Here is a 72089-nt window from a genome sequence, read left to right on the forward strand (position 1 = left end):
CCGGTATCGATTATAATCCCCAAAATACGCCACAAAGTTCTCGAGAACCCTGGAAAATTTATATTTTCGGTTTTGAAGCCCTACCTTCGCAGAGCCCGGTTTTCAATTAAGCTCCCGGTTTTCAACATAGAAAGTCATTTTTAAAACCGAAGCGCTGCCCAAATTACTATTTTAACCCCCGGTTAATTCAAGGTGAGTTCAATATATAGGAACAATTGTATGTTATGTTTCATATATGCTATGTGCTTTTTAGTGTTATTATTCCGAGTTATTTTCCCGTGTTATTTTATTCACTATTTTTATAGCAAAAGTAATACCTTTGACTATGTGATCAGTGAAAGGACTTAGATTCACATTGGTACTGGTACGTAGCCTCTGGCCATGTAGAGCATGTCTCCGTAAGCGAATGACTTCTATTCTATGGCATTGGCAAATGGTTAGACAAAGTTATAAGCTTGAAATCTACCAAGATGTTAATCAGAAATCTTATGTCTTCTGTGCCATTTGCGCCGAAGCTTTATTGATGTATATCAAGTATGGAAATTTTTATGCCTCATTGATTGTATACCTTTGAATCAAGTCATTGGTTGATATGGAAAGCTTAACACATGATTCACATATGCCTTTGTTGCTCCTTGATTCTCTTTGCTTCTGCCATATTGAAGTATATATATGACATAACATTATATTGTATCTATTATTGAACTCATTAAGCGTCACCGCTTACCCTATGAATGTTACACAATTGCAGGTGATAAGTAACCAGTATAATCATATATTGTTGAAAGAATTAGAATAGTTTGTAATAATACTTTTGTACTTCAGTTTATGTTTGTATAAATTACAATATTCTGAGTAGTTATGTAATATATAACACTTTGTAATAGTCGGTTTGTATCCAATAGTTTGTAACCTCTTTATCAATGTAAAATATTGCTTTTATGAATATGCAAGTAGCATGTTTTGGAGTATTAGTATTGTGAAGTATGAAAGTTTGGGTCTTTCAGAAATACGAAAGTTGGGGTCTTTCATTCGACCTATGATTATGGTTCTGTTAAGTATGTATATTTGTATACTTCTTACAAAATACTTATATTTTGAAAATATACTTTTAGTTCTAGAGCGCTTCAGCCCCTTAGTGTTTATAGTTGTATACCATGGAAGGTTCAGTACACTTAGTTCACTATAAACAAGAGTTCTGATACCAATTTGTCACACCCCAGACTGGAACAGCGGAAACATTCGGGGGTGGAGGACGTCATGTATAGTATCACAACAATTGCATCATAGTAATCAAAGTAAACACAACCATTACATTGAATTCATATATGAAAAGGTATTTACATCTGTTTGATTCTTGTCTTTATACATCAAAAGTATAATCAAAAGAAAAAGACGTGACACTATACGCTTTGTCTTCTCAAAAATCCAGGAGGTACTTGCGTACTGATTTCCTGAGAATACAAGCAATTTTGAAAGAGCATCAACATAAAGCTGGTGATTTCATAAGCGATGTTTTGTAATGAAAATTTGTTAATGACTTTGTTGGAATGTTTGTATGTTTCCAAGAAAATCCAATATTCTCTTAAGTAATGAAAAGTAGTCTTAACCCTAAGACCAATTGTAAGTTCGTTATTGAATTTTATTCTTATGTCTGAAGGTACTTGTATGTATGCCTGGTACTACCAACTATATTGTATGGTTTTGTATGAAATTTCTTGTATAAAATCCCTGGCTACCACCAGTATTGTAAGTAGTGTATAGTATGAAATCATTGGTTAACACCAGTATGTATAGTAGTTTTATTACTTAAATTAAAACCATTGAAGAATGAAATTCTGTAAACAAATGATTAGTTTACACTTATTGTGAGTCGTATAACCATACTTGATATGACCTAGAGACCCTGACGACGTTCTTTAGGCATCGAATGTTGTGACATTTGTCACCCTAGGCATGTCTACCTAACTGTAGCTAGCAGTTCAGGTGTGGGATTGTCAGTCCCGAATAGATCTATTCACAAATCTCACGCTCCCCCTCCAGGAGACTCTAGTTATACTATGTTAGGATTCAGTTCAGTACACCAAAGGGTACAATTTTGAGGTAGAGTCTCATAGTTTTGTATAAACTAGTTTACGTGCAATTCTGTATTGAAATCCATTGGATGTTTTATAAGGTAATAATTATACTTAAATAATTATTAGATGTTGTACTCTCGTAGTAATGTATATCATAAACTGAATCTCTTATAGTTTATAAGTTTAGCAATGTATAACTCAGTGTAATGAAAAACCCAAAACTATACCTATTATAGTTTGCATGTATGTAGTATATCCGGTTTGTATATCGATATGAAAACTATGCATTCATGATTGCACGTTGAAAATGCCCCTTATGCTCAACATAGTACAAAAGGGGATAAAATATCTAAATATTTAATAAAAACGTGAAAATCGTTTTCCTGTATCAATTCCATATGTTTTACACTTGTTAAAAGTCCTTTTGTATTAGTTTCACAAAAATCATTTGTGTTTGGCTTGTATTCCCTCTGAAAATGTTTAAAAGTCATGAAAATCGTAGGGGTATGAACTCACCTCGAGTGAGTGGTTTGTATGAAACATCGATATGAGATGCTGAGTGTCAAGTGAAGCCTCGAACATAATTGGGTCTTATTTAACACGTAATAACACATATATGATTCAAATTAGGGTATTTCACTACTAGACATGATATGAAACCACCCTAAAGTCTTGGAAACACTTGAACTAAGTGTTAAAACCATATAGGATAGAGTGAAGGAGGTGTACGACCACCCTAAGGGTGTGTACGACCTTTGGTGTGCGGCCCATGAGTGTACGGTTATACATTCATGAAAATGTGTTCATGTTGAGGTATTCCAAGGCCCTAAGAAGCATCAAGGAAGTGTTCTAGGTCCCATGCTTGGTTGTAATGCAAGTTTGAGGCCTAAAATCTTCATCAAAGTGGGTGTACGAACCTAAGGTGTGAGTGCGGTTGTATAAAGAGCAGTGCGGCCATACACTCTTCATGTTCATGACCAAGTTGTCGACTTTTATGTGTATCAAGGCTAAGATCATGTCCAACTAGAAGATAGGGGCCAAACACGCACTTTGGAGAGCCTTTAAGGGTGTGTCGGCCAACCTTATGAAGGTGTGCGTCCGTACTCCTTCAAAGGGTGAAGAACATGATGGAATTTGATGAACCAAGGCCTGAATCAAGAAGTCTTTCAAGTATAGCAAGCTAAAGGATGGAATACTCACGTTTTTGAAGCCTTGAATAGTTCACGATTGAAGAAAATTTAGAGAGAAGGGAGTAGTGTGCATCCAATGGGAGAAAGGAATGAAGGAAGGGGATCTATTCGTATATATAGGGGTGGGTGACCCACCACCTTGAGTGTGCGGCCAAGAGGGGGGGGGGTGTATGGCTGCACACCCATGTGTACGACTGTACACTCCTCCTAAGAGAATATATGGCCCAATTTTGCTACTTTACGACTTGATAGCTCATCCCAAATCTCAACCTTCGTTGTACTCAATCTTAGAACACTTAAACGAACCCTTAAATGGTGCTAAAAGGTAATAGAATCGAGTTTAACATTGATAGAATTGACCAATTGTACAAGATAGAAGTTCCGTGTTGTCACAATAGCCCTTTGCATATCTACTTTAGGAAGGTTGGAATATGATATTCTGGAGAGATAACCGAGTTTAGAGGTCAGAAAAGTTTGAAAAGAACCTTTTGGAAGAGAGAACGCTTGAAGATTAAACATTAGAAGATTACACATTGCATTTGGTTTGCATTAATTCAATCATGTTGAATTCTTATGATTTAGTGTGTTTACCTTCTGCCATGAGTATCTATTTTAGTAGACTTTTGTTTAGTTAGATGAAACCTTAAACTATGTGCAACTTTCTTATGTTATGGATTATATGAAGTTGGATTTAATTTGTGTTTGATAATGGATTCATAGCATGTTAAAGCTTTAATCTTTGTAGCTTACATTCAATTTGGGTGTAGTTAGATTACCAGTTTAGATTACATGAGCTTGATCACCTAGTAGTTTATGATCATTAAACTATTAGAGCTAGGATTCATCAAATATTAGATTAGGTAATAAAGAAAACAACTTTAACTGTGTTAGAGAATATGATTTGATGGTAATTGTGTTTGGTAAGTCATCTTGATCATAGACATTACCTTAGATATATCTTACATAGCTAAATTATCATTAATTATAAATTATGTGTTTGCTTGCGTACGATCATTACATAGCAGTTCATGAATTGAGAAAAATATTAGGAGATCTAATCAAGATTGCAAATAATATCTACTTTAGTAACCAACTTTATTAATCCATAAGAACTAACCATATGAAAAAGGTGGATTCAAAACTAAACGAAAGTGTTTTTAATATCTTGATAACAACCATTCTTAGTTTAAGTGTTTGTTAGTTTAAGTTAATCTGAACTTGCAAAATCAGAGAAAAACCCTTTTTAAATTATTTTTTGATTTTAGATTAATTTTTAGTAATTATTTTAATAAATTAAATTTCGTTCCCTGTGTTCGATACCCAATTTACTTTACTATACTATGAACTGACTAGGTACAGTGCATATAGGTGCATTAGTAGATAAATAGTTAGGTTTATAAATTTAAAGCTAGATAGTTATATAAATTGCACATAAGAAGTTGACTGTATCAAGGATGTGTAGGATGAGCTGAATGAATTTGAACGTCATCATGTATGAACTTTCATTCCCAAGCCTTAAGGAAAAACTATCATTGGCACTCGCTGGGTTTTTAGAAACAAAATGAATCAAGATGGGATTTTTATTAGAAATAAAGCCAGACTTGTGGCTCAAGGTTTCTATCAATTGGGAGGGTTAGATTGTGATGAAACATTTTCTCATGTTGCTAGACTTGAAGCATTTCACTTGTTTCATGCCTTCGCTTCCTTTATGAACATCAAAGTGTATCAAATGGACGTAAAGACTACCTTCTTACATGGAGATCTTCAAGAAGAAGTATTTCTAAAACTACATACAGGGTTTGAAAGTGAAGAATTTCCAAATCATTTTTATTGTCTTGATAAAGTTGTATATGGTTTAAAGTAGGAACCTAGAGCTTGGTATGACATGTTGACAAGATATCTTCTTACAAGTGGATACAATCGAGGAAAGATTGATAACAACTTGCTCATCAAACATTCATGATCTCACATCATTCTAGATCAAGTGTATGTTAATGATATCATCTTTGGATCCACTGATGAGAAACTAAGTTCTGAATTCGCTGAGATCATGGCAAGGAAGTTCAAAATAAGCATGATGGATGAAGTAACTTTCTTCTAGGGATTGGATGTGAAACAACTAACGGATCATATTTATGTTTTTCAAGAAAATTACATTGCAAATATGCTAAAGAAGTATGGGTTCTTTCATTGTAAGTCGACTAAGATTCCAATGTCCCCATCAGCGTCTATTGGAGCTGATCTAAATGGCACTGATGTGAATGCAACTTTGTATCGAGGAATGAAAGACTCTTTGCTCTATCTTACTACTTGTCGCCCTCACATTATGTTTGCTACTATATTGTGTGCTTGTTATCAAGCCAATCCCAAGGAATCTCATATGCTCATTGTGAAAAGAATATTTCATTACTTAAAGAATACACCCAATCTTGGGTTATGGTATCCTCATGATTCTGAGTTCAAGTTGGTGGGATACAATGACTTCGATCATGGTGGATGTGGCATTGATCGTAAAAGCACTTCGGGAGGAGCTCAACTGATTGGAGATAGATTGGTAAGCTAGTCTAGCAGAAAGCAAACATCAGTGGCTTGTACTATCGTTGAAGCTGAATATGTAGCCACTGGAAGGTGTTGTACTTAGATTCTACGGATTCAAAATTAGCTATTAGATTATGGTCTAAACTTCTCAAGGACTTCCATATGTTGTGATAACATCAGTGCCATTCAGATGATTCAGAATCCAGTACAACATTCCAAGGCCAAGCACATTGATATTCATCATCACTTCATCAGGGACATCATTCAAAATGGAAAAGTGGAGTTGTTTTACATTCCATCCGCTGATCTGCAGGCTGACATTTTCACCAAGGCACTGGACAAAAAGAGTTTGAATAAATTTATTGCAGATCTTGACATGCTTTTAATGACTTAATTATTTTCTAACTGTTGTGATTTAATATTGCTTCTGCTTGTCTTTTGAAAAACACAAACAGCAAGTGCTGATTTTATTATGTTTGCAAATTCTTACATATCTTTACTTTTAGTATTTACAAGTATTTTCTTTTAAGCCTATCTAAGATTTATCTATATCTTCTTCCTTCAGAAATTTTAAGAACTGGAGCCATCCAGAAATATCTTAATGCTCTCGGTGTTGAGAAAAAGTGTGGCATCATGTCATCTTATTCTTGCGAATGCCCTACTTCTCCCCCACTCGCTTATATGGATGCAAGGAGCAACCATCAATGCACTTGGAATCCAACTGTAACGCTTCAATGATGAATGACTTCATCACTCATGGTTTAATGTGAGTTATATTGTATATTGATGTTCTTACCTTTGCTTGTGCTATATTTTATAGCCAAAATTCAAGGGGTAGATATATAGGAAAATGGAAGTACATTTATTACCATTCAATTCAAAAGATTTGACGAATCGGGTCTTTATCATCTTTCTGAAAAAGTTGCACATATTTCGTTGTTTAGACCATTTTCTTGTTTGACTATCTTTTTATATTTTATTCTTATTCATTATTGTGTACCATATGTTTTGGGATCTGACGACGGCTTTTCTATGTCTAGTAAGAAACTTTTGACACATTATCATCACTATAAGCATGCTGCTATATGTGACAAAATCTCTCTAAGTTTCCCATCAACAAGAGCATCTGCTGAGAACATTGAGTCGCCCCTCACGCTGATTGTCTAGCATTGTCTAAACTTTCTAAGTGAGATTGCCTGGTCCATGTAAAAAAATTGATAAAAAGTCATGGGTTTTTATTCTTATTTAACTATTCTACCTGACCTTGTCCTTGAGAGCATGCTTGTCGGATGCATCAAGTCTCGTGTTCTGCTGAAACATTAAGCATAATCTAATGGATTATGCTAATTGCACATTCATTAGCATAAGAGTTACTTGTCTTGTCCTTAAATGATAATGGGTTGTTCATGTCCCTGACCTCCAAGTCTGAGGTATGACATGGTACCATTATGAGTTAACGGTGAATCTTTGATACTAAACTGCAACTTAATCTATGATACGAAAGTTTAAACCACTTCTTGTTGATGATTTAAATTGTTTATGATTCATGCTGATTCCACCTTAGCATGACTGAAACAACCCCTTCTTGCCCTTATATTATTCTTTAAAGCTTTATGATTCAGCGTAATGTACCATACACTGATGAGAGCTTGACATATCTATGTCGATGGTTAAGCTTAAACACCACAACTTATCACACGCACCCTACCACTCTTCCCTTTTCTTTTAGTACAAGTGATTGATGAGTCAGCGTATGAATCCACATGCTAATGAGATCTCACAATACTATGTCAGTAGATGGCATTTTAAGCCTAATGTAAAGAGTTCGGCTTTGTGTCAATTTTCTTTGCGACTACCCATCTTCTTGGTGTATACAAACACTCTTATTGGTGAAAGAACAATTTGGAGAACTCTCTGTGTTATTTACTTTTTGTTCTTTCTTCTCTTATTCCCGTTCTTTATACTTGAAGTGTATCCGATCGATATAAACCTTTAATTCCGATTAAGTAGTTTTTTGTCTTGATTGAAGAAGTACATATGGTGGTAGTCAGCTCTTAGGAAATAGATTGAGAAGCTGGTCCAGCAAGAAACAATTATCTCTCATCTGTTTAACCGTTGAAGTTGAGTATGTAGCTACTGGTAGATGTTGTATTCAAATTTTTTGGATTCAAAATCACGTTCAAGATTATGGGTTCAAAATTTCCAAGACTCACATTGACAGTAAAAGTGCTATTCTATTTATATAAAACCTTTTCCAACACTCCAAGACTCAACATATAGAGATCAGAGATCACTTTATCAGGGACGACATTCAAAAAGGGAATATTAAGTTGCTATATATTCCCACTGATGATCAACTCGCTGATATTTTTACATAGTCATTGGATGAACAAAAGACAATCTTTCTAATTGGAGAACTGGCTATGCTTTCCATGTCCTGAGGTTTTCGGTTCTTTTAGGTTTTATACATTGACTTAATTTTTTTAGATTTATTGTATTATTGGTACTTTACTCTCTTATTTATAAAACTACAATAAAATATACAAAATAAGTCTTTTGCTTTCATTGTATCAGAAAAAAAAATATAAGTTTTATTTCATTTTACCAAAGGAATATACTTTACATATATATTTTATCTAACAATTAATCCCTCGTGTCTTTTTCCTCTCAAGAACAAGTCTCAGGATCAATCATCTTTTACATTCAAATCTTCTCTACAACTTTCTCATATGAAGAAAAGGCTAGCTCGCCTAATATTGCCAACATATTGTTGCAATATCATTACATTGAGCTTGGTTGCATGACCATCCATATTAGATACTGCATCTTCATATCAACGGGTGCAACGTTCTATTCGTAGGTGATGTTTAGTGAATTTGTAACTGAGTATCCTATTGTTGACTTACTGAAAGGAAGAACTGCCATCCAGACCGCTCTTATGAGTTCTCTTCCTGAATCATCAATTTCTAAAACATGTTTCCATGAAGTCGGGTGAAAATAATGAGTGTGTCACGACCAATTTCTATAGACTCTCTGTTAGACGGACCTCCACCATAGATTCAAGATCTCATTGTCAAGGAAATGATTCTTGCCTTTCATTTCATGGTTTATAATCTTCTGTTCACTTGAGTATACGCTTGATGATTTACGTAACTCGAAGGTTACAAAAATTACAACCTTTTAGTTCGTTGGTTACAAATATTGTGTTTCCACTAATCTTTCTTAGTGTATGTGTGTGAAGCTTTAAATCCATCAAAGTAATCACTTCTTCAAAGAATAATAATATTTCTCTCTTCATCTCTTGTATGTTGATTCTATATTTTGATAAGTTTGAGTGTGTGAAATACAAACTCCAAATATATAAGTAATACAAGGAAGTTTTATTAAAGATATGAAAGGTACAAATGCACTCAAACTTAATATCAGTTATTAAAATTGAATCGCGTCAAATTATATAAAAAGTAGCTTTTATATATAGAGCCTTTAAAAGTGTTTTTCTTTTGAAAACTGGTACCATGGTTTATTATATGCATGTAATAACCATGATATCATATGTTTTTAAAACTAGAATTATAAAACATATAAAAGATCCTTTGTAGAAACCTCAAATCTATGCAATTCATTTTGAAGAGCATTGTTAAAGCAAGAAAGTGAACCTCTTAAACTTAGACAATCTGAATCCATCACTAGATCCGCAATCAGCTTCTCATTAGCAATGAATAACCGCATCCGCAGTATCTTCATCAAACATCAACTTAGCTTTATCTGTTATTTTTACTTTACATTGTTTTATCCAGTGTGCCTTGCATGGATACTTAGACAGATTTAGTCTTTGCTTTTTTCTTGTAATCTTCGAGACTCTATATATAGAGATCTTAAGTTCTAATTAAACACACCTCTCTCTTTCCTTACATCTATCTTACATCTCTCACTACTTTCTTACTTGCTAAACTGGAATCTGTTATCATAATCTCTCCCTGGAGCAAGTCATCCATGACTTAAGCACGTTAAGTTGATCACACTTGCTAACTTGGTTTGATTGCAATCATTGTTACGTATCGGCTTAAGTGTTTACTTGGTATAATACTTGTTGTCATTTATGTTTCCTTATATTTCCGCATCTAATTATCTAACTCTAATTCTAACTCTAACTCTAACTTATTATTATTGTTGAGCTATATGATCCTTTGAGATTAACTTATTCTGCATATACAACTTGTTCTAATGTTTGTTCAAGTGTGTATTAAAAGTTTTTCTCTCAACAAGCACTCGTACATCTCTTGTATGCCCTAGTGGGATAAAGGATACCTAACTGGTTAGTGTTATCTTTAGATGGTCGGGGTGTATTTGCGATTTCTATAACCAAGTTACAGGACGATTATGAAGGGTTTTGGCCATAAGAACATCCTATGTGCTCATGCAAACCCTAATGCTTGGATCTAGGTTTCTCTATTGTACATGCATTCATCAAAGACTTTAAACCCTAGATCTAGCATGTGATAATCATTATTAACATAAGAATAGGTTTTAGATCTTACCTTGATTGTTATGTAGTAATAACAATCTTAAATCCTCCTTGTCATGGCTTGCTTAGAGTCACAAGTGTCACTCCTCTAATGGCTCACAAACACCAAGAGCAAGAGGATGGAGAAGGAGAATAGGAGAGGCACCCAAAAACATCTAGAAAACCTAAGGAATTAGTTGTTTACGATTTTGGTGCCATGGGGGTCCTTAAATAGTGAGGCTATTAGGGTTATCTAATAAGGAAACCTTAATTTTGACTGCGTAGGCCCTATGCAGCCCATGGACTCCCTCTTTAGAGGCCTTGGACGATTTCTAATGGGTTTCCCCATAGAATTCATCCACTCCATCCTCTATGAAGTCCATTAGTCCAATATTCAACTATCACACAATTGACAGTTCTAGTCCCCTAAATTTAGTTAATCTCTTTTAGCCACAAAATTAATTCTTAATTAATTATTGACTAATATTAATTAAACAATATGATTTCTCCTTTAATATATTATTCTTATAATATATTAATAAATCATAATTAATCCTCTCTCTCCATAATTCATCCTATCAAGTTGCTTTGGTGAAGGCAACCCAAAAGAACCATGCACCATCGGGTCAAGTACATACCAACATAGTTATGGACATAGACACTAATCCAACAGATTACACATGCTTTTCAAATTGGATGATTTGATCGGAAATCTTTAGTAATAGAGGATACCTAAACTAGAGAGTTATGAGGCATAGATGGGATCAAACATGTCTAATTAAATTTATTGTTAGCGATCCTATAAATCTAGGAATTGTATAGTAAGATATAACTGATAATCGATATCTACTGGGTTGAATTCAAATAGATGAGATATAGGATACCTAACCATTTATTTGTTTTACAACTTGGATCCTAGACTTTGATGGACTGAACACCTTTAAGCCTAAGAAATCCAATAAGGCTCACATAGATGGATCTTGTTTCTTTTGTGGAGAAACTAGACACTAGATGAGGAACTGCTCCTCTTATATGGAAAGAAAGTCTGGAAGAGACTAGTACTTCAGGTATCTACTAGATAGAACTCATACTTTTCATATAACACTTAGGTACTTGGTACTTAAATGTTAATCTAATATTTGTAAATTGCTTGCAAATATTTACAAAAGAGTAACCAGCTAAGCACAATCAAGTTGGAACTACACTCTTCGAGTTTCGTTTATTAATTATTCTAATAACATAATGTACTTGCAGTATTAAACAATATTTGTTTTGGAACAATGTATGTTTTGATTTAGCTTGTCTAAATATATGTCTCGGTTTAATTTATGAACGATTGACTATTTACTTAAATCGTTTTTCATAACGATCACCTTCATATTCAGAAATGATCAAAATTCTTTTATGAGACTAGATCTCTTAATTAGAATTATTAAGTAAATATCAATGTTTTATATATAACAAGTTCTATATGCAAAATACTTTTGACTTAAACTTGTTTTAAATCAAACTCATCTTTGACACTATTATCTTTATTATATAAATGACATTCACATATTTGAACTTCAAGAAAGAGATATTTGAAGGAAAATAATGTAGTTTATTTGACATATGTAAATCTTATTTATATATAAAATATTCCTAATGATAGTTTCACTAAGTAGTAGGGAAAATAAATTATTAAGGAACTATACACTATGGTGTATACTTCCTTTCTAATAAATGTCTAAGATTTTGCACAAGATACTAAATCAACTTTATTAATAACTATAATAGTTTTAATTATATTTTACATGGTAAAGCATAATTGTGAAACTTTGTTTAAGTTTTCAAATATAAAGTTGAAATATAAACCTGTAAGAACTATCTAAGGCCTTAATGTTAATAAAGGATGAATTAAATCCTACTTGGTATGATTTGCTTTATAATTGGTGTAAATGTCCTCCTTTTTATTGCCTTGGGATAACACCTAGAACACTATCAATTGTACCTTGAGTACAAACATAAACTAACTAGTAGATATAACATAATCTTCATAATATTTTGTATGGAAAGGCTCCATCCCTATCTTATTAAATGTTTTATGGATTTAAAGCCAATGTTGGACTAAAGCTTCTGAACCTAAAATCTACTAGATATATATTTATATAATACTATAAATGTGGCTTAGATTTTTATATACAAGCTTCTAATGACAAAGCAAGTGGGAGGCACATGGAACTTGAAGCAGCTCACGAAGCATAACCTGATGTAGTTATAGTTGGCACTAGATTTAACAAGGATTGTTAAACCTAAATAATAGATATTCACAAACACAAATTGTTTGCATTAGTGGTTTGGATCATCTATGACTTGAGAAATGTGGAATCTCTCATTGACTAACTTTTATTGATGATTTCTAGAAAATCCATAAAATACCAAGATGTTATGTTGGATCTCGAATTTCATTAATGGATTAAAGTCATGAACATGAGATGTAATCCATGTATGATAATCAAGTATGGTCTTGGTTGAACTTTCTCTCTATAGCAAGGTTAGAAGGAGTAAGTGATTCTTCTAGAAAGAATGTATTACATGGATAACCATATACATTTAAAGTAAGAATTCTTATAAAAGGATTTTCTCGTACTCATGAAATATACTACGATCAAACCTTTTTCACAAGTAGCTATGGTTAGATCAATAAGGATATTATTTACTATAAATTCATATTCTCAATATGGGACATAGCAAATAGATTTCAAGAAAGACCACTTTTCTTAATAGATATCTACTAGAAGATATCTATATAGATTAGCCTGCAGGTTTTCTTAATCCATGTTATCGTAACAAAATGTATAAAGCTTGAGATCCACTTGTGGATATAAATCAAACATCTCAATGGTGTAATCATCATTATAATATGAAAACACAAGGTATGCTTTTATATCAAAATGAATCGAACATGTGTGTTTACTAAGAACCAGTGAGAGCATAGTGACAATCCTAATCTTGTATGAGCGAGACACATTGAATCATGATAAATTACATTTTGACTATGCCATGACTTTTCATTTTGACTTGGAATGAGTTTCTAAAATGAAATACTTAGGAAGGACAAGAAACATTCTTGGAATGTAAACTCTATAGAGATAGATAAAATGAATGTTAAAAGTTTTAAATATTTATGCATATAAGGACAGTATCTTGAAAGGGATCAAGATACAAAATTCCTTTGGAGAAATATTGGTATTATCGCAGGGCACTAAGTTTTGAGGTAGCCTCAAAATCACCTAGCTCATAGGATTGAACTAGCTAAAATGATTTATATTCAATTTGCTTGGCAAATGAATCCATCACTTACACCATATTATGCATAAACCCGCATATATGATCATGATATGAGCATATCATAATATCCCAATTGAATACATGGTTAAGTCACCAGATTACTATTGGAACATTCTAAGAGTACTTTAGAAGAACTAAGAGAATATATATAACATAATTAGTTTGGAATAAAATCTTCATGTAAAGAGCTACATAACCAAAACAAATTGACACAATATATATATATATATATTACAAAATAGTAATACACTAATTTATAAGTTGAAATCTAATATGATTGGATGAATGAGTTCATTGAAAAAATATGTTGATCTCTTCCATTCAAGGATCACATAGAAATCTTTGTAACTTCGAGAGTATACTTAATCAAGCTAAGAGACTATATGTCACAAAAGAGCACCAATCATATACTCCAAGATATTTGACTATACCAAGAGAAAAGTCAAATATGAAGATGATAGTATTCACAAAATTCACACAAATTAAGTTTCGTCGACCCATTAATAAAGTCCTTCTTTTAAGGTAAGTATGAATGGTCACACTTAATCCATAAGACTTTATTGTTATAGAAATGGGATTCATGATTTTGATTTAGTATGTGGATATTGAAACATTATGACAAAAACTATTATATAATGTTTTAATATACTGGGATATGAACATAACAACATTACTTGTTTGTTCTATATAACATGTTTAATCCATGAATAATCTTATTATTCTAAAAGTTCATAGTTGGTTATAATTGTGGGAGAAATTATGAAATAAGACTAATATTAATTGGAATGGTTGACTTTCACTAGATGAAGGTAGGATATGGGCTGTAACCAAGTTTCACATGTACTTGTTAGAGAACTAGTATTGAACTGACCCACACCAAGATCATCTTATGGATCGCTATCATGGATGATACATGATTAAAAGGTACTATGTTTGTATCCTTAACACCTGATATACATATTGGGACTTAAGTGTAGGGAGTATTGTGCTTAGATATGGTCAAACATCGATCCTTAATTGGGTAGTTATAAAAGCCATTTACAGGTATGGTATTAACTATGCAAGAGGCTTGTGTAGTCAAGATGGGATTTGTTCCTATTGTGTGTTAAGAGTTAGACATCTAAGGTGGCTTACCAAAAGCTGAACACTAAATGAGATTGATTACGATCCGTTTCTCATGTTCAATATGATGTCTATGACAAAGGGATACCTGATAAACTTACCTTATACACCAATTGTAGCTTGGAGATTTATGGGAATTAAGCTTTTATAGAATGGAAAAAGGTCGTTTGTTGATGGGGGCAGTAAAAAGTCGCTAGATGTTCACCACTGTGTATACCAGTCTAATATTAATCTTGCACAAGTGGAAGATTGAAAGATATATTATGCTCAAGAATCATATTAACGTGATATTGCTAATTAACATATGATACTAATGGGTCACACTAACAACAACATCATATAATTGATTATTTATTAGAAATTTATTTTAATAAATATTCAATAAGCTCTTATAATTAAATTGTAAATTATTTATTTTCAAGGAAATAATAATTTTCATTAGCATGTAACAGTACATAATCCATATGGTATGAATTAATAAGTCATGCACAACATTTTGGACTAGATAAATTCTTTTGTCATTTACCAAAAAGTTAAAATTTATATTTTATAAACTTAGTTTATAAAATATAAAAGTTTTGTCTTCTTTTTTAGCCATATGGCCGAAAATGCTATAAAGAATGGGAGGCATAGTGCTTTCAATTGTTTAATGAAAAGTATGGAAAGACTTGCAAACATGGGGAACACTATGTCCTATGACATGGTTTGTCTGAAGTTAATAAGTCATTTGGGTAAAGGTGGAACTTTAAGAGAAAGGCTTGCACCTTTCTTCCCACACTTTCTTGCCAAAACTGTAACATGCACAAGGGTGCATGTTCTCTCTAGTTTTGATTCATCTATTGAAGATATAACTTGCTTTTATACTCTCTTGAAGTTCATAATTTGATTATGAACTCCAAGCTTAAGAGTTAAGATTTTTATACTAGCATCTACATCAATGGCTTCTTGTGGGTGTCTCTAAAGTTCATCATTCTTCATCAGGTTCCAAGTCTCCCAAGAGGATCCAAAGAACTACAATGGTTGTTATTTGTTGTTCTTCTTCTTTGGTTGTGTTTAAATCTTTCTACAACTTGCAAGATGATCCTTGGTGGCTTTAACTTGTTTATTTGATTCAAAATATTATAAGTCTTTCGTTGCTAAAATCATGTTTTTGAAACTAGTTTTGAATAAAACCCAACAATGGCTATTAGTTGGCCAGGACGTGGAAGGCAATTTAATTTAAACTTGACTATTAACTTTTGACATGGATTGACTTTTAGTCAAATGGTTAGTTTTAGAAGGTAGACGGTAGGCTAAATTTACCTTGTATGATCCATTAGGAGGTGTGTAGCATCTACTTTTTTATGTTGTGAGATTGTTAGCTTTTGACCACGTTTTCAAGGTGAGTCTTCCCATTATAATATGTAGGATGTTAGCTATCTTTATGACTCTTACATGTACATTGGGCGGGGCCCGTTATGTGAATGGGTGGGACCCAAAACATTATCTAGGAGGGGCCCATATGCGAGGCCTGTTGTGTATGTTGGGCGAGGTTTGTATTGGTTATGTGGTATTTTGGGGAACTCATTAAGCTTTGTGCTTAGGATTTGTGGTTTAAAGATTTCAGCTACTTATGGTTCCGAAAGGAAGGGTGTGGCATGATTGCACAACATCACCTAAATTTTATTCTACACTATTTCTATGATTCACTCTGATGTTTGAGAATATTTTATACTTTGTTTGGTTTTGGAAACAAATGGTTATGTTGTTTTGAAAATGAAACTTTTTGCTAGTATTTTCGGACGTTACATGAATGAAGTGCAAAGCTGACCAAGAGTGAGGGGGATAGTGGAGCATTGTAGTTAGACCTACCTAAGTATTAAAGTTAGTACATGGTGATTTTTGTCCAAGATGATACATGTAATATTTTTAGAAATTTTATTTATGTATTTTTGAATTGGTATGTGTTAAATTCCATGAAATCAGTGGGATTATATTCTGTTTTATGTAGAATATGTTACTTGATATGAACTATTGCCATAAATTGTCGATTTGTCTAGACATTGTAACACATTATTGGGATGGTACCTCCGTTCATGAAGTATTGACATATCTCAATGTGGGAAACGTTTAGGAACAATAGGGTATACGTTGGGAACAAGCTTAAGATAAGGTATAAACCTTGGAGGTGAAATACATGATTGATAAACGAAACATATTCTACCTTTAAGGTACATATAGACCCATAGTGCGGACCATAAAATCAAAATTGACTGGTTTCCTGCATTTTAAGGGAATTGCAAGTTTTGGCTTGGTTTTTTTAATTGTTTGTTGGGAATCTGTATTGATGTTTTGAAATAGCATTTTGTGTACATACCAGACAGTGTTGTGTTACGTATCAATTTTTAATTGACATGTGTTCTAGATGAGAAGTTGAAATGAGTTAGCTAGGTACTTTACAAAGGTTGTTTCTTTTTGAAAAGACTTACATCATATGTTTTAGCATGGCAAAACATTGGAACTAATTATTTTTTTGTGGGTATTTTTTAATACATGTACCATTGTCTATGGTTGTTTATCTTTGTGTAAACCTCAAATAAGTGATCATGTATGTCTGAAATATATGGACTTGCTTCCATTTTACAAGACATTAAAGCAACATATAATGTCAACATTTAATTATATTCATTGTATTAACTAAGGGCGTGTTACACTTAACTTATAAATTTAATAAAAAGATTGTGCCCACAAATTCCATAATGGAAATTCAAGAAAACAATTGAAAGTGATACCACAATGTATGGTTTCATATAAGATAAGAAATTTAATTTATCTAAGTCTCTAATATATGCATACAGTTTATATAGGAACCATATAAATGAACTCATACTTACTTCCGAGGATATTCCATATGCAGCCAACATGATTTTAATGTTCCTATCCATATGAACTATGATTTACACGATAACCTTGAAATCACCCTTAAGATGGGCATCATCTATTATGATTGTTCTACTATATCGATTACGAAACAAAAGCAAATAAAAGTATTGATGCAAGGTTAACAAATTGTGAAAATATACACACATATATGAAAATATAAATAACACCTAACATGAAACTAGTTGTAGGGAAAAAGTACTCAAATTTATCTTTATCGTCCGCCCAAATGTAGGTCATGCTGCAAGGATTCGCCTTCTCCAAATTGTAACAAACAAACCTTCTTGGCCCGCTTCAAAAGTTTTAGAATATAACACTTTTCACTTCAAGATTTTTTATATGAAATATCATTTTTGTACCTCACGTTGAAATCATGTGATTTTGTTCCCTGATAAACTCTATTATGATTATTTGATAAATCGTCTTTCTAGTAAATGACCAGAAACCATTTTGTCACATGACACTTATTTAGGTGCAAATATGTTCTTGAACAAGTTTATTCATCCATAAATTTATGCACTTGGGACAGTTCAACAAACTTAAGTAAGGTAGCCCAAATATACCTACTAACTACACATTTTTCCTCAATATTTTTAGAGATATCCATCATGTACTGAAAACCCTCTTCAATACCTTTCAACCTAAGAGTGAATTGAATATCTTTCTTGATTTTAAATGTTTGCAGGTATTTGATTTTTTTGTTGTTGGCTTTTGGGTGTATGATGGAGTAGGGTTACAAACGAGTTTTGGACAAGGTGTTGGATGAGACATACTCTAAATAACATTTTTCAAGGTCAAATATACCTAAACAATGTTCTACCGGCTCCCTGTGAGGAACTAAACTTATATCATTAGCATGGGGAAGTATTTGCTGGTATAAGTATCCTCAGATGTAAAAACATTATCATCATATATGTATGTATAATTTTCTAAGGACACATACTAAATAGGTTATAATTATGTTTTTACTGGATCAATTATCACCTGGCCCTCTTCACTAGATGGGTTTGCACCAAACCCACTTACAAAATCAGAGTATCTACCTACAACTGCTTAATTTAACACATTATATTTTTGTATATAGGCACCATAACCGTCTACCATACACACATAATTGTTTTGATGTACCATGAACATCAACATTTAGGTTATTGATATCATTATCATCAATTATTTGTATAACATACTGCAAATTAGGATGTTTGAAAAACAAATTTATAGTATAACTATCTTTTGAACCTATCTTTAATAGAACCGAGTACAACAATCAAATATACATACATAGGTAAAGACGCATCATAGCTTTCCCCTTTGACCTATGATATTTAGTTTTATTATTGATCGTCTGTCATGAACCTTCCAATGCGAACGATAACGAAAAATGATGAACTCATTTTGTTTAAAATACTTGTTATTAAAAAAAACGTATACAACCCTATCTTTAATGATATTAATAAGAATATTTTATAGGTGGTTAGATAGATTAATAATCATTGGGAAAGAAATTTCGAAGTGCAATTCTTCATACATCATTTTCATAGTACATACACCTATAAATGGGGAGATGATTCATACAACAATTTCTCAATCTCACCTATGAAATACTAACCTAACTTATGAAATCCCTAATTGCGCATTAAGAATGTAAATTTTCTAAGAGGGCACTACGACATAAGAGACCTTACCTCACTCCAAAATGTTTAGAACATTGAATTTTATTAAGTATTTTCTGGTAAGGTATCCCATTCCACAGGGCTCTACGAAATTCGTGGTTATTTATAGAATTTACTAATTTTTTATTTTTATTTTTGTGTTAGTAAAAGTAAAAAAATTAAACCTGAATATTTTAATATTTTCATTGTATTAAATTATTACATGAAAGTTATAGAATGATAACATGGACAATATTCGAGCTGTCTTATCAAAAATCCTTTATATGGACCAAAATATGAGCTGTCCCATCTCAAAACTTTGATGGCACCATATGTGCTTACAAAAGAAAAAAGTAAATAAAAAGTTATATTAAAAAAATTACAAAACGAAGAGAGTGTTTAACTGAACATGGCGGGCATGTGGGATCTACGGTGAAAGTTTATCATGTGGTCATTCACTCATTCATGTGCACATGATTTTAAACCCCCACAATTAGATCAAAAAAGCTTATAAACTAATCATCCATTAGTGCAATGTTACATTCAGTTTCTTGATTTAATTCTAAGAATTTCGCATATATTCTTATAAAATTTTAAAATATTGTATTTATTCTATAATCTAAATATTATATTTTTTTTCTTTTTAAATTTTAAAATCCCATATTTATTAAAATTTACTTTTTAAACTTTTTTAATCGGCTTTTATATTTTATAGTCATAGTAATTTATCAAAAAAAAAAAATACCCCTTAAGATCCCTCTTTAAATTTCTAAAATCCATTGAAACCACTTTCAAATTAGAATGAGTCTGCCATTAATACCCACCATACTCACATGATAGATCTTTGATCTCCAATTCAATTTATTTAAGATCTCTTTAAATTTCTAAAATCCATTGTCATCTACTCTACAAAACATCATTAGGGTTCTCAATTTTACATCGCCATCAATATTCGAATTTTTAATAGGTTTCTTAACTTTTGAATCAGATACAATATTTAATGAGGGTTTGAATATGAATAGATGATTCAATTCCTTTCTTAGCCTCTACATATAAAGTGAAGGCCTATCCTACAATAATTTCAACATATTCAAAAACCCATTGTTCCTAGAAGATGCCCAACTCTATTGCAAACCCAAATGAACAATGAAATATGGGAAAACGGTAACATCCAATTTTCACAACAAAATTGATCATTTTTAATTAAGGTAACTGATGAGTTTATAAAACTCTTTGATCGATTAGATCTTATAACAGGTAAATTGAGAAAGCGAAAAACAGTAAGATAAAGCACAAGAATGAATCTGAATGTGTCGAATGATTCAATTGATTCAATCCTCAGCAGAGCTTGATGAAGAACTTCCGTTCTAGAGTATTTTAGGGTTACAAAAGATAAGAACAATGAACGCTATTAAATTCTCTATCAAATCTTACGTTCTCGGATGCATGCAAGCATCTATAAATATTAAACCCTACAAAACAACTCACGGATGGACAGGCCCATACCGGAGACTAAACTGGACTAACTATCGAGCCCAAGACGCAACACCTTCTGGACCTAACCATCTCCGCCTTTGCGTCAATTGGAGCGAGACTATCACTTCTTCTTGCTGGGTACAGCTGCAGGAACCTTCTTAGTGGTTTCAAACAAACGAGGGATGAGAGCGAGGATTGTCTGTCTGAAGCGAATGTACCACTGGATCATGTCATCGAAGTACTTCTTGTCGTCTGCTGAGTTTTGCTTGCAACGATGAATGATTCCTAAAACATGTTCCAGGCATGCAGTGGTGTAGAGATGTTTGTCTGCCAAAGCGAACATACATTTTTGGCCTTCGTTTCTGGTAAACATGACAAAATTTCTTTTCGGGTCAATCTTTCCCATCTGCATCATGTTCAGATCACTTGCTGAGCCAACATGAGAAATAGTGGGCTTTTTCTTGAAAATGCTAGCGATCTCCTGATCCATCTTGGCAACTTCCATGATGTAGCATACAAGCGTCCTCTTGAAATGATCAATTATCGGACCATACTCTGCTTCATTTGTGAGGAGGATGTTGTGCAAAATTATCCAATCATGTGGATTCAAATTGGGAAGATCAGCAAGCAAAATGGCATGTTTGGTTTTAGCAGAACCCCTCAGCACCTTGAACCAAACGTTCGTGAAGTTCCCTTCTCGAAACGGCTTGAGGACCCGAACGTTGACAATCTTCTGAGCGCTCCAAGTTTGATATTGTGGTTGGGCAGCCCTCAGATAGAACTCGACCAGATCCCTGTCAACCTTTGGATGAGGATGAGGGATATCAGCAACGTTGTCAAAGGCATGGAAGATGAAGGCCTTTCGGGTCAGTGGCATGTCGAACTGAGAATCTACAGAGTTGATGCGATCCAGTGAAATCACTGGTTCGAGCCACAAAATTCTTGGATTTTCAATCGCTTCCTTCAAAAGCTTCTCAAGAGTCCACGGAGGAAAAAGGGTTTTCCTACTCTCAAGAAGGTCATGAGCCTCTTTCAATTTTTTTTCAGTTGCCTCAGCCTCTTTGGCAACCCGAGCGCTCATATCAGCATCCTTATCGCGACCTTACTTCTTTAAGAGATATGCAATCGTCTCTTTATCATCGTCAATATCTTCAGCAATTTGCATCCCTTTGTCTTTGACACCCGAACCTGAGGCTTGACCTGTTGAAGGAGGTTCGGTTGTTTTTGTTGCTGTAGAAGTGGGAGGCGGCTGAGATACATCCTCTCCCCCTTGTTTTCGGAATGGACACGAACTCAAGGAGCCCTTCAATTTTGCTCAGGAGAGAAAGGGAAGGAGCAAGCTTTTCTGTGAGAGTACGCCTCACTGAGTAATTTAGTATTGGATCATGTGCTTCAAGGATGTTGGAAAGGGCTGCGTGGACATCCGAAACACATGATGAAATCACCTCTCTTTCAGATCGAAGAGATTCAATCTCCTTTTGAGAATTGGAGAGTTGAAGATTCTTGACCTTGAGAGCAGTGGTCTTTCTAGCGAGAGCGTCCATGAGAGAGTTCTCGGCAGCTAGATCTTCATGTAGCTTAGTTAGGTGCTCATCAATGGTCGCCTTAAACAATGGGTTGTCATTGGTCAGAGTTTGACGAAGAGTGGCGAAGGACTGCAGTTCTGAGGCAACTGAGATAGCCAGCTTGTTGACAATGGGGTCAAGCTTCGTTTTAGTGGCATCGGCAGTTTCCTGTAAAGACTGCAAAAAAGAAGAAGCATCAGCAAATAGTTTATCGACTTTTTCGGTCGCTGCAACACAGGCCTTGGTGGAGGCATCAATAGCTGCAGTGGCTGAGCTGATGGAGGCTTCATGAGCCTTAGTAAAAGCATCAACTATCCTCTGAATGGCAGCCTCAGAGATGTTAGACTGGGATGAAGAAGAGGAGGAAGCAATGAGAGAATCAATCTTCTCGTGAAGCTCCTTGAGATGCTTTTTGGTTACAGGAGCATCATCGTCATCATCACTTTGCACCTGATATGGACTGTAATAGACCGAATCAACTGTCATGTTCTCCCAACTAGGAAATGGTTCTTCATTCTCTGCGGAGTGAGCAGGAGAGGAGGGTGGAGGTGAGGGTGGAGGCTCGGTTGTGGAAGTAAGTTCGGTTGCTAATGTATGTTTGGTAGTGGGAGTGGGTTTGGGTGCGTCAGTAGGAGCCCCCGTATCAGATACATTGGTTCTTACTTCAGCGGTTGTTGTGGTCGCTTCAGTAAAGATGGGAGGGGGTACTGGGATAGAAGTGGGTGGTATTTGAGTGGTGGAGGTTATGGGGGGAATGGAAATGGAAATGGATATTGGTGGAGAAGAGATAGGTGAACTAGAAACATGTACCTCTGGGGTAGGCGATCGTGGAGGAGTGTTACCACGCAGGGACTCTTCAGAGTCAGAACTTTCTTCCTTAGATTCGCTTGAGGAGGAAGCGAGTATCAGCCTTCGTCTGGGTTGGGTTTTCCTCTTCTTCAGAGGAAGAGATTGAGCCGCCTTGGTGAGTTTGCATTTCTTCGGAGAAGGGCCTTTTGCTCCCTTGGCAACCTTCTTTTCTTTCCCATCGGAGCGGGCCTATCAGCATCGTGGATGGATTTGATCATATCAGGAGTGAGCTTTCTAGGACCAGAGCGACGAAACTCCTTGTAGGTTCGGATGATACGGCTGTCGCTTGGGACGTCTCCAAACATCGACTCAGGGATTGAGCCAATAAACTGGAACTTAGATGCATCAGAGACAATAATCTTCGTAGTATGGAAAGTACCTATCGAAGAGAGTGGAGAACCAGCAACGATGGGAACGTGATACTTGTCCATCACCCACTTGGTGATCAACGTCCAGAATCGAGCGTAGGAGATCTCGGAGTGTCGAGATATGGATGCAAGGCTCTGAATCAGTTGCTGCCATAACATCGACCCATAGTCAAGGTTGATACCGTGATATACCCCATAAAGAATCGTTATGAAGAGACGACTCGCTCCGTCAGAACCAACACTGCGTTCCAATAACCCCTTGAATAATACTGTGAAGAACCCGTTCCACTAAGGAGGCAAGCACGATTTCTTGAACTTGGTGACCGTCGTCAGCACCTCAGTATATCCCATGTTTTAAAACATGGAAAACAATTGGCCCACTGGAATGGAGTCAGAGTTAACCCTAGACGAATCGGGTTCAAACCCTAAAAGCGAACAAAATCGCTGCTTAGAGATGGATGTCTTGTGATCAAGAATGTCAAAGAAGATTCTATCGACAGACTTATCATAATGAGCAGTGGAGAAGATTTGTGATAAACATTCCATTGGAACAACTTCAACTTTGGTGAGAGCGAGAGCAAGCGGCGAATATTTGAGGCATTCGATGATCGGGAACATGAAGGCATCGTAAACGTGTGGAGTAAGATCGATGATCAGACTCTGTTGAGGACAAATCGACAGGATGTGGGAAGTGGCATGAACAGAAGATGAGTCCGCCATTGAAGTGAAGAAGTTGGGAGAGATGATGAACAGTAGAATACTCAAAGATTTTCTTGCTCTCTGAAATTTGGGTGCAGTAATGAGGTAAATAATGGTCGAGGTTACCTTTTATACCGTGGTGAGAAGAGAGCGAAAAATTTGTCCCCAAATCTTCAAGGGAAATACGAAGGGTTTTCGTAGGTGATTGATGCGTGACAGTTGGTGGCCCCGATGAATACGCAGGAGAGAGAAGAACTGTCCCGATTCACACGCCTTCCCATCAGACGCCGTTTTTAAAAAAAAAACGGGTCCACTTCGCACGCCTGTCCTTCAAGCGCCGTTTGAAAATCAAAGCGATTGGACTCCCGGCTGAGTCAGCATCTTATCCCTTTAGAGGGAATGTCATCTTAAAGCAGAATGACCACGTGTAACATTATGAGCCACAACTCTTTTATAACTTCAAAAACATGGCTTGTAAAGAATGTAACTAGAATTTTGGAAAATCAAAAAGATTTTCGTGCTTAGTGTGTAAAAGAAAAAAGAAATAAAGCAACACATATGTGGGAATTTGTGATATCAGTAAAGACACGAAACAATGGATCCCGGGCACGAATCTCTTCCTTCAAAGTCAAGAGAGACCTTAAAGTGTTTGTTTGGTTTCCCGTTGAAGTACGATCAGACACTTATTGAGAAGTGTTGAAAGGCATCTTTTAATCAGGCTAATTTGGGTGGCTTTCGCTTCAGTTCATAATTTTTGATCTTGACATAAGACAGAAATCGACTGAAGTGCTTGTGAGACCAATGTAGTCTGTTGAACAAGCAGGTGTGAATAGAATTTAAGTGGCAGTGTAAATTACTTTATGTGAAATCTAAAAAAAATTAAAAACTGGATTCCAAGGGAAGAAATGTTATGGGATTTAACAATTTCATAAGAATCAAACAAAAAGAAATTAGATATTTCACGTCACATCCCCATGGATAAGTTCGTCAATTCGTTAGTGAAAGCTAGAGCAAAGTTGATTGTTCACTGTCAATGCATAGTAGGTATTGAATTGTGGGTTTCACTTAGCACGTAGTGACACGAAGCTAAGATCATGAACACAGAAATTGTGTAACCATAAACCTCAGTGGTAGTTTCTAAGAGTCTCAAGGGTTACTTTTATGAAGCGAACAAGATGGAGAAAAGTAGTATAGATGGTGTAAAGAAACCAAAGTACCTCTGCTGTTAAAATAAGGTCAAAGCAGAAAACTCTTATCTCATGTGAGAAGAGAGTTAGGTAGCTCATGATTAGAATAAATATGAAAGGCTAATTGGGAAGACAAGGTTTGTATATACCAAGTCAGTAAGGCTATTATTCAGAATCAGATGAGGCTTTGGATACATACAATAGCATGCTTCTAGGGACACTTAACTAATGAAAGAATTTCCCCACACATATCCACAGAAAAAAAATTATCGAACAAAAAAAAATATTTTTGGAGTTTTTGATTTTAAAAAAAACAAGAAAAAGATTTTGGAATTTTTGATTTTAAAGAAGAAAAAAATGAGACAAAAAAAATTGGAACCGAACCCGAGCGTTCGGTCTATTTCGGTTGCCAAAAAAAATGAAATTGAAAAAGAAAAGAACTTTGAAAATAAGAGAGATGAAATTGAGAAAAGAATAGAAAAGGTTTACAACCAAAGAAACTACCTTTGAGTGATAAGCGAAGATCAGAGAATAGGACCAAACCCGAGCGTTCTGTTCATTTCGGCACACACGTGAACCGAACCCGAACGTTCGGTTCATTTCGTTTCCAACGTTTAGTTTTGAGAAATAGTTTTTGGTACTGACTCCGATTCCATCATTCCTAGCCCTTGTAAAATTTTATTGAAACTCGCTTTAGGAAGAGCTTTGGTGAAGATATCGGCCAGTTGATCAGTGGTTCGAGCAAAGTGAATTTCGACGTTTCCATCTTCGACATGATCCTTTAATAAGTGATAGCTCAGTGCTATATGCTTGGTCTTGGAGTGTTGCACTGGGTTATGACAGATCCTAATTGCACTTTCTGAATCGCAATATAGTGGGATCTTTTTCATATTGAGTCCATAATCACGGAGCTGGCTTTGGATCCAAATCACTTGAGATGTACAGGAGGCAGCTGCAATGTACTCTGCTTCGGCTGTAGACAGAGAGACACATGTCTGTTTCTTTGATTGCCAGCTAACCAACTTCCCGTCTAGGAATTGGCAGCCTCCAGTTGTGCTTTTCCTGTCTAAACCACATCCTCCAAGGTCTGCATCTGAGTAGGCTTGAACGAAGAAACCTGAGTTTGAAGGATACCATAGACCGAGGGAGGTGGTTCGTTTCAGATACCCGAGTATGTTTTTCACTGCTAGCATATGTGGTTCACGAGGATTCGCCTGAAACCTAGTGTAACACCCCGGATTCCCAGGTATTATTTATTCTTATATTTTTGGTATTTTGTGAGGATACTCGGCGAGTTGGAGCTCAGACTCGCCGAGTAGGATCGCGGTTTGGACGCAGGTTCGCGCCTGGACTCGGCGAGTCCACACTGTTTAATGAAACCCTAAATCCCCGGGTTTGGAGCCTATTTAAGGGCACTTATAGCCTCCCATTGCGGCTACCAGTCCCTTGAGAGAACCCTAAGAGAGCTAATTCGTTTTGGGAGAGAAGAAGTCACTTTTGGGCCTTTGTATTCCTTGTTTAGCAAGAAGAAGGTGGAAAGAGCAAGGAGGAGGTGAGATTCTAGCAGATCCAGAGTCCAGAGGGTTCATTTTGAGGTAATGATTCGAATATCCTTCAGTTTTAGGGTTGATCTTTAGAGTTTGGGTTTTATAATCCCTTTGAAGAGTGATTACGTGAAGCAAATGGTCCCTCTTCGAGTTTGTGCCTTGGATCTGGACTCAAAGAGGTCCAGAGACCATAACCCTTGGGGCTTTTTGGGTTATTATGGAATTATTAGACCTAGGTGGTCATTTTTGGGACCAAATCATCTTTTGATGCCTTGTGGGGGTTATACAAGCATCAAGTTCCAAACTTTACATGACATTCATGCTTGGGGAGGCTAGATCTATGGTTTGGGAAAGCAGATCTGACCTCAGAAGGTCAATAGAGTTTGTGCATGGCATGAACTCGCCGAGTTGTTCTTGAGACTCGGCGAGTAGGGTTGGGGTTTCACGTAAAGTGTTCATCGAGTGGACTCGCCGGGTTGGGGGTTGACCCAGTGAGTCAGGGAGAGTCATTAGGGGGCCGAGTCAAGCCTGAACTCACCGAGTTGTTCTTGAGACTCGGCGAGTTGAGTCGTGGTGGCCCCGCGATTCATGCCAGGTGGAACTCGTCGAGTCAGGGAAGCACTCGACGTGTCAAGGGAGGATTCTAGGGAGTCAGTGAACACGTATAGACTCACCGAGTCCGGTCAAAGTTGACCGTTGACCGTTGACCAGAGTTGACCAGTGTTGACTTGATAGGGGTAGTCAACCTTAGTTGTGAAAGTGTTAATTAGAGATATATTGTGTTATAGGAGGATTATAGCTCGAAGGATCAAGCGCGAGTGATTTCCGGGATTCGCGAGTTATCGAGATACGCGAGGTGAGTCTTCTCACTATACTTTACCTTGAGTAGGTAATCAGAGTTATGTGACAGAGTATTTGTATGCTATATGTATGTTATGTGTTGTACTGCATTATTTCTATGTGATTTATGCTGTGCATGTTTATAGAGTTGGAACCGGAAGGTTCCCAGAGTTAGAACCAGAGGGTTCACAGAGTAGGGTCTACGGACCCACAGAGTTATAGCCTCGAGTGGCTAATATGTGTTATGCGTGGTATTTTGGGGAACTCACTAAGCTTTATGCTTACAGTGTTGGTGTTATTTGTTTCAGGTACTAGTGATGACCGTGGGAAGGCGCCGGCTTGATCAGTACACACATATGGGATTTTTATGATATGTGATCTTGGGATTCTTTGTATGACATGGATTGGAGTTTTAAACATTGATGTTTTATGAAAATTAAATGAATATGTTTTTATATTATGCGAAAAATTATTTTGAAATTTACGGTATTACACCTAGCACAATAACACACAGAAAACATTATATTGGGCCTGCTAGCTGTGAGATACATCAAGGAACCAATCATCTGGCGGTATAACGTTATATCAATTGCCGGTTTTTCCAAGGATGGTGTGAGCTTGGTGCCGAACGCCATTGGAACTTTGATCTTTCAGTCTCCCATCATGCCGAATTTAGCAAGAAGAGTCTTGGTGTATGCTTCCTGGTTGATAAAGATGCCTTCGGGTCCCTGTCTAATAGTTAAACCAAGGAAAAAGTTAATCGGACCCATTGAGCTCATTTCAAATTTAGTCTCCATCAGCTTTCTGAATTCAGCTGTTAAGCTAGGATTCGTTGAGCCAAAGATGATATCATCGACGTAGATTTGAACAATCATAAGGTGGTTACCTTCCTTCTTACGAGAGAAGGTTGGGTCAACCGAACCTTGTTTGAATTTTGACATCTTTAAGAACTTAGTTAGCGTTTCATACCATGCCCTAGGCGCTTGTTTCAGACCGTAAACTGCCTTGTCTAGAATATAACAGTGATTAGGGTGCTTTTCATTCACAAAACCCAGAGGTTGCTCCACGTAAACTGTTTCTTCAAGTTCTCCATTCAAAAAGGCGCATTTTACATCCATTTGGTAGACCTCGAAGTTCTTGTGTGCAGCGTAGGCAAGAAATATTCGAACAGATTCCAGCCTTGCTACCGGAGCAAAAGTTTCCTCGTAATCAATTCCTTCTTCCTGGCAGTATCCTTTCACCACGAGACGAGCTTTGTTTCGAATCACATTACCTTCCTTGTCCATTGTGTTTATGAATACCCGTTTGAGACCAACGACAAAGGCATCTTTAGGAGTTGGAATAAGGCGCCAAACCTTGTTTCTTTCGACAGAGGCATAGCTTGAACCCAGTCAGAATGACCAAGAGCAGTGTTTACTGTCTTCAGTTCAACTTTGGATACAAAAGAATTATACATGCAGAACTCAACTTTGGAGGATAGAGATGATTGCTTTACCTTCAGTTGAGATCGGGTTAGGACCTTTTCAGAGACATTACCCACTATCTGAGATATAGGATGATCTTTGGTCCATTTAATAAGAGGAGGATAATTTGGATCATAAGATGGATCCAATTCGGCGTTGACCATTTCTTCCAATTCAGATTGACTATCGTCATCGTAGAACATATCGGAATTCTCCCCCTCGACTGATGAGTCTTTTTGATTTTCAGGTTGGTTCGAACCTGCGGGTGCAACAGAGCTCGTAGGTGTAGCTGGACTTTCTGGTGCTACAGGACTTTCCGGTGTAGCAGTGCTTTCGGGTGCTACAGGACTTTCGGGTGTAGCAGAGCTTTCGAGTGCTACAGGACTTTCGGGTGTAGCAGAGCTTTCGGGTGCTACAGGACTTTCTGGTGTAGCAGAGCTTTCAGGTGCCATAGGAATAGAATTCTCCCCCTGAAATTGTGAGTTCGGTTGATTTGAAGAAAGTGGATTCTCCCCCTCAACTGAAGCGCCTTGCTGAGGAGGTTCGTTTGGAACTTTTTCTCCTTCACCCATTCGTTTGGCTGCATCTTCAACAATTTGCTTCAGATGATCGATTTTGTTGTCTGCTGCCTTGGCTTCCGAGAGAGTAGCTTTCTCAGGTTCATCGAATAATTCCACAAACTGATCGAACAAATTAGCAATCGTGGCCGTGACCTGACCTGTCTGAGAGAAAATCTCTCCAATTGCTCCTTCGGCAGTCTTTAGCTTCTTGACGTAGCTGTCATCGAAAGTCACATAATATGTTTCTTCAATCTTTCTAGAACGCTTATTTAAAACCCGATATGATTTTGAAGAAAGAGAGTATCCCAGAAAAATTCCTTCATCAGCTTTAACGTCAAACTTGTTACGATGTTCTTTGGAGTTGAAGATGAAACATCATGAGCCGAACACATGGAAGAATTTTACGTTCGGCTTCCTGTTATTGATGATCTCATAAGGAGTAAGAGAGAAGCGCTTGTTGAGATAAGACATGTTCTGCGTAAAACATGCTGCAGCAATAGCATCAGCCCAGAAATACAAGGGAAGAGAAGCGAAACTTAACATGGTTCGTGCCGCCTCACACAAGGATCGGTTTTGCCTTTCGACAATACCGTTCTGTTGAGGCATGTAGGGAGCTGAAAAGTTGTGACTGGTTCCTTTTTCTGCCAAAAAGTCTTCAAATTCTTTATTCTTGAATTCCAGTCCATTGTCGCTCCTAATGTTTCGAACGACTTTTCTCAGTTGCACTTCTACCTGCTTGATAAACATCTTTAGCTTAAGAGTAGCCTCAGATTTGTGCTTCAGAAAGAACACCCATGTAAAACGTGGGAAATCATAAATAATAACAAGAATATACTTGCTACCGCCAATGCTTTCGATTGATGATGGACCACACAAGTCAATGTGAAGCAAGTGGTTCAACAACTTTTGTGTTTATAATGGATGGGTGACTTTGATGACCTTGTTTCCCCATTTCGCATGCAGCGCACAAGTGTTCTCGATCAAACTTGAGCAGTGGAAGAACCCGAACATGACCTCCAGTAACAAGCTTGTTGATGTCTTTGAAGTTGAGATGTGAGAGCCTTCGGTGCCACAACCAGCTTTCGTCAGAATGAGCTTTGGACAAAAGACATATAGTTGGATTTCCTTTGATTGGTTTGAGATTTAGAGGAAACATTTCGCCTTTTCGGTCTGATTTGAGAATAACCCTTTTTGATTTCTTCTCTATGATTTCTGAACCTTCGTCGTCAAATGAAACTTTCAGATCGGTACCTCCTACCAGTTGAAGCATAGTGATGAGATTATGCTGTAACCCTTCAACGTACACCACCTTTCTTATTGTGATGTCTCCATTGGTTATCATCCCATAACCCTTTATCGTTCCATAGAGTTCTTACCAAACTTGACATTACCACCATTTTGAAGAGATCGAAACTCCCTTAGCTCTTCCTTCCTTCCTGTCATGTGACGTGAGCAACCACTATCAATGTATCATTCTTCGTCAAACTGCTCATCACTAATAACCTGCAAAAATTAAGCAGATTTAGGAACCCAAAGTTTCTTGTGTCCACGTGAGCCTTTCACAGGAACAGGAATAGTAAGAGAAACATCAAAAAGATATGTTCTTTTTATTAATGTTTTTTCATCTTTCCTCTTAATAGTGAATACTTTGATTTTGTTAGGGTTAGCTATAGTCGTTTTGGTTTCAGATTTTGGTGTTTGGGCATTAAACTGCTTTCGGTCATCCTTGACTGAGGAAATCTTCGATTTTCCTTTCATGTTCGTTGATGATTTTGAATTTTGTGCAGGAACAGAATTGGGTTTAGAAAAGGATTGAGAATGAGAGGAATCAGAACGAGTGAATTTAGACTGGGAGTTTTTCCTGACTTGATGTTCTAAATGACCCTTTTGTTTATGGTCATTAGAGGGACCGAACCTGGATCTTCGGTAGCTTTTGCTTTCGGGACCGAACCTATCCTTTCGGTTGCTATTGCTTTCAGGACCGAACCTGTCCTTTCGGTTCTGTTCCTCATGCGGCCCGAAAGTCTTTCTTTGACTTTGAATTTTTATCAGGATAAGAGAAATGAGTGTTTTGAGAGCGCCAAAACTATTTTCGCTCTGAGAGATTCTTTTTGTATCTTAGGTTTCTCTGCTGCTTTTGATTTTTCACCTGTTTCGGTTGTCTATGGATATTATCTTTTTGTTTCAGCTTCTTGGCAGCCGGTTCCCTCTTCATAGATGAGGTTTCGCTTGTGGAGGTGACTTCTTCTACAGGTATTTCTTTTGTGCCACTTGTACTTGGAATGTCAAAGTTGTCAGGCTTATTCAGCGGCTCTGGTACATATCTTCCTTTTGTTTTCTAGGACGTTCGCTCTGACAAACCAACTATTTCGTCGGCATTATCTATAGGAGCTGACCAGAAGAACTCATCACAGCCATCTGCATTATCTTCGTTCACTATGGCAGTGAGTTCTGTTGTTTGATGCTCGGTTACTCCTGTGACCTTATACACTTGATTCGGTGTTGTTCTCACCTTTTGGTACACAACAACCTTTTCTTCAAGAGTCGGGGACTTATTTTTGAACAAACGAGCGAATTCCACAGAATTTTCAGAAATAAGATTTTTGTGGTTTTCGGGTTCGCACTTGACAAACTGTAACATCCCGGAATAGCAAGAGTAAAGTTGAAGGGCTAAAAGAGTAATATGGGAAAGATAGACTCGGCGAGTCCATGGGTGGACTCGGCGAGTAGAGTCGCGACTTGGTCGCGTGTTAAGTGGCCGACTCGGCGAGTCAGTGTATTGGAGTCGGCGAGTCGGCGCTGAATGGAGAAAACCCTAAATCCGGAAGTTGAGCCCTATATAAGGAACATTATGTTTCCTCCCCAGCCTCCTTATCACCCCTTGAGTCCCAGAAACCCTAATTTCGTGGAGAAACCCCATTGTTGAGTAAATTGGAGCTTAGAGAGGTGGTTGTTGAAGAGATCTTGAAGAAGAAGAAGAAGAGGCTTGGAGCAAGGGGCTTTGCTTGGATTCGAGTTCCATTGCAGTTGGGGCGTTCTTTTGGAGGTAATATCTTGTCCTTGGGCTGTTACTCTTATGGATTCATCATTTTGGGGTTTATGAGAGCTCATCTTGGTATGTTTTGGAGTTTGGAGGTTAGATCTGAGGTTGCTACCTCAGATATGGAGTGGTGATGGTCCAAATGTGCATAAAGCCCCTGTGTTTGAGTGTGTAGTGAAGCTATCATGTCCCAAACCCTAGCCTTAAAGTGTATAGGGCCTAGATCTCTTTGGATTCATGTAAAGTTTGCCACTTTACCTGATGGATGGGTTGTAGGAGGCTAGATCTATGTTTTGGATCAATTGCATGGCCTGAAGTGCTTCTGTATGGATTCAGACCGGTGGTACTCGGTGAGTCACATGGGTAGAGTCAACGAGTTGCTTGAAGATAGGCTGGAACTCGACGAGTTGGAAGAACAACTCGGCGACTTGGATGAAGATGGCCTGGAACTCGGCGAGTTGTATGAACAACTCGGCGAGTAGGTTGAAGATAGCCTTAGACTCGGCGAGTCTTGTCGAAGAGTCCCAATATTTTCTGGGTGAGTCGAGAATCGGTGAGTCAAGGGATGACTCGGTGAGCTATGTGCGAGTGGACTCAGAGTTGTTGGACTCGGCGAGTCTCGGGGTGACTCAGCGAGTTAGGTTGCGGATTGAGGGAAGTTCTGAGCTTGGGGACTCGGCGAGTCATCGGGTTGACTCGGTGAGTAGAGTCAGTCAGGGGTTGACTTTGACTTTGTCCAAGGGTTGACCAGTTGTCTTCCAGGGGTATTTTGGTAATTATGCGTATTTATTGAGTTCAGTGCTTTGGTGTTGTTCAGTGGAGGAGTTCGTGTCGGAGTTTGGAGCAGCGGGATCTTGTCCTTTCAACCGTCAGTTTGGAGGTGAGTTATCCTCACTATATCAACAGGGTCTACGGCACCAAGGCCGGCCCTTATCGGATTGAGATCCGGGTAGTTGTTGTTATGTTGATTCCTTGATATGTTTGCATCCTGGTGGCTAGGATGGTATATGTTAGAGACCTGATTGAGATCGGTATCCTGAGAGATAGGGTGATGCTATGCTAGTGACCAGTTAGGTCGGTATCCTGGTTAGGATGATGATATGTTATGTGATCTGTTTGATCTGCTTGTTGACTGTGAATTGCTATATGATTGTATGTATATGTGCACATGGTTGTTTGGACTGGAGTTGGGTTGAGGCGGGTCCTGTTTGTGCTGTAGGCCAAGATACCCAGGACGGACCGGTTGTCCCGAAGGCCCAGCGAGCGGTCCAGATAGGCTGTAGGCCACAAGAGGGCGGACCAGACGTGCCGAGGCTTGGAGAGTGGACCAGGCCGACTAAAGGCCTGGCTTGGGCGGACCAGTCATACTGTAGACTCAGAGAGTGGACCAGGTGGATTGAAGGCCCGGTGCGGGCGGACCAATCACACTGCAGAATCGATGTATGTGGTTAGATTCGGAGAGTGGACCAGGTGGATTCAAGGCCCAGTGCGGGCGGACCAATCACACTGTAGACTCGAGGTATATGGCTAGACTCGGAGGGTGGACCAGGTGGACTGTTGGCCGGTGCGGCGGACCAGTCCCACAGTAGACCCGAAGTGCATGGCTGTTCTGTGATAGGATATGTTATGGCATGTTATGCGTGTATGGTATATGTGGTTGGTATTTTGGGGATATCTCACTAAGCTTTCGGGCTTACAGTTGTGGTTTTATGTTTTTCAGGTTCTTCAGGAGACCGTGGCAAGGCGAAGGCGTGATCGTACCGCTCCTCGTGTTTATGTCGTGATGAGATTCTGGGAATACTTAAAATAAATTATATTGAAAACCTTTTTTTAATAACTTTAATGGAATCGAGTTGTTTTCGAAAATTTTAAATTGGCTGAAATTTTTGGTCGTTACAAGTTGGTATCAGAGCCTTGGTTTGAGTGAATTGGAGAAACACTCGTGTGACTCCAGTCTCAAATCGAGGGGAGAGTTTTCAAAAGAGAATTTAAAATGGTTTTCAAAATGAGTAAAGGAGGATGCGGAGGTACGATCAGCCGGAGCCAGTAAGTAACCCCAAAATACCATACATGATATTTGTTTCTGAGTTTGATAGAACAACATGCTAGTACTAGGCTAGGGATTTTCAGGATTTCATGATAATGTTGCCTTATTTGTGATGCCTATAGCCTAGGATTTCCTTGTGGGAGATTTTCAGTGTTCCTCTAGTGGTGAGGGTTGAGAGTTGTTATGCATGTTTTCTCTAGGGTGTTGTGGTAGTACTTCATACAAATATGGGTAGGTGTGGAAGGTAGTATGGCCCGTACTACTGAAAGCACAGGACCCATACGCGTAGCAGGGAAACCATGACCTCTAGGGGTGGGTTGGGAGAGAGTTGGTTTCCGGGATAGTGGGAAGTATCTGAGTCTTTGTGGTGATTTTTAGTATGGAGATTTCGAGGCATGCTGGGAGTGGATCCGGGTCAGGATCGGGAGCAGGAGAGGGAGTTCCGGGCGGGTCAGTACTGCCCGAGGTTATTGGTCAGATGAGCCCGTGCGAGTTGGATGCGAGGATTCATGAGATCCTGCATGATGAGATTGTTGCGTTGTTCCGGGATGAGTTGCCGGAGTTGTTTGGATCGATCAAGATCGCCATGGTTGAGTATTTTGATGAGCGCTATGCAGCTCTCACAGAGACGGCTGCCGCGGCGGCTACAGCAGCTGTAGCAGCGGCAAGGGGGAGGAGCTGGTCGGGGCTTTCAGTATCGGGACTTCGATAATACGAAGCGTCCCACCTTTGATGGAGTTCAGGACCCGATTGTCGCTATGAGGTGGTTATCGGACGTGGAGGGGTGTTTCTTCATGTGTTCATGCCCTGCTGATCAGAGGGTGAGGTGTGCTCTGAACCTGTTGAGGCTTTGGGCGAAGGATTGGTGGAGATTGACCACGGGGTCATATTCAGATGCACAGAGGGCTGTGGTGTCATGGGATCAGTTCAGGGAGATGTTCAGCACTCGTTATGTTCCGCAAGTTGAGAGGGAGAGATTGGCTCAGGAGTTCCTTGAGCTGAAGCAGGATTCAGAGTCGGTGACTGAGATCACTAGGATGTTCACTGAGAGGGCGATGTTCTGCCCAGAGTTCGCTTCGGAGCAGGCTCGGATGTCTCGATATCTGAGCATGCTCAAGAGGGACATCAGACAGTTTATGTCTACGCAGAGGTGCGAGACCTTGTTGGAGTTGTAGGAGGCCGCTAGGCGGCGTGAGTTAGAGATTGAGTTGCAGTTGCGTGAGCTGAGGCAGGCTCCGGTGCAGTCGCAGTCGGCGCCGTAACGGTCCAAGACCGTTGATGTTAGAATGGGGGATCTGAGCAGCCACACTTGTGGGAAGTATGGGAGGGGTCACACCGGAGTTTGTAGGTCCGGTGGTGCATGCCGCACGTGCGAGGGATTGTCGGCAGTCAGCGCCGGTTCGGGATTTGAGGATTTGTTATCATTGTCATCAGATTGGACATTTGAGGGTCAACTGTCCACAGCTTGCTGCAGGACCGGTGCAGGCTCCAGCACCGGCCACTTTGAGGATCACAGGTGGAGGTCAGGGTGGAGCGGAGCCCCCAAGGGCTCAGGGTCGTGCTTTCCAGCTTTCAGCAGAGGAGGTCAAAGCAGTGCCGAAAGCAGCTGCGGGTATGTTTCTTCCTTGATATCTTGTTATCTTGTGATTATTGTGGTGTATTGTTTATGTGCTGGTATCTTTGTGTGATTTTCGATGAGGTATTCGTCGTTTTTGAGGGTTTTGGGTTAGTTATGGGTTATTGTTTTGGGAATTTCGTTGGTTATCATCCATGAGGGTTATTAGTGGAAACTTGGCATTGGTTTGAAGGCCGGGTAGCATCTACTTTCTGAGGAGTGGTTAGATGCTGATTGAGCTTCTTTCGAGAGGATTAATCAGTGTTGATATGGTATCTTGTTAAGGTTGTTTATGCTTGTGGGAAGCAGTCCGCGTGTAAGTGTTGGTTTTGTGCAGGGTTGTTCTGGGTGGTCGGTATTGGCGACCGATGTTTGATAGTCGGTGCTACAAGTGGGGGAGAATTAGAAAATTCTCCGGAAGATCGATGAGCATTTGAGGTTGCTTAGCTATTGGGATTCAGCAGTGTTCTGCCAGCCCAAAGTGTAGGATGGTAGGAGCAAGTGCCGGGCATGCGGGGCGGGATACAGACCTAGGGCATTTGATTATGGAGGGCCTGGGATTCGGGCCGGGATCGAGTGTGTATGATGGAGATAGAGTTCGGAACCCCTTGAGGGCTAGAACAGTATGCATGGGAGGGTCTCGCAGAGAGATAGCTCAGAATGTTGGATGTTAGCTGAGCGGTCCGGATAGACTGAAGGTCGGTGGGCGTACCAGTCAGGCCGAAGGCTCGGAGAACGGTCCAGCCAGACTGAAGGCACTAGAGGGCGGTCCAGATTGGCTGAAGGTTCTGAGAGTGGTCCAGATTGGCTGAAGGCATGTGAAGGCGGTCCAGTCATGCTGAAGACTCTGCAGGTATTGATAGAGCGGTTCAAGAGATGGATGGAGTATGTTGCGATGTGTTAGCTTTAGAAGGTCTGGCCCCGGGTATTGATCTTGATTAGTTGAGATAGTGCATGGGCTTGAGAGTGCCTGCGATTAGAGTCAGAGTATGTGTGTTGGATGGATAGCGGTTACGCTATAAAGGAGTGGTGTGGCGTTGGGCGAGCACCGTGGCACTTGTCGGAGTGACTAGGCGACCAAGTGGATTCCTTGGTAAAGGAAAAGAGAGAGGTGTGTAACTCCGAGAGGGAGTGCAGGTTCACGGAAGTGAAAGCAGCATAGTAGAGTTATGATTAGAGTGATCCGAGTATGGTTATTGAGCAGCATGTTTGCGGCAGTGGAATGGAGTCACATCCGATTTGGGACCTTCTGCTGAGGTCGCGGAGGGAATTCCGTGGGTGTAGAGCCAAGAGGCTCGGAAGGGATGCAGGGAGAGAGTCTTGGGCTCTCAGTGTGATTTTGATTAAGGGTTGAGTGCGTAGTAGTGGTTCATCTTAGGGGATGTTTGGAGATATCATCAGTGTATCAGGTTTTCCCAACCTGAGGGTGCTAGAGCTAGTTTAGCATGTGTATGTGATTGCAAGAGGAGAACTCATGGGAGTTGCTATGAAGAATGTGTCTTTCTGTCAGCAGAATGATTAGAGTTAGACTCGGATCGGAAATCCGGTGGTGCATGATTATTTTCTAGCTCATATGGGTCGAGTGATGGTTGTGATTTGGAGATGTGTTGCATCATGAGTAGTACTTAGTTGTTAAGTGGGGTTATATGAGGGTAAAGTCGGTGGCCGGCTTGAGTCGGTGGTTAGGACACCGTAAGAAAGGAAAAAGTGAGCTTTTGGTTTCTATGGTTGTATTTTGAGGAACCTGGTTGGGTTAATGCCAGGAGGTGCATGGCAGGAGTATTTCTAGGGGTTGAGTTGTTGCAGGCTTCGAGGACGAAGCCTAATGTAAGTGGGGGAGAATTGTAACATCCCGGAATAGAAAGAGTAAAGTTTAAGGGCTAAAAGAGTAATATGGGAAAGATAGACTCGGCGAGTCCATGGGTGGACTCGGCGAGTAGAGTCGCGACTTGGTCGCGTGTTAAGTGGCCGACTCGGCGAGTCAGTGTATTGGAGTCGGCGAGTAGGCGCTGAATGGAGAAAACCCTAAATCCGAAAGTTGAGCCCTATATAAGGAACATTATGTTTCCTCCCCAGCCTCCTTATCACCCCTTGAGTCCCAGAAACCGTAATTTTGTGCAGAAACCCCATTGTTGAGTGAATTGGAGCTTGCAGAGGTGGTTGTTGAAGAGATCTTGAAGAAGAAGAAGAAGAGGCTTGGAGCAAGGGGCTTTGCTTGGATTCGAGTTCCATTGTAGTTGGGGCGTTCTTTTGGAGGTAATATCTCGTCCTTGGGCTGTTACTCTTATAGATTCATCATTTTGGGGTTTATGAGAGCTCATCTTGGTATGTTTTGGAGTTTGGAGGTTAGATCTGAGGTTGCTACCTCAGATATGGAGTACTGATGGTCCAAATATGCATAAAGCCCCTGTGTTTGAGTGTGTAGTGAAGCTATCATGTCCCAAACCCTAGCCTTAAAGTGTATAGGGCCTAGATCTCTTTGGATTCACGTAAAGTTTGCCACTTTACCTGATGGATGGGTTGTAGGAGGCTAGATCTATGTTTTGGATCAATTGCATTGCCGGGAGTGCTTCTGTATGGATTCAGACCGGTGGTACTCGGCGAGTCACATGGGTAGAGTCGACGAGTTGCTTGAAGATAGGCTGGAACTCGACGAGTTGGAAGAACAACTCGGCGAGTTGGATGAAGATGGCCTGGAACTCGGCGACTTGTATGAACAACTCGGCGAGTAGGTTGAAGATAGCCTTAGACTCGGCGAGCCTGTTCTTGGACTCGGCGAGTCTTGTCGAAGAGTCCCAATATTTTCTGGGTGAGTCGAGAATCGGTGAGTCAAGGGATGACTCGGTGAGCTGTGTGCGAGTGGACTCAGAGTTGTTGGACTCGGAAGGTCTCGGGGTGACTCGGCGAGTTAGGTTGCGGATTGAGGGAAGTTCTGAGCTTGGGGACTCGGCGAGTCATCGGGTTGACTCGGCAAGTAGAGTCAGTCAGGGGTTGACTTTGACTTTGTCTAAGGGTTGACCAGTTGTCTTCCAGGGGTATTTTGGTAATTATGGGTATTTATTGAGTTCAGTGCTTTGGTGTTGTTCAGTGGAGGAGTTCGTGTCGGAGTTTGGAGCAGCGGGATCTTGTCCTTTCAGCCTTCAGTTTCGAGGTGAGTTATCCTCACTATATCAACAGGGTCTACGGCACCAAGGCCGGCCCTTATCGGATTGAGATCCGGGTAGTTGTTGTTATGTTGATGCCTTGATATGTTTGCATCCTGGTAGCTAGGATGGTATATGTTAGAGACCTGATTGAGATCGGTATCCTGAGAGATAGGGTGATGCTATGCTAGTGACCAGTTAGGTCGGTATCCTGGTTAGGATGATGATATGTTATGTGATCTGTTTGATCTGCTTGTTAACTGTGAATTGCTATATGATTGTATGTATATGTGCACATGGTTGTTTGGACTGGAGTTGGGTTGAGGCGGGTCCTGCTTTGTGCTGTAGGCCAAGATACCCAGGACGGACCAGTTGTCCCGAAGGCCCAGCGAGCGGTCCAGATAGGCTGTAGGCCCCAAGAGGGCGGACCAGACGTGCCAAGGCTCGGAGAGTGGACCAGGCCGACTAAAGGCCTGACATGGGCGGACCAGTCATACTGTAGACTCAGAGAGTGGACCAGGTGGATTGAAGGCCCGGTGCAGGCGGACCAATCACACTGTAGAATCGATGTATGTGGTTAGATTCGGAGAGTGGACCAGGTGGATTGAAGGCCCGGTGCGGGCGGACCAATCACACTGTAGACTCGAGGTATATGGCTAGACTCGGAGGGTGGACCAGGTGGACTGTTGGCCGGTGCGGCGAACCAGTTCCACAGTAGACCCGAAGTGCATGGTTGTTCTGTGATAGGATATGTTATGGCATGTTATGTGTGTATGGTATATGTGGTTGATATTTTGGGGATATCTCACTAAGCTTTCGGACTTACAGTTGTGGTTTTATGTTTTTCAGGTTCTTCAGGAGACCGTGGCAAGGCGAAGGCGTGATCGTACCGCTCCTCGTGTTTATGTCGTGATGAGATTCTGGGAATACTTAAAATAAATTATATTGAAAACCTTTTTGTAATAACTTTAATGGAATCGAGTTGTTTTCGAAAATTTTAAATTGGTTGAAATTTTTGGTCGCTACACAAACTCAGAACAGTCGACTTCATCCTCTATAGAAATTTCACTCATATCATTGTCCTCATTAAGTTCAGATGCATTTTCAACATCAATTTTATTTTCTGAACTTAGATTGGCACTCAATGAGTCAAATTTTTGTATGGTTTCGGTCCTGAGTGTCAGCTTATCGTTTTCATCCAAAAGATTTTTAAGCATGTCCTTATGGTCTTTGGACTTTATAAAAGATTCTATTTTGTCCAGACCATACATATAAGTAGGATTCACATCATCGGAAGATACAACACTTTCATAGTTGTACGCTTCAGCATCGATTTCATCTTCCTTAAACTCAAGGAAGGGTAAAATCATGCAATGTATCTTCTGCCCTATTTCACAATTTAGATGCAGTTGAGTAATGTTGGCATAAAGCCTTTTAGAAATCAAACAAAAAACACTCCTTTGTTTTAACAATTTCAAATTGTCTCTTTGCAAATAAATGTTTTCATCCTTAGACTTAATTAGCTCCGACTCCTTCAGCTCAGTCCACATCTGTCGCTCCTCACTCTTGGATGACACCCTGCTTATTTGGTCAGTTAGTTTAGAATTTGTGACCCGAGTTTGAGTTAAACAACCATCCAGATTTGAGATTCTTGAATTTAAGTTATTTAATTCCTTTTCATACGATTTCTGTGGAATTTTGAACGAAACAAAAAGAGATTGTACCTTCTTGATCAGTTCATCAAGTTTATTGATTTGCACACTAAGAGGTTTTGTTGTGAAGCATAAGTCCTCTTGCTCCTTGGTGTCCTTATTTCCACCATCAGTATTGTATCCCCTCATGTGAGATACGTTAGTCACCATCAGACACTTTCCACTGCTTTCACCACCTTTTGCGACATACGCCTTTCCATGAGAAGGCTTTCTCACCTCATCATCTTCTGAGTCGGTCGACCACACCTGTACGCCGCTGAACTCGTCATCCTCTGCTGAACCCTGTACAATAAGAGCATTCATAGAGGGATTAGTAGCAGCTTTCTTTCTCTTAATTTCCTCCAGCTTTTTCACAAGGATTGCCTCTTCATCTTTCTCCTCATCTTTCTCTGCCATTTTCTTCAAAACACAATCTTTGGCATAATGATTCTTTCCTCCACAATAATAACAGATGACACCAGAGTCTGCTTCAACCTTCGCCTCTTTCTTTGGTTCCTCAATGTTCGGCTCCTCCCTTACCTTTTCAGAACTGTAGCTTCCCTGCCAATTTATGTTTTTATTGGTAGGAAACTTCTTCTTGATGAATCTTTTGGGATTGGACACCATCATAGCATAATCTTTTGAAGTTAGATCGTAGTCCTCCAGGTTCAGATCTTCGTCTTCTACTGCCTTTTTGCTTTTAGACAAGAGGGCCAAGGACCCCAAGTTTGAGACCACACTCTTCTCTTGCATCACTATCTTTTCTTGGGATTTCAGAATTCCCACCAGTTTCGCCAGCGAATATGACTTGAACTGCTCGTGAGCTTTAACTGTAGACACAACAGCTCTCCATTCGGATCTTAAGCCATTCAGAAAAGTGACCTTCTGTTCAATTAGTTTCCTTTCGATATCATGTTTGATCATCTTGCTGAGAAGATGATTGAAGCGATCAAACGTCTGTGTAACAGACTCATCAGGATTTTGCTTGAACTCTCCAAACTCAGATAAAAGCAAGTTCTGAATTGAGTGCTCCAAATCTTCATCTGTGGAATACAACTCTCGCAGCTGATCCTAGATTTCTCTAGCAGTACTGCAGGAACTCACCAACCTAAACGTGTCAGATTGAAGAGCGAATCAGATCAATCTCAATGCTTTGATGTTGCACTGAAACTTCTCCTTTTTGTCTTGAGCAACGTCTTTCACATCTTTTAACATATCATTATACTCTTTCTGAGTTTTAATAATTCTGGATGTTCCTGAATGAGCAAATGGTCCAGACACAATAGCTTCCTATATTAGTTACCCATTATCTTCAGATCCGATGACATAGTCTTCGAAATGATGCGCCCAAACCTCGTAATCTTGAGTGTAAAGAATTGGAATCTTTGTTGTTGATCCAATACTGTTTGAGATGCTGATAGGATTAGATTGAGAATCGTCCATGCTTGATCGTTTAACCTGTTGCAAGATCAGACTTGTAATATGTAATATTAGGGAAAAACGAATAAATAATGAGATACGTCAATTATGGAGTGACGGCTCAATAAATATCAGTTAACGCGGAATAAACCCTAATAACTTCTTTCACAGAAGAGATGTGTATGAATTACACATCCTCCTGCTCTGATACCAATTGATGAGTTTATAAAACTCTTTGATCGATTAGATCTGATAACAGGTAAATTGAGAAAGCGAAAAACAGTAAGATAAAGCACAAGAATGAATCTGAATGTGTCGAATGATTCAATTGATTCAATCGTCAGCAGAGCTCGATGAAGAACTTCCGTTGTAGAGGATTTTAGGGTTACAAAAGATAAGAACAATGAACGCTATTAAATTCTCTATCAAATCTTACGTTCTCGGATGCATGCAAGCATCTATAAATATTAAACCCTACAAAACAACTCACGGATGGACAGGCCCATACCAGAGACTAAACTGGACTAACTATCGAGCCCAAGACGCAACACCTTCTGGACCTAACAGTAACATCATCATTTCCATAAAACCCAAGTTATAAAACCCCCTTTTTCCCCTAAAAATTAAGTTGTTTGAAAATTAGAGTAATATAAATAATATTGAGTCTCCGCTGTTGCTGATGTGTGTGTACAATCATGTATTTGCCTTCCCATAATCACAAGTGGTACCTAAAATCATTTAATCTGCAACTTTAAGCCAAATCTTAGTGAGTTCCCACATACAACAATATACATACAATTCATGCACATACATGAGCCTTCAATCTATCTGGCCCGCCTCGCAAGGCCTCCAACATGCATGGACCGCTCTTGAGCCTACAATATGATTGTCATTCCTTGCAAGGCCTAAAGTGTAGGTAGATCACTCTCCCTCAACATACAACTGATCCATCACTGGCCTGCCCAGGTATGTTGGCCTACAACACAAAGCAGCACCACCTCAACCCACCCCACCACAATATGTCGACATATGAAACAACAAGCAATCAAGTAAACACATAAATTTAGGAAACTATCTACCCTAGTCCACCTGACTAACAACTCACTACTGCATATCAGGCCTCACACAACATATTATGTCATTATTAACAAATCTCCAAGAAATGTATAGCTATATGCAACCAGAGGTGAGATAGACATTTAAACAGGTGATCCTACTCTACAGCCACAACTAAAAAAGGGAGCAGGCAAAAAAGCCTACATCAAGAGTTCTCAAGCTATCCTATGTGACTACATACAACCCCTAAGGCATCCTATAGACGATCACCACCCTACTGTTACTCTAACCATCATATCACTACACCTATATCCTCACATACAAGGATATAAACTATAGTACATTGTATAGTGAGGAAACTCACCTGAATCGAAGACCAAAGGAAACACAGTAATACGCTCACCCCATGCACTGATCGCCCCCATGAACCGATTAGTACCAAACTAGGTTGAACCTTAATCAATAACCTAGTCCTTTAAGTTTGACGCAAGGTCAAACTGGTCATAATATCAACAGTTAACAAAAGTCAACATTCAACCTTCACCACGACATGGACGACTCTTGATCACGTCATGGAATATTCGAACAAAACATTCATGAGGGCCTTAATCGTCATGACGTAACATACATATCGTCATCTTATGGGAACTAATTATTGACAACTTAATGGACTAAGCCCTTAATCTATTAAACCACACACTCATGTCCTCCAGAGGCTTCCTTACACCCAAATATCCATAAAAATTGTTGCTTTACAGATATGCATGCATGAGTTCAAATCTCTATGCAAGTCTTGAGCTTAAGTTAGGTCACAAATGATGAATAAAATGTCAAAAACTCATGCATGAGTTCAAAATTCTCTAGCAAACATTAGATCTAGCACATGTAACCACAAAAGGAATCTAATGACCCATAAAGTTTCCAACTTTATGGAATCTCAACACTCCCACTAGTCTAAACATGGAGAATAGTGCATAAAAATCTAGATCTAGAAACAAGGAATCATAAAGTTTGGAGCTTGAATACTCTCAATGCTACGAAGAAATTTCTAGAATATAATGATGAGACTTGAAAGCTATATGCAAGGATACCGCCTTCTTCTTCAAGACACCAAAACACCACCAAAAGCTCAAGAACTCAACAATGGAGGCTAGGGTTTCATTGAAAGGGCTGGTGGCTGAAGAGAATGCCTTAAATCTTGAGTTTAAGGGCTTAAATATGGAAGAAACCCAAAAAGATCATGGGCTTGGGTTATAGCTGATGTTACGTTGTGACCTTCCTTTTGTCACATCGTGACAACCATCCTGGATACACGTTCATCCCATTAGCATGTTACGTCGTGATGCTCCCTTCATCACGTCGTGGCACAAGGTTCTTTTTCCGAAAAACCTTACCTTTGATCATTTTAAACCCTCAACCGATCTATTTTGAAAAATAGGTGTTATAGAAACGCTCAATATTTCTTGCAACGGGTGACCAGATAGACCATAAACCAATAAAATTGCTAAACCTTTGGTAAGTATAGAATTAGAATCAACATCAAATTTCACATTTTTATTGTTGGAATTGAGATATGCTCGTAACCACACTTGAGAAACACATCATACAATATTGTTTTTATTAGGTGTGAATTCGTCTTTAAGGGTTTGAAGATGTTGCCATAGAATTACAACTGCTCATATTTGGCTCTTGGATCCTGTACAGATTGGACTACATTGACGATTTCTTGCATCTTTTTGGCGAGTTCTTCGATAGGTTGGTGTGTGTCTAGGTCCAATAAAATGGGTAAGTCAAACTCGGGGTAAATAGTCTAGTGGGTATCAATTGGATTGCTATTGTTTCAATAGGTAAAAGATTTTTTTGTTGGTGAGGAGTCGATCTCCATCTACGGGCCGGGTTAGATAGTCAATGCTAATTTCGTTGATCCAATGTATGGAAAAAGGTTTTCATATCAAAGGAAAATGTAACACCCGTTTTCTAGAATAGAACAGTTGTGGACTAGAGGGTATCAAAAGTAAGGTCTTTAGGAAAAACCATGTGCCATGATGTAGCATTGCAATTTCAAGAAACACGTATTTTGATGGCTGCCACAATGTAATAAGAGGGATACCACGACGTGATAGCTGGTGTAGCCCAAGCTCATGATATATAGGGTTTTTCCCATAATTAAGGACCTTGACTTTAGGGTTAGGTCATTCTCTTCAGCCTACACCCTCTTATCTCGAAAACCCTAGGCCTATATGAGTGTTCTTAGTATGGTTGTGGTGTTATTGAAGTGTTAAGTAGTGGATTGTAACTTGAAAAAGAAGAAGGTTCCCTTTGAGGAAATATCCAATAAGAAAACCACGTCACCACCTTCTTGCACAACTTCTCTACTTTTGTAAGTCCCCAAGTTTCTATCTTTATGTGCTATTATTCTAGATCTAGACTTAGAAGCTCATTCCTCATGATTCAAGGTGGTTCGAGTGATTGGATTCCATAAAGCTGGCAACTTTATGGATCCTTGATGTCCATTTTATGGTTATATGTTCTAGATCTAATGATCTATGAATTCCTTGGTCTTAAGCAATGATTTTTGTGATGTGATTGGGTATTAGAAGGACTCGTGGGTCAAACATGAAGGAATTTCGATATTGATTAAGGATCTATATTTGTTTGGTGCTAGTTGCTTTGTAGGAGTGATCAATGTAAAGAGTGAATCTCTTGTTGTGTTCCTTGGGTCCTCGATTCAGGTGTGTCACGTCACTATAGTATGCGTTACTATATATATATATATATATATATATATATATATATATATACACACACACACACACTAGCTGTTTACCCACACAAAGCGACCGGTGCGGATCAACAAAATGATATAAAAAAATTTGTTAAACAAAATGATGAACAGATAGAGATTTCTTATACCTGGGCTAGGATTAAACATAAGACATTTTTAGCTTATTCGATATTAATAGAAAGAAAAACCAAAGGAGGAGGTAGCGAGCATGAGAGAGAACCAAGGTTTTGCGGTCAATGGCAAGGCATTCATGATAGACGAATGCTAGATCAATGCGCCTCTTCCAGTTTATATGAAATGCTTTATAACATGTACACCGCATTAGACCGATTCAAATGTACATGAAGAACACTTGGTCAAACTTTGACCCATTCAAAATCTTGTCATCATCTTATTTGACTTTTTCATTAATATTGACAGATTTAGTATTTAGCGATTCAATCGGATATAAGGAAAACTTGGTGAAAGTTTGACCCATTCAAAATCTTATCATCATCATCTTATTTGATTTTTTCATAAATGTTGATTGGATAAGATTTAGTATTTACCAATTCAATTGGATATGAGGAACACTTGGTCAAACTTTGACCCATTCAAAATCTAATCATCATCTTATTTGACTTTTTCATAAATGTTGACCGAACAAGATTCAGTACTCTTTTAATGCATAAAGTCATTGTACATGATGCACTAATGGTTTGTACCTCTTAATTTTTAGCCTTTGACCAAATTTCCATAATAAGTAATAAAGATATATTAATATATATGAAACATCCCAAAACTAAGACCGAAAATTTTCATTTTTAAGTTAATAAAATTTGTATTCCAAAAAACATCATCAATACAATCCAAATAAAGCAAGTGTATCAGTCGTCATATGAAATTAGAGTAAATCACAAAATGCGTAACGAGGTGGTGTGTGGTCTGCAATCATCCAGAGTCCATCCCTTTGGGACTGGAAGTACCTGAAACATAAACTAAAAACCATAAGCACGAAGCTTAGTGAATTCCCCAAGATACCACATACCATACCTATATAACACATAACAGGCCTCGCCCAATTAGTATAACGACCCCCCACCCTAACTCGCATAACGGTCCCTAACCAAACTCGCATAATGGGCCCCACCCAATGAGTATACTGGCCCCACCCTAACTCGTTTAACGGACCCCGCTCACATACAATTCATATAAACATAAAAGATAATAGCATATAGAATAACCATTGGGCCCGCCTAATAAGCATACAAGCACATACATATACACGTGTGACAAAGACAACGAGTATTCTAACATAACAGATCATGGGTCGAAATGAGTTCTTTCGATGCATGAAACACAATGATCAAACTCACCTCGAACTGCTAAATCACGCTGAAAGATCTCTGGTTGCTGGTCCGACAAATCCTTGAGCTATCAATACCAAATAACATCCAATTAATAATTGGATTCCAATCCATAACTATCAGTCCATAATTAGTGCAAAAACACCATTTTACCCTTTACCTAGTTTAGTACAAGACTAAGGCCCAAACTTAGAATCCAAAGGGACCAAATCCTAGTTAGCCACCCAAGGCCTAAATCATGGCCCAATAACCAAAATAATCATACAAGGCCTAAACATGGAACAATTTTCCGAATTGGGCCCAAGTCCTTTCTATGGGTCTTAATCCAAGGTCCAACATATTCCCATCGCAAAATCACAAGAAATCAAATGCCCAACAACCCCTAAACATCTAAGCCCAAAAGAATGACCCAAACTGAAGATCCAATTTATGAAGACCAATTGGCTGAGTATGCGGGGGCGTACTCAGCTTGTACGCTAAGCGTACACGCTTTAGGGCTTGTACGCAGCGCATACAAGCCTTTATGCCCAACGTACTCACCCATTCAACCAACTCTCATTTACAACTTTTAATCCATAAAGTCTTTACTCCAAACCCTAGATCTGACTTTCTTGAGCTGATTTATAATGTAAAGTTGCTAACTTTATGTGCATGCATTGATTAACGAAGCTTTTAAAGCTAAGAAGAACTTAATAGGTGAATTAATGCATGCATGTGACCATAAATCCCATAAAGCTTGCACCTTTATGCTTAAGAACCTCATAACATGCTCAGATCTAAAAGGACAAGCCTCAAAAACATCTCAGTTCATCAACCAACCCAAAAAGGGACCAAAAGCATAACAATCAAGACATAAAGAGATCTAAGCATTCAAAAGCCAAGGTATGAACTTGATACCTCAAAAGACTTGCAAAATGAGTGATGATTCTAGATCTCAAAGTTTCCCACCAAGCTATGAACCTTCCACCATCTTCAATCTCTTCAAACTGAGTAAAACAAGAACCACCTTCTTCTCAAGAGCTCAAAAAACAACAATGGAGGATAAAGGTCGATTTTAGGGTTTTGGGGAAATGGAGGCCGGTAAAGAGGCCAAACCTAAGGACTAAAGGTCTTTATATATGGTACAACACCCTAAAATTAACGTTTCATTAACCTCCAAGCACGCTAAGCATAACCCTCGTAAGCCCAGCATACGAGGCATTGCATCTCCAATATAGCTCCACGTTAGTACATTAAGTGTACCATATGGTATGCCCCTCATACTGGTTTCTCAGCTTGTACGCTAAGCATACCCAGTGGTACACCCTGTGAACTACTCTAGGGACCAAAATGTAATAATTCAATATAAAAGAGCTAAAAGGAACATACCCCAAATTGAAGTGTTAAAATTCTCCCCCACTTGAATCAAACTTCGTCCTCGAAGTCCGCTGCCCCAAATAACTATGGATAGTGCTCCCTCATCTCATCTCCGAGCTTCCAAGTCCACTCCAAACCCTTGAGGTGCGGCCATTGCACCTTCACCAACTCGACAACCTTGTTCCTTAAGGTTTTTGTCTTCCAATCAAGAATCGCCCCAGGTCTCTTAATATAATTCAGGCAATCATCCACCTGAATATCCTTTAATGGTACCACTGCGTAATTATCCACTAAGTAGTTTCGCAGCTAAGAGACATGGAACATGCTATGAATCTGACTGAGCTCATCTTGAAGATCTAGGCGTTAAGCAACCCAACCCACCCGACCCAAAACCTTGAAAGGACCAATATACTTGGGGCCCAGCTTGCCCTACTTCCTGAACCGGATGACACCTTTCCATGGTGACACCGTCATAAGAACCCTATCTACCACATAGAACTCTAAATCGGATTGGCACTTGTCGGTATAACTCTTCTGCCGACTCTAAGCTGTCTGGAGCCTACTACGAACCTGCTGAATCAGCTTAGTGGTCTTGAGTACCACCTCGGTACTCCCCATAACCCGTTGACCGACCTCACCCTAATGGATCGGGATCCTACACTTTCTCCCATAGAGCATCTTGAAAGGATATCCTCAAGGGTCTGAATAGTCAGCTCACTCTGACCATCAGTCTGTAGATAGAATGTTGTGCTAAATTGGAGATGAGTGCCTAACTCTTCATGCAACCTTCTCTAGAACCTGGAATTAAATGAGACATCTCTATCAGAACCCACCGATACCGGTACCCAATGACATGCCACAACCTCCCTGATATAAATCTCAACCAACTTTTCAGCAGAAATACTCTCTAGAATCGGTATGAAATGCGTGCTCTTGGTGAAACGATCAATGATGACCCAAATCGAATCCACTCAGTGTGTTGTCTGGGGTAGGTTCGTGATAAAATCCATGGTAATATCTTCCCATTCACATAACAGAGTCTCCAACAACTGAATCTTTCTATGAAGTCGCTGATGCTCGACCTTGACTTTCCACTAGTCAAGCACCGCTCCACATACCATACCACATCCCACTTCATGCAAGGCCATCAATAATCACGAAGAAGATACCTACACATCTTCGTTTCCCTGGGATGAATGGAGAACCTAGATTTGTGTGCCTCCTCCATTAGAACCTGACATGCACCGCCCCAATACGAAACTTAAACCCGCTGATGTAGAGTCAACAATCTACAACTATCATAATCGAAGGACACCACCTGACCCACGATTCACTCACTCTTTCGGTGCTCCTCCTTCATACCCTTAATCTAAGCCTCACGAATCCGCTCCAAAAATGGAGTAATAACGGTCATCATCAAACATATACCTCTGATCGGAGCTACGACTGCCTTATGGATGAGAGCATCGGCCACCACATTGGCCTTCCCTGGGTGGTAAAGGATCTCACACTCACCATACTTCACCATATCCAACCACCGGTGCTGCCTCATATTCAGATCCGACTGATCCATCAAATACCTCAGGCTCTTATGATCCATGTTAATAGTACAACGAACCCCATAGAGGTAATGCCGCCAAATCTTGAGAGCGAAAACCATGGCCCCCAAGTCCTAATCATGCTTTAGATAATTCACCTGATAAGGCTTCAACAGCCTCAAAGCATAAGCGATCACATGACCGTTCTGCATCAACACTGCCCCTAATCATGTGATTGACAAATCACAATAAACCACAAAATCCACAATACCCTCTGGCAAGGTTAGAATAGGTTCCTCTTACAACCGTTGTCTCAAGGTCTCAAAAGTTGTCTTCTGCTCAGGCCCCCGGTGAAATGTAACCGTCTTCTTTGCCAGTCGGGTCAATGGAACAACTATCTTGGACAAATCCTAGATGAATCTTCGATAATAAGCCGCCAAACCCGGAAAATGATGAATCTCAGACGGAGACCTCAGAACCTCCCACTGCATCACACCCTCAACCTTGGTCGGATCGACCATAATACCATTCTGGTTGACAAGGTGCCCCATAAACTGCACCTCGTGTAACAAGAACTCACACTTAGAGAACTTTTCGATTAGTCTCTCCCTCCTCAAAGTCTCCAACACTTCTCTCAAGTGCTCATCGTGCTACTCCTGAGTCTTGGAATAAACCAAAATATCATCAATGAATACAATCACAGACTGATCCAACATCCATATGCACATGTGGTTCATGAGATCTATGAATATGGCTGGAGCATTGGTGAGCCCAAAAGGCATCACCATGAACTTGTAATGACCATAACGAGTCTGGAAAGCTGTCTTCTGCACATTCTCATCCCTGACCCGTATATGATGATAACCCGATCAAAAATCAATCTTAGAGAACCAAAATGCACCCTGAAATAGGTCAAAAAGATCATCAACCCTCGGGAGAGGATAACGGTTCTTCACTATTACCTTATTTAGCTCCCGGTAGTCAATGCACATGCGATGAGACCCATAATTCTTCTTCATAAACAAGATTGGTGCTCCCCAAGGCGAACTTCTCGTTCGAATGAAGCCCTTGTCTAACAGCTCATGTAGCTGTGTAGACAACTCTTGCGTCTCAGGAGGAGCCAATCGATACGGTGCTTTAGCTATCGAAACCGCACTAGGAATTAGATCAATCCTAAACTCAACCTTCCTTTCCGGAGGCACCCTAGTAAAAATCCTCCAGGAACATATCTGAGTAATCCTACACAATCGGCAAATCATCCACGGTCGCCTTACCCTTATCCCGAGTATCCATAACATAGGCAACATAACCGGAACAAACCTGCTGAAGATAGCATTTGACCCTCGCTGCTGAACACTAAATCGGCCCACACTAAGATCTCTCACCATGAACCACTGACTCTCCCCACACTTGGGGTCCAAACCCGAACTAACTGTTGCTCACAATTGATCACTGCCTCATTCGGGCTCAACCAATCCATACCCATAATAAACTTGTTCCCACACAAAGGAATAGGAAACAAATTAACTAGATACTGCTCGCTGAATAACTGAAGGGTACGACCCCGATGAACACTCGCAACCCAAACAGATCTATCATCTGCGATCTCGGCATCGAATGGACAATCCAGCTCCCCCTGAGCTCCAACAAACCTCTTGCTAAGCGTAAGCAATACAAATGATTAGGTAGCACCTGAATCAAACAATACCAAAGCAGAAATACTGTTCACGAGGAACGATCCTCAGCAACAATTCAACATAAATAAAGATATAAGAAAAAGATACATACTTGACATCACATTTGGTGCCACACGAGCCTCCTTGACTGTCAACTGAAAATCCCTGCTCTTCACCACATGTGCATCTGCCCGGCCCTAGTGGCTACCAGTAATCCGAAGAGTTGTAGGAGCGGGTGCTAACACCGATCCTGCTGCAGCCAAATTTGGACAATGGGTCTTCTTGTGTGCCCTCTGATTGCAATGAAAGCGAATCAGGTCAAATTTCGGGGTGATGGTGGTGGTAGTAGTATAATCCTTGCTAATAAGACCAGTCCAACCACACTTAAAGCATCCAGAACCACCCACCCTACACGCCCCATCGTGTGACCTGCCGCACCTGCCATAACGGCCTCTGCACTACTGGCCCTTCCCCCTCGTGTCAATAACCTTGGGAGTTTTGCCCGAACCGCTTGATACTAGTACCTCATCCAACTTCCTCGACCTCTCCATATCAAGATCAATTACTCTTTCTCTCTCTCTCTCTCTCTTTCTCTCTCTCTCTCTCTATCCCTTGCTATCATATCCTGCAACGTCTTGCAGCTGGATCGGCTCATAAACCGTCAAATATCCCTCCTCAACATCTCATTATACCTAGCCGTGTTCATCTCCTCATCCACCACATACTATGGAACCAAAAGTGCCCTCTCTCGAAACATAGTTGTGATCTCAGCCACCGTCTCAATAGTCTAGCGGAGATTCTGAAACTCTTTCTCCAACTGTTGCGTCTTAATCACCGTTGCGAACTCAACCTTGAACCTGGTCAAACAATCATCCCAGGTCAATGAATCAACAACATCATCACCCACTGCGCGCCCGACCTCCTCCTAGCAATCCCGTGCCCTATCCTTCAGAAGACAGGAGGCAAGTCTGACCTTTGCCCCCTCGGGGCAACTACTGATGCAGAAGGCGTTTGCAACATCTTCTAACCACCTCCTTCTCGCTATCGGGTCCTTTTCCCCGTGATATTCTGAAGCTCCACATGCCCATAACTCCTTAAAGGTCTATGAATGCGCCCCAGCCAAGGCCACCATCTCTGAGCAAAAGGCGCTAAACCGCTCATCCAGAATCTCTAGGATACCCTCCTTGACCATACCAAAGATCACAGGAGTCTTCTCGAGAATGCAACACATAATCTAAGACAAATGAACTCCCTAGTATTATCATCTAACTACCCAGCTCCAGAACCTGAGCCCGACCATCACCAACACCAGAACTGCCAAAAGGTCTACCTCGTAGTGTCACTTTACTAAAACTAGATCATATAAACCATCAAAATATGCATCAAAATATATACATCGAGGGATCTAAAACTCCACAAGCTTCCTGGTTTCATCACAACTCTCCTTGAATCGAGTACTGATCCTCTACTTCGAGTAGTATGGGCCCATACTACCTTCCACATCTATTCATACTTTCCTCAAGGATTGACTTGACTTTACCAAGTCACTTTATTGTTGGGTTTTCTGTACTATAACACTCCTATGGTGCACATAAAACCCTAATATCTTTGGATCTAAGTTTTCTCTAGTTATAAATGCCATAGAATTTCCAAAGCATGAAGCCTACAACTAGCATACAATTTTTGGTACATGAATCATAAAACTAGTTAGAATAATACCTCGTTATTGTAGCTTGTAGTTTTGGCCTTTCAAGAGCTTAGCACCTCAAGTGTGATGCCTTAAATGGTTCACTAACACCATGAACAAAGGAAGACTTTGAGAGACAGGCTAGACACACGCAAATCCGTTATAATTCTCTTAGAATGCATAAGTGTCGATTTTGGCTAAGGGGTAACATTTATATAGTGTAGGATTCGAAGAGTCATGGGTAAACCCTAATCCATACAATTGTGTTATGATCCATATCTCATGTGGGCTAACTCTTCATGGATACTTACATAAACTTAGCCCATCATGGACCAATAGCCTAAACAATATATATAACAGATTTACATAATCAGTCCCCATTAATTTAATTATTATGATTTCTCAGTCTCTTTTGATCACTAAATTAATTCCAAATTAATTCTTGATCAATACTAATTAAATATTATGATTTCTCAAATAATATATTATACTTATAATATATTAGAAAATCATCAATAGCCTATTTCTCAAATATTCATCATATCAGATTGTTCTGGCGAAGGCATCCCCAATGGACCATGCTACTCTCGGGTCAAGTACATACCAATTATAGTTATAGGCTTAGAAACCTAATCCAACAGTCTCCTACTTGGATAAGTCTAATAAGTATTATTGCAAGTACGACTTCAAAATCCTGACTAGCAATCGCAGCTCTGAAAAGCCGCTATCAAACTTTGACCTAGTCAATGACGCGTCCATTAGATATGGGATCATATATTCCTCTATTGTAGATATCATATGAACTAAGACATTGATTATAATCATTCTCTCTGTTCACGTGTTGTTTCCCGATTTCCGATTTATGACGACCGACTAATTAAACAAATCAAATCGGTCCAGGCTTGATCAAGCGCTTGGGGTTGGCATCACTAAATCATTGAGTGGCCCACAAATATCGCTTTTATCCCACATTGGGTAAAAGGAATGGATAAAGTTCGAATCAAATGCTTGCTTGTACATACTCATCAAATTACACACAACAATATGTTTTATGACACCAAGTTACTGGTGCGTTTACATATGTCAATGTGAAACCGACTTGTAAACTACAACTTACATGTCTTGGTTTCAAAAATATAAGATATTATCGTCTCATAATCACTCATGATAAAATACATGAAGTGATTCAGATGAGTGTGGGTTTAATCCAATACTCGAATCTTCTTCCAGAAGTACTCATGAACGCTGCAGCAAACTTGTGCTATGTCCAAAACACTTTAGACAATCTGCAGACAGATTCATGACAGTCTTGCCTCAATACCTACTTCAAAAGTATGATCGACTGTGGATAGTTTGAATAACCTAGTTACTCGGGAAATCAAAATATGCAAAGTGAAACACAAGAAAAATCGAATCCAATATGGTCTCAAAACTTTTGAATATAAATAAAACCTTTTATTTAAGCACCACGTTGATTACACATTATTCATTGTTTAATGTTTCGATTTATCGACTAAATACTTGAATTAATACAATACTTATCCCATACTCCAAGCATGCACACTATGTTTATGTATGGTCCTTATTTTTTGAAATAGATCAATTGTAAACATTTCAACGATACTCATTTCACAATTCCAAATCCTTATCGTAAGTGTAAGAATACCAAGTCCTTGCCACTTACTATAATCTATTAGATTCTAAGCTTATATGCAATGATCCTTTTTTAATGACTATGCACACAAGTCACAGTGACTTTTCCAATTACAAAACTTTCCATTGGAGACTGTTACAAGACAATTCCATAGATATGATGTCTCATATTCAAACCACAATTCCTTTGAACATCCTTCTTGCATATACACATAGATTCTTGATATGCAACTCTGATTATGGAAACTTTTTCCATATCTTAATAGAATCCTATCTATTCAAAATTATATCAATAGTCCATTCATTACTATACTTCCAACCACCTTTAAGCAACCAATCCTTAGCGAACCTCAGATCATCCTTGACAGTTGTTTAATAACTTTAGTCATATCCAGTTCTAGTCATTTTCCCTCTTAATTCCCTAGGCATTTGGAAAATTCAGAACACATAAATATTATAGCATATGCAATCGATTCTATACCCGAAGCATATGAGACATGATTCATAATGTCTTACATAAAGACCTGATACTTTACCAGTCTCTTGCTATAACATTTCTATATGTAGAATTTCCATATGTCGAATCTTTTCAACATAACATTCATATATGTCCTTGACTAAATTTGATTAAAATCTAATAATCTAATCTTTTAGATTTGAAATGAAGTATAAGTTTTTCTCCGTTAATTATAGCAAAACAACTTTTCAAACCCTTCAACTTTGTGAATTGAAACCTGTGTTTTCTATAATTAATATTGCTAACTTGCAACACTTCACATAATAATCATTCTCCCACTATCATGATAATTATATTTTTACCGTCATAACACTTATGCTCCTACTAGCTTTGGCATGTACTCAAAAATCATCTGGACTTCTAGAAATCAATACTTTATTGACTTTTTCACCAAAGTTCAGATTTCTGATACAAGATGCTTCGATAAGCCTTTATCTATGCTCATACACCTTTTATTAGAAAGCTCATATGTGTGTCTAAATAATTCATAACTCACAACAATAAGTTCCGAATGTTCAAACTATTTGCCATTTCTCACAATTCAAACTATGAAGAGGGATCTCGTAATCATAATCGAACTTGAGAATGCAAATATCACAATTGTTATCTCCTTAAAACCTATTTAGTGAAACCGTTTCCTCACAATCATTTTCATGAATTGGAGAGAAACCTTATGAAACTTAGATTTTATGGTGTACATGTTCCAATCCATGTGACTTTTTCATAACCATAATCACAAGACAAGGTTAGTAACAAATCCCAAAATAATATGGACTAAACTTGTTCAATCTTATTTTCTTGCCACCCAACAGCTCAAGGGCCTACCATTGCTTCCAAATTGTTATGCAAACAATTAAGCACTCATAGAACTCACATGCATAGTCAACTGTTACTATAATAGGCACAGAAACAAGAATATGTCAACACGATAGGTTACAAACCTCAAGTCGTATGTTAGTGATTAACAATAGGTATATTCTTGATTAGTTCATGAAGTTTTTCAAGATCTTTAAGACTCCCACTAACTCTTGACATATAAGACTCTCTTTGTCAAGAAACGTTACTTGACAAACAAATATTCAAGAGTTAGTGCGGTTTCTTATCAAGACAAACCACTTCACATAGTCGGTCTTCATTAGTCTTTGTCTTATCCAAGACATCACAATTTACCAATTTCAAATTTACAGGAGTAAGCAAACTTCTTTTCTATTCCACATTTGATGAGTGTGTTAAAAACCTTCTTATGATTATGTCACTCAAGGCACAATCTTGGAGTATGACTCTAAGACTTGATTTTGGAACGAAGTATGATTTATCTTATTGATTTAACCATTTCAACAATTCACGATTCCTCTTCTTAGCCATAGAAGTGAACTAAGGTGTCCTTAGAGGATCAATTGTGATATGGTTTTCATAATCATTAAGATGATCATAAAACACAATACTATATAACTCTCCTTTCCTTTCAGATTGGAGAAACTTTTATCTTTCTGCCTAATTTGATTTCTTTTATTCGTTCTACTATACATTGAAACTTTTCCAATGATTCAGAATTACACTTAAACTTGTAAGCATAACCATATTTACTAAACTTTAGTAAATCATAACGAATAGTCCTATCATTCTTTGTAGTGGACCTGACAAGCGCACAACCCAGTGTACCTGATCCCCTAGTCCTTTACTTGACTCACATATGCATGTGAACAAGGAATTAGTCTTAATTTCCCAAAGACGAAGGTTCTCATCCATCACACAATACAAGTTGCACGATTCCAAGTTTATGGACAATTGAAACTTGGGTGATGAGAATCTTTCCTTATTTAGTAAATTTAGACACTACCACAAACGAAAGAATCATATCCATATTGCTAAAATAAACATACAAACATCAATTTTCACAAATGCCATTGCACGGAAATAAATCAAAATTTCTCTTTATTTATAAAGTGCGGAAAACCTTTCCTTACAATGCAAGTACATATGAAAACTAGGTTTCTAAATATTCCTAAGCAATCTATCATAACTCCTAACATCAACTCAAAAATCCGATCATCGAACCATGCAATCGAAATCCATCAAAATGTAATCTTATCACATCACGTATTAAGAATCTAGAAACAGGAACTTAATAGAGTTAGATAGTGGACTTACCTGAAGCAGAGTCAAACTTTTGACCTTACCATCCTTATGATCCTCCAGGTAGATACGGCAGCTTCATAACCAATGCCCCTTCTCTTGGCTATAGAAACATATGGACTCTTTGGGAATGGTACACGGGATAATCTCAGACTTAGCCTTTCCCTTTCCCTTGGAAGGAGAAATATTTTTTGGACTTCCAGTGTCTCCATTGTCAATGTCGATGGAAGTTTAGGAAGTAGATCTTCCAATCAAATTTGCATTACCAGTGCGCCAAATCATTGTTGATTCAGAATCAATTAGCAAATAGGTAAGATCAATAAGGGTCACGTCACGGTCTGTCATATAGTAGTCTTTAACAAACTGACTATATGACTCGGGAAGTGACTGAAGAACTAAGTCAATAGCCAACTTCCTTGGCACACCGACTCCTAACATTCCCAGTCTGTCAATGTGTGACTTCATCTCCAAGACATGTGCACACACAAACCTTACATCTTGGTGTTGGCTTGCCAATAGGGTTTGAGTGACGTTGAACTTTTCAAGTCGTTGAATTTGGGGGTTAAGGAGAACTGCTGGAGGAGGTAGAGGAAGTGAAGTTCCACTACAACACAAAGAAGGGATTAATCTTTCACCTTATTTGTCTTGTGGAATATCATCTTCATGAGGAAAGTTTTTTCCATAAGATTTGGGAAGACCATAGTTGTCTGACCTAGACATCTATAACGGGAGAAATTCAAGTTAGTTGATTTAAGTCCTTAATATAACACCCAAATGAAATATTAAGGCTAGGATCCAACACAATATTCTAGAATTCGGAAGAGGGATGTCGTAATCCAATTGTAAAATATTTGAAGGTAGGTAAATGACGATTTACCAATTTCCACCATGAAAAACGAAATTGATTATTAAGTTTTAAATGAATTGAAATCCCTAAATCTTTAAGATTCATTAAACTTTTCAACGCATGTTTAAATCTTGATTGTGCCTTTCATGTTTGTGACTGGGATGCCGAGGATTACAAACAAGGTGTAAATAAACATGAAAATGTGCTTGGTACACTCAATGTTACATATCACCTAATCAATGTGTCGGTTAACCACACACGCTCCATTGATCTATGATTAACATCAAGCTACCCTTTTCCACACACTGTCAGTCCCAGGTTAGTGTGCCGGTTAACCACACACGCTCCACTAACAACTTAACAAGGTGAAAAGTGCAATTTCATGGGTTAGCACCAAATTCAAATATTTCCTTAGTAACTAAGATTGTGAATTTATAAATGTTTAGCTACTTGGTATTTTCATTATACTTTTAATGCGGATTAAAGTCTTATCCTACCCGTTCAGCTAACGACCCTCCACCAGTCAAGGAAGCGGTGGGCGAGAGTGGAAATCCATTAGACCACTATTTTATAGGCAATAACCTTATACCCCCTTATAGATCGGCTTTGTGAATGAGGCTACTAACGGTAAGACTGACTTGTTTTATACATATATATAATCATTAAACTTTTAACATTATAATAGTATAAGGGTGTATTTTAAACTTTTAAAATACTAGATGGTTTAGTTATATTAATAAATTATACTCTTACTTTAACTAAACTTAAACCATGTTATTATGGATTTATTAATCTTCTCTTTTAATTAAACACTTTAATTAATTTAATAAATTCCATAAGGTGTAATTGAACTAGTCAAAGCATCTTGGTTATTAAAAATTCCAAATTAAAACTACTTAATTAATTTTTAAGTTATAAACCCAAGAGATGCATCTTTTGAAACTTTTCAATTACTAGAGTTAATGTTTTCATAATTTGAGACTTTCAAATAACAAAACTTGAGGGAAAGTTTTGTAACTCTTAAAAACCTTTTCATTTCCATAACTTATGAGTTTAATGTCATTTTAATGGATGAGACCTTTCTTGTTCCATAACTTGAGGACAAATTATAGAAGTCATTAAAAAACATTTAGATCTATTTTAACAAATAAAATTATCATATAACATAGGATTGATGTAATTTAACTCATAAGGCAAGATAATTCATATCAACAATTTACAAGTAACTTTGTTTATCATATAACCAACAATTATCTAAAAACTTTGACAATTATCTTTTCATTGGATGAGTATAATCATTACCATACTAACAAAATCAGATTTTATGAACTAAACATTTTGTGGTAAAGATCCTAATCCAAAACAAGCCAAAAATCACGAAAATCTGCCATCAGAAGCATCTACTCAACGAGTACATGAACTGGACTCGACGAGTTTCCCTATTATTGAGTGGACTCGTCGAGTCAAGCCTTGGACTCGGTGAGTTCATCAATCAGAGGCCAGAAAATTGATTTTTTCAGCTCTGAAAATTAACAAGCCACCAATGCTCCAGCCATGTTAATGGATCTCATGAACTGCGTGTGCAGGATGATGTTGGACCGATTAGTGATAGTCTTCATTAATAACATCTTGGTTTATTCCAAGACTCAAGAGCAGCATGAGGAGCACCTTAGGGAGGTGCTAGAGACGCTGAATATGGAGAGAATTTTCACTAATTTCTCCAAGTGTGAGTTCTAGTTGCGCGAGGTGTAGTTTCTTGGGCATCCTATCAATAAGAAGGGTATTCTGGTCGATCCGGCCAAGATAGAGGCCGTGATGCAGTAGGAGGTTCCGAGGTATCCAATTGAGATTCGGATTTTCCTTGGTCTAGCGGGATATTATTGGAGATTCATCCAGAATTTCTCCAAGACAACTATTCCTTTGACCTGACTGAACAAGAAGTCGGTGACATTCCGTTGCGGCCTGATCAACAGGCAGCCTTCCAGACTCTTAGACAGTGGTAATGTGAGGCACTGATTCTGACTTTGCCACAGGTCGTCGATGACTTCATAGTTTACTGTGACACTTCAATCACGGGCATGGGTGCGGTACTGATGCAGCGGGGTCATGTGATAGCATATGCTTCGAGGCAGTTGAAGCCTCACGAGGCGAACTACCCGACACATGATTTGGAGCTAGGGCTGTGGTTTTCGCCCTCAAGATTTGGCGACATTACCTCTATGGTGTTTTTTGTACTATTTACATGGAGCACAAGATTTTGTGATACCTCATGGATCAGCTGAATCTGAACATGAGGTAGCGTCAGTGGTTAGATGTGGTGAAGGATTATGACTGTGAGATCCTTTACGACATGGGCAAGGCCAATGTGGTGGCAGATGCTCTTAGCCGCAAGGCGGCAGTGGCTCCGATTCAAGAAATATATATGAGGATGACAATGATTACTCCACTACCGGAGCAGATCCGAGAGGCACAGGTCGAGGTTATGAAGCAGGAGCTCCGGAAGTGTGAGAGGATAATAGGCCAGGTGGCCTCATTTGACTATGACAGCTGGGGGTTGTTGATCTTGCATAGGAGGGTCTGGGTTCCGTACTGGGGCGGAGTACGACAAATTCTGATGGATGAGGCCCAAAAGTCGAGGTTCTCCATCCATCCCAGGGCAACGAAGATGTATCAGGATCTTTGCCCTTATTATTGGTGGCCCTGCATGTAGCGGGATGTAGCATGGTATGTGGAGTGTTTCTTGACCTGCATGAAGGTCAAATCCGAGCACCAGCGACCTCACGACAAGATGCAGCCATTGGATATTCTCGTGTGGAAATGGGAAGACATCACCATGGGTTTTATTACCAAGCTTCCCAGGACCGTACGTGGAGTGGATTCGATATGGGTCATCGTGGATCGGTTAACCAAGAATGCTCATTTTATCCCGATCCAGGAGAGTATATCAACTGAGATCTATGTGCGAGAGATACAGACACAACATGGAGTGCTTGAATTGGTGGTGTCAGACCGACATGTTCGTTTCACTTCCCGATTTTGGAAGCGGTTTCACAATAAGATAGGTACTCGTCTTCACTTCAACATCGCTTTCCACCCTAAGACGGATGGGCAGAGCGAGAGGACAATTCAGAATCTCGAGGACATGCTACACACATGTGTATTGGATTTCGGTGGCATTGGGGATATGTATCTTCCGTTAGCGGAATTTTCGTATAACAAGAGCTACCACACTATCATAGATCGACCTCCCTTCGAGATGCTTTACAGGATAAAGTGTAAGACCCTCATCTATTAAGGCGAGGTCGGTTAGAGGGTCATGGGGAGTAGTGAGGTAGTACTCAAGACCAATGAGAAGATCCAACAGGTATGGAGCAGGCTTCAGACTGCTCAGAGTCGGCAGGAAAGCTATGCCGACAAGCGCCTTTCAGATCTGGAGTTTCAGGTGGGCTACATGCTTCTCCTGAAGGTGTCACTTTGGAAAGCTTGCATCTGGTTCAGGAAGCGGAGTAAGCTAGGCCCTAGGTACATTGGTCATTTCAGGGTTATAGCCCGGGGGAGCAATGTCGCGTATCAACTGGATCTTCCATCATTGGTCAGTCAAATCCATAGCACTTTGCATGTTTCCCAGCTATAGAAGTGCTTATATAGAAGTGCTTACTGGATGACTCCGCAGTTGTGCCTTTAGAGGATATATAGGTTGATGACAGTCTGAACTACATCGAGAGACCAGTAGCTATTCTTGATAGGAAGACGAAGGAGCTGAGGAACAAGAGGGTTGAGTTGGTGAAGGTGTAGTGGTAGCACCGCAAGGGCTCGGAGTGGACCAGGGAGCCCAAGGAGGAGATGAGGGAGCACTACCAAGAGTTATTTCCAGATGCAGCGGACTTTGAGGACGAAGTCTGATTCATGTGGGGGGGGGGGGAATTGTAACATCTGTCACTTGAGGTAATAATTATTTAATATTTCTTTAATTAATTGTTGGGCTAAGTATTTAATAGATGGATTATAGAGTGGACCATTAGTGAGTGGGATGTATAGTTGGGCTGCCAAGAAGACGTAAGCTAGGCGTAGCCTTGGCATACACGGGGCCTGAGGAGCATTAGATATGGGAGGGCGCATGCACGTACGCGTAAAGTACCAAGGAGTACGCGCAACGTACATGAGCAGATTCCAAACCCTAAATTTTAGGTTTTAAGCCATATAAATACAACATTATGACTCAAACCCTAGCCTCTTTACCCGCCTCTCAAAATCAGAAACCCTAGATAGCCTCCATTTTCTCATTCTCGTGTGTTTGGCCTTGTGAAGCTTGTTTTGGAGCTTTGAAGCTTGAAAGAAGGAAGGAGAAGCTAGTAAAGAGGAACTTGAGTATCTTGAGCTCATAGATCCGGGATAGCATCATCATTTGGGACTCTTTGAAGGTATAAAGTTCACAACCGTCCTCAAGTATGCTTAGATCTAGTTTATTGATGTTTTGGATCTTTTTAGTCCCAAGAATGGATCTTTATGACTCAAATTCATTTCTAGGCCAAGGGTTGCGACCCTTAGTGATATATAAGCCCCAAAAGTAGTAAACGTTCGACCTTTAAGGTCCATTTGTGACCATGCATGACTTTTGGGTCATTCCATGGAAGTTCGTTGCTATATTCCAAGTTTGGGCTCATTTGGTGGGTTGCAAGCCACCAAGCAATCAACTTTATGAGTTAAGACATGTTATTGGACTCACATCTATAGTTTGGACGTAAGGTCTTGAAGAATTAAGCACTTTTGAAGAATATGGCTTAATAGGGTAGTACGTTGGGCATACAAGCTAGTATGTGCAGGGTACAAGCATACAACCTGCACGCTTAGCGTACTGACGAGTACGCCCTGTGTACTCGCTGAGTTTGGACTTCACAACTTTTAGGCCTCGGTTTGCGCCAAACTATGGACTCATTAGCTTTTGGGCCTTATTGGGCCATGAGGAGTCAGTTATTAGGTAAAGGACATATTTTGGCTTTGGGAAAGGCCCATTTAAGGAGTTGGGCCCAATTTAGAAAATTGGGACATTGGTGGGCCTTTAGAGGGCCATTAGTGGGCTTGGAAGGATTAGATGGAATTGGGCCTAGGTTATGCTTCAAATTGGATCAAGGGGGTAAAATAGTCATTTTACCAAAAGGAGGATTATTGGATTTGACTAAGTGTCATTGTGATAATGATAGCCAGGGAGTCGCGGGAGTAGTCGATAGAGATTCCTTAAATAGAGATTCAGAAGCCAGCTGTGGAGGTGAGTTTTCCTCCTAGTTGAACAGGTCGAAGGCACCAAGGCTGGCCTGTATATCTATATTTCAATTACTAGCTGAGTATGGGCGAGGCCTGTATCTCATAGATAGTCCAGTATGGGCAGGGCCCGTATCTCATAACATTATCTAAGTATAAATATAGGTATGATTGATATATTAGATTATACTTGTTGTCTGTGTGCTAGTTGTATGCATGTCTAGCAGTTGAGTGTGGGCGGGGCCCGTATCTCATAGTTAGCCGAGTGTGGGCGGGGCCCGTATCTTTTAGTTAGTCGAGTGTGGGCAGGGCCCATGTCTCCTTGAGTGTGGGTGAGGCCCGTATCTCCTAGTAGCATGATTATTTGTATGGTATGTGGTAGTTTGGGGAGACTCACTAAGCTTCGTGCTTACAGTTTTCAGTTTTTGTTTCAGGTAATACTGGTTGCAAGGGGTAGAGCTCGAGATGATTGCAGTGCACATACAATATGTTCAACATGGGATTTTTATACTCTGATGTTGTTAACATATGTTATGATATTTTGAGATACTTTACTTTTGTTTTATGAGATGATTTTGAGATACTTTACTTTCATTTTCATTCGAAACACACTTTTGAGTTTGATGACCAACTTGTTCAAGGTTCAGAAAACAGAACAATACTAAAGAATCTCTACTCCTTATTTGACACAAAGGGGGAGATTGTTGGGTTATTTAATGTTTTGTGTCAAATTTATTGTGTACATATTTAGTCTTTATTAACGGATTGGGCCTATCCATCCGTCATTATGATGCTAGGGTTAGACTATTTATAGTGCATGCATGTATTGCTTTAGGGTTAATCGTTTTGGATTGCCCACTTAGATTTTACAGAAAAGTTCATGTTTAACTCTTCTAAAGCTTTGATAATATTAAGCATTCGGCACATCTTTGATCTTTGTTCTTATTGTTTGATTCATTATACTGTTTAGAATCTATCGATCTTAAGTTCATTGTTACAACAAAAACTTAATTAACCAAACTAACTAACTATCAACTATTGAAACAAATATTAAAACTAAAAGCAAGAAACATAAAAGACAATTTAAATCAAGGTAATTGAGAGACTTTTGTTTAGCTTTGATTTACTTGCTTTTATGGTTTATTTATGGAAGTGCATAGGGTTTATGTTTCGCTGGTTACCGAATCCTAAGATGACTAGGTTAATGTTCACTAATCCTAATTCTTTAGCAAACAAGCTCATTCATATGATGATCAGGAAGATAAACTAACAAGTTTACTAGTGTCCAATTCGAGTTAAATTAGACTTCTAATGAATTGATTAATTGGGTTTATTATTTCAATTCAATATATAATTGGTCGTCATATATTAGCTCTTACGATTAGTTACCCACTTTTCTATTTAACCCTAGGTTTTGGTCAAAACTCTAGTCCTACAATTTTGCAATTCACAAAGATCATAAGATTCAAGTTTAATCATGTGTGATGGTCATGCAAACTTAATTAAACTCAACAATAAATAGAAAAAGTAGTTCTCGTAAGCACATAAGGTTCCTTAATATGCTAAAGTAATAAATAACCAACTAGACTTAACTCTAACCATAAATCAAGCCATAAAAAGTCAAGCAACCTTCACTAAACGAAATTCATAGGGTTTTAGCCCATGATTCCAGCAATCAAACTCAGGAAAAAGAACTTCATCATAATCAACATGATTAAACTAAATTAGAAAATCATAATAGAAAGTTATATTACCTTAATGCTCTGGATTCCAAGCTATGATCGACTTTTGTAACGTCCAAGCTTCAAAGTGGATACTTTGCCTTCAAAAATCGACAGTAGCTTCCAGATAAAGTTCCAATTTCGGAGGAGAATGACTTCTATTTATAGTTTTCGGAAAACAGATCACCACAACGTGGTAAGTCCACCACGTCGTGGTCTTTGTGGTTATCCTGTATTCAACAAGTCTTCAAGATCCATCTGGACAGTCCATAACACCACATCGTCGGAATGTCACTACGACGTGGAGAGTATATTTTCTTCATTTTAAGACATGATCCAAATTCCTAGCTTCCAGCTTCTGTTTCGCTCTGAGCATGTCTTTTACCCCTACAACACAATATACAACAGATTAAGTACCTTTTGTTTTATAAAGGTCGTAAAAATAAATATAAATATTAAGATATTATGTAAAATTATATGTATAGATATGCACACCACGTCGTGGTCTTCGTGGTCATCTCTTATTCAACAAGTCTTCTAGATCTATTGGGACAATCCAAAACACAACGTCGTGGGAATGTCATGACGACGTGGTGACTATATTTTTCTTCATTTTAAGACTTGATCCAAATTCCTAGCTTCTAGCTTCTAGTTTCCTTTTCGCTTCGAGCATCTCTTTTACCCCCACAACACAACATACAATAAATTAAGTACCGTTTGTTCTATAAAGGGCATAAAAATAACTAGAAATATTTAGATATGATGTAAAATTATATGTATAGATATGCACACCACATTGTGGTCTTCATGGTTATCCTGTATTAAGCAAGTCTTCTAGATCCGTCGGGACAGTCCAAAACACCATGTCGTGGGAATGTCACCACGACATGGAGAGTATTCATTTTAAGACTTAATCCAAATTCCTAGCTTCCTTTTCGCTCCAAGCATGTGGTTTACCCCAACAACACAAAATACAATAGATTAAGTACCTTTTGTTCTATAAAGGGCATAAAAATAACTATAAATATTAAGATATGAGGTAAAACTATACGTATAGATATGCACATATCATTACGCCTTTGCTATCACAAAAGAGATCCATTGGTTCCTCAATAGTCGACACGACCCCAAGATTCCCGATGAAATTCTTCAACCAAGCTGCTTCCTTTGATGCTTCAGTCACTACTATGTACTCTGATTCATAGGTAGAATCAACCAATGTTTTATGCTTGGAACTCGTCCATGTCACTACTCCACCATTCAATAGTATTACCCAGCTAGTTTGCGAACAAAAGTTATCTATGTATGTATAAAATTTGTCGTCACTATAACTTGCCACTCTCAAAGTATCATTGCCACCAAGAACTAGGAACATTTCTTTGTTTCTTCGTAAATACTTTAAAATATTCTGGACTGCTATCTAATGGGCTTTTCCAGGATTATCCTAAAACCAAATAACCATGCGCAAAGCATAAGACACATCAGTATGATGAATTGGTAAATCCCCTATCTTGGAATTTTCCATACTAAAAACGTTTCAATATTTTACCCAAGTATGTACTCTGGCTTAGTCCAATAAGTCGTTTTTTTATCCCTGTAAATCCTTTTCCCAAGAATGTATGTCTCTTCCCCTAGTTCCTTCATAGCAAAACATTTCTCAAGCCAATATTTTAATTCTTGCAAAGTTGGAATATTGTTTCCTATAAGTAGTATATCATATACACACAATACTAGGAATGTCACTACACTCTCACTAGCTTTGACATATACACATGACTCATCTTCACTTCTAGAGAATCGAAACTCTTTGAATTTCTCATTGCAACAAAGATTCTAGTTGCGCGATGCTTGTTTCGATCAATAGACGGATTTCTCAAGCTTACACACTCTATCACGAAATTTGGCATGCACAAAATTTTATGGATAACTCATATAGACATCCTTAGTTAACTTCCTATTTAGGAAAGCGCGCAGTTTTAACATTCATTTGCCATACCTCATAATCGTGAAAGGCAGCTATGGCAAGCATTATCCTAATGGATTTAATCTTAGCTACTGGTGTGAAGGTCTCACCATGGTTAATCCCTTGATAGACATTATGCCACCGTTACACAGGCTATTAGTAACGTCCCATTTTCACAATAAAAATTCATTTTTAATTAAGGTAAAACCTCACATTTATAAGATCCCATTTATGAAAACCATTTATTCCAAAATAAATTTGTTTAAAAATTAGAGTAATATAAAAACCGTGGAATCTCCATGGCTGCTAATGAATAAGTAAAGTCACCATCGCATTCCCACGATCACTACTCGTACCAATAAGCCATTTAATCTACAACTAGCTACCATAGCTTAGTAAGTTCCCCTAAAATACCACACACCACAATATATATTCAACGCATGCACACACATGATCCTTTAATTTTTATGGCTCACCTCGCAATGTCTACAAGATGCCTAGACCGCTCCTAAGCCTATAGTCTTACTGGACCACCTCGTAAGGCCTACGGTCGCATAGAATACTCTCTCTTTCAGAAAAAAAAACATATGATCCACCACTGCCCTAAAACACACTGCTGGCCCGGCTAGGTATGTTGGCCTACAAGATAAAGCAGGACCACATCAACCCACCCCACCTTTATATGTCGACATATGAAAAAAATAAGCAATCAAATAAACACATAAGTACAAACAACTATCTACCCTGGTCTACCTATCTAACAACGCACTACTATATACTAGGACTCATATAGTACATTATGCCCCTACTGGTATATTTCTTAAGGAATACATTACTATATGTAAGCAGAGGTGAGATAGACATTCGAACAGGAGATCCCATGCTAGAGCCACAACCAAACGAGGAACAGAGAAAAAAGCATGGATCAAGAGTTCTCAGGCTATCCTACATGACTACATACAATCCCTAGGGAACTCCACTAGACAATCATCATCCTATTGGTACTCTAACTAGCGCACCACTACTCCTATATCCTAACATATATGGATACACACTATAATACATAGTATAGTGAGGAAAATCACCTAATCGAAGACCCAAGAAAACATAGCAACATGCTTATTCCCTGCACTGATCACTCTTGTGAACCGACTAGACAAGGTCCTATATGGATGACTTGACACAAACTCCAATATCTATATCTTTAGCACACTCAAGTATCATGAAATATGCACCTGCTCTGAAGTGACATACTCCAGGAAAAAAAGGGATTTCTCATTGAACATTTTAGGGATCTTCGTCATCGACTCAGTCATCTGCTTGAGTGACAGGTACTCCTGTGCGAGAGCTCTATCTCCATAAGTGGAACATACTCCGTATGGAATATTTCCACAAACTGCTCCTAATTCACTGCGGCTTGCTCTGTATGTGAAAAGATGTGTGTCACAAACTCCAACCAATACTTCATACCCCCGCGAAGAAAATTCGACAAAAAATTTCACTTTCTGGTCCTTGGGGCACGAATATGTGTAGAAACATCCTTCAACATTAGATATCCATCTGAAAGAAATAATCTACTCCTTGTCACCTATGAAGTCTAGAGGCTTCGTATTATAGAACTCCCGGTACTGTATCGTCCCGCCTCTTTAAAGTCTTGCTGCAGCGATGGCTGCAATGGCTACGATTATGGAATCTTGTGTGATGGTGGCATAACACCCTTCATAATCCTCAATAAACATGGTTTTAACTAAACCAAACAACTTTGGAATCGCCTCCTTGATCGCCACGGCGACCTCAGCAACAATGATCCCACATATCTCCTCATCATTCAGGCCCGTCCTCTTGGTGCAGCCAATACCTAATCTTGAACCTCTGATAGCCTTGATACTGAAACACACAATCGAAAGGTCAAACACTTAGACAAAATTCTTAACACACTACGCCTTTACCTATTACTTCCTTAGTAGCATCGAGATTCCTTCTAGCCCTCATACAGATCCTTACTTTCAGTAGTACAGGCCCATACTACCTTCCATACCTACCTGTAGTCGATCTGGAATTCATATTAAGGACCTAAGTTACTACACTAGACCACCCTATGTATACTGACACCCACATACTCCTAAGGGATGTAACTAAATTCCTAGGCACTCCTCCAAGGATTCGCCTCAATCACACTTCCGCACTGCTAGTTTCCTTGTGCATGCTAGTTGTACATAATACAAGATCAGATACGTTGTCGAATAATTGAAATCTACCCTAAGCAGACAACCAAACAAGGAACGTGACATAAGGCTACGTCAATAATTCTAAGGCTATCTAATCCAAACCGAGTATACAATGTATACTTAGCTATTCACATAATAAAATAACATTTAACAAGAAATTCCCTAAGCCATAAGGCATCATAGAAATCAGGCAATATTATCATACAACTATTGAAGGAATCCATAATCTATCCACTAACATGTATTTCTAACAATTCACATATTAGCAAGTTAAAATTCAGCATATATAACACGTATGGGTATTTTGAGAATCACTTCATAGTTCAGGCTCTGGTTGACTGTACACATCATATCTCCTTGTAAAACCGAGGTCGAGTCAAAGGTCCATGTTCACGATCCCAAGCCAACAATCAAACAAGAAAATGACAAGAGACCACACCTATGTCTCTAACCCAACCGTTTTATTAAAATTTCTTCTTCAAAAACATTTTGTGAAAAATATCGGATCTTAGTTTGAGTATGGATTCACACAAGTGTTCCTCCAAGTCCCTCAAACCAAGGCTCTGATACCAACTTGTAACGTCTCATTATCAGAATAAAATTTTCATTTTTAATTATGGTAAAAGTTCATATTTATAAGATCCCATTTAAGAAAACCATTTGTTCCAAAATACATTTGTTTAAAAATCAGAGTAATATAACAATAACGAAATCTCCATGGTTTCTGATGAATTTGTATAGCCATGCCTTCGCCTTCCTACAACCACCACTGGTACCTGAAAAACATTTAATCCACAACTGTAATCCAAAACTTAGTGAGTTCCCATAAAATACCACACACCATAATATACATTGAATGCATGAACATTTATGAGCCTTCCTTATGTCTTGCCCGCTTGGAAAGGCATGCAACATGCCTGGATTGCTCCTGAGCCAACAGTCTGACACGCTGCCTCATAAGGTCTATATTTGTTTGTACCGCTTTCTATTTCACCAAAAAACTGATCAAACACTAGCCTACATCACACAGCCGGCCTGCCCGAGTTTGTTGGCCTACAGCACAAAGTAGGACCGCCTCAACCCACCCACCTAAATATGTTGACATATGAAACGAACAATCAATCAGATAAACACATAAGGACATGCAACTATATATCCTAGTCTACCTCTCTAACAGCTTACTACAGCATACCAGGCCTCATACAGTACACTATGCCACTACTGCAGATCTCTAAGGAAAGCATAACTATATGTAACCACATGTGAGATAGACGCATTCTTGAGCTTCAACAAAACAAGGAACATGAAAAAGAAAGCCTAGATCAAGAGTTCTCAAGATATCCTATGTGACTACATACAACCCCTAGGGTACTGCACTAAGACGATCACCATTCTACTGCTACTCTAACCATCACACGATTGCTCATATATCCTATCATACAAGGATATACATTGTAATACATAGTATAGTGAGGAAAC

At 38.9% G+C, this 72089-nt stretch overlaps 1 pseudogene; it reads right to left on the reverse strand.

Moving 5' to 3' along the window:
- Nucleotides 1–20146: 20146 nt before the first annotated feature.
- LOC145060394 (sufE-like protein 1, chloroplastic/mitochondrial pseudogene) lies at nt 20147–45942 on the reverse strand (annotated as a pseudogene).
- Between the last annotated feature and the right edge of the window lie 26147 nt (nt 45943–72089).

Source organism: Lactuca serriola, chromosome 6 (genome assembly GCF_051521515.1).
Source record: "Lactuca serriola cultivar US96UC23 chromosome 6, Lser_US96UC23_V15, whole genome shotgun sequence".
Lineage (NCBI taxonomy): Eukaryota > Viridiplantae > Streptophyta > Magnoliopsida > Asterales > Asteraceae > Lactuca > Lactuca serriola.